Source organism: Aegilops tauschii, chromosome 7 (genome assembly GCF_002575655.3).
Source record: "Aegilops tauschii subsp. strangulata cultivar AL8/78 chromosome 7, Aet v6.0, whole genome shotgun sequence".
Classification (NCBI taxonomy): domain Eukaryota; kingdom Viridiplantae; phylum Streptophyta; class Magnoliopsida; order Poales; family Poaceae; genus Aegilops; species Aegilops tauschii.
The window spans coordinates 575,797,157-575,868,597 of record NC_053041.3 but is presented as its reverse complement, the minus strand read 5'-3'; the positions used below and the strand labels follow the sequence as shown (position 1 = coordinate 575,868,597).

General features: G+C 49.4%; 3 protein-coding genes across 4 annotated transcripts; 1 reads left to right on the top strand and 2 right to left on the bottom strand.

Moving 5' to 3' along the window:
* Nucleotides 1-953: 953 nt before the first annotated feature.
* LOC109742428 (uncharacterized) lies at nt 954-2,229 on the bottom strand. Its single transcript, XM_020301510.1, has 3 exons — nt 2,146-2,229; nt 1,887-2,033; nt 954-1,136 (listed from the first exon to the last, which is right to left on the bottom strand). The coding sequence occupies exons 1-3, from the start codon at nt 2,227-2,229 to the stop codon at nt 954-956; spliced, it is 414 nt and encodes a 137-aa protein (XP_020157099.1).
* Nucleotides 2,230-25,197: 22,968 nt separating this feature from the next.
* Nucleotides 25,198-31,378, top strand: LOC109742440 (auxin response factor 17). 2 transcript variants are annotated; one of them, XM_020301522.4, is made up of 14 exons: nt 25,198-26,082; nt 26,741-26,859; nt 27,015-27,113; nt 27,210-27,266; nt 27,351-27,506; nt 27,617-27,701; nt 27,857-27,947; nt 28,062-28,226; nt 28,309-28,431; nt 28,569-28,644; nt 28,873-29,020; nt 29,131-30,272; nt 30,583-30,773; nt 30,863-31,378. In XM_020301522.4, exons 1-14 carry the CDS (start codon nt 26,022-26,024, stop codon nt 31,074-31,076), a joined length of 2,727 nt encoding a protein of 908 aa, XP_020157111.1. In that variant the 5' UTR covers nt 25,198-26,021; the 3' UTR covers nt 31,077-31,378. The 2 variants fall into 2 exon arrangements, with proteins under 2 accessions (XP_020157111.1, XP_073361333.1); XM_073505232.1 differs by having other exon boundaries at nt 26,741-26,863; nt 27,019-27,113.
* An 8,653-nt stretch (nt 31,379-40,031) lies between these two features.
* LOC109742426 (uncharacterized) lies at nt 40,032-40,910 on the bottom strand. The gene is made up of 3 exons (XM_020301509.1): nt 40,700-40,910; nt 40,382-40,561; nt 40,032-40,258 (listed from the first exon to the last, which is right to left on the bottom strand). Exons 1-3 carry the CDS (start codon nt 40,908-40,910, stop codon nt 40,032-40,034), a joined length of 618 nt encoding a protein of 205 aa, XP_020157098.1.
* Between the last annotated feature and the right edge of the window lie 30,531 nt (nt 40,911-71,441).

The window sequence follows — 71,441 nt, the reverse complement described above, 5'->3', positions numbered from 1 at the left end:
AAGAACGATGACATGATGTAGACAAGATCCGTTTATCTATATGGCGGTAGATATAGATTTCGTCTTTTTATCCTTAGTAGCAACGATACATATGTGTCGGTTCCCTTTCTGTCATTGGGATAAAGCACCGTAAGATCGAGCCCACTACCGGGCACCTCTTCCATTGCAAGATAAATGGATCAAGTTGGCCAAACAAAACCCAAATATCGGAGAAGAAATACGAAGCTATAAGAGATCATGCATATAAGAGATCAAAGAAACTCAAATAACTTTCATGGATATAAAAAGGTATAACTGATCATAAACTCGAAGTTCATCAGATCCCAACAAACACACCGCAAAAAGGACTTACATCATATGGATCTCCAACATACCATTGTATTGAGAATCAAAAGAGAGAGCGGAAGCCATCTAGCTACTAACTACGGACCCGTAGGTCTACAAAGAACTACTCACGCATCATCGGAGAGGCACCAATGAAAGTGGTGAACCCCTCCGTGATGGTGTCTAGATTGGATCTAGTGGTTCTGGACTCTGCGGCGGCTGGATGAATATTTCGTCGACTCCTCTAGGGTTTTTGGAATATTGGGGTATTTATAGAGCAAAGAGGCGGTGCGGGAGGCCACCGAGGTGAGCACAACCCACCAGGGCGCGCCTAGGTCTCCTGGCGCGCCCTGGTGTCTTGAGCTCACCTCGGGCCCCCTCCTTGGTACTTCTTTGGCCCACTGGATGTCTTCTGGTCCAAAAAAATCCACAAAAAGTTTCGCTGCGTTTGGACTCCGTTTGGTATTGATTTCCTGCGATGTAAAAAACATGCAGAAAACAGCAACTGGCACTTGGCACTATGTCAATAGGTTAGTACCCAAAAATGATATAAAATGATTATAAAACATCCAAAATTGATAATAAAACAGCATGGAACAACCAAAAATTATAGATACGTTGGAGATGTATCAGGCCTCCAGCTTGTTCTTCTCTTCTGTCAGATGGTGAATAGTTAAAGCACTTTCAAGATTATCATTCACCCTAGCACTCTTGCTATCTTCAACCATTGCCCACAGCTTCAACAATGCATTCTGCATTGTTGGGGGCCACTGGTGATCAACCCATTCAACAAACCCACAATTCTCCCCTTCCTGCAAAAAGAGCAAAAGGAGAAAAAAACAAATTAGTTCATACCATAGGTAAATAAAGGAGAGCAATAGCACTGTTTTTCCTTTCTACATTGGTAATAACAAATGCATCACTTATTCCAAATTACAGCACCACTCAGCTACACTGGTAATTGTACCTACCCACTAAATAACAGCATGAGCATCCACAAATTACAGCACCACTTAGCTACAGATTTGAACTACATTTTGGTAATCAGCTACAAAACAAGAGCAAGCTGAAACTGCAAACTTGGTGAACTGCCAAAGCATATGCAGTACATACTATCCATTCAACTGAATATTTGTAGCATTTAGATACATAACAACAGGTGCATCCCAACATAAAAGTAACAGTTCACTCAATATTTAGTACCAAACAGGAGCAAAAGTAACAGTAACATAATTAACAATAACACTGTCATTCAACTACATAAAAATGCCACAACAGCAACATAAAACCTGTAGAAGTCCCAAACTGAATATTTCACATGATAGCAAGAACAATGCCACTGCAAAATAACAGTACCAATGTCATTAAACTATACAAGCTACTGTTGTTGCAAAAGTGAATAATCAGCCCTAACAAAATGACAGTAAAGATTCCACTTTCAACCTAAATATGCCCTAATAATCAGCCCTTGTACTCATGTTCAATATGCCACTGTCAAACCAACAATAATATGACACTATCAACCTAAATATAATATCCCACTATCAGCCTACAATTCATACCGGCTCTGCACATGCTAAGAACGTTCTGCCTGTGTCTGTTCCTTCAAATGCGACAAGCCTCTCAGATGCCTTGCCGTGCTTCTCACATGGGGACATCATATCCAGCTCAAGCCCCTGGTAATCTGGATCTTCAACGCTGAAAGGGACCTATAGAAGCTCGCACAAACAAAATGCCCAAATCAAAACCCAGCGAAATCAACCAAATCAAAAAGCCCCAAATCTGAAACCCTAACCCAAAACCCAGCTCAAGGAAACTCACCTGGTTAAGCCCGTCCATGGATGAGGTCGAGTGCATGTACGGCAGGCTGGACGTGTCCTTGCTGCTTTCGTCTTCGAAAACCATGGCGGGCGGCAGCGGTCCGGTCCGGAAATGCTGTGGGCGGCGACGAGAGCGGCGAGAGAGGAGCGAGGAGGAAGAGAGTGGAGCACGGGCCGGTCCGGTTCGAGCCGGACCGCACCTATCGAGCGAGCGGGCGGGTGCCGATTCGCCAGTGTGGCAGCTGACGCGCGGGCCCAGGCGATCAGTTCCAGCGTCAATACGTAGAAATATGAAGTTTAGCCCGATTTGCAACGGTTCGACCCAAACTTGATATTGACACGTAAAAATTACCAAACTTGATACCAATTCGCCACCACCGCCCCAAATGTGGTACTATCATGTACTCCCTCCGTCCTGAATTACTTGTCACGGAAATGGATGTTTCTAGACGTATTTTAGTTCTAGATACATCCATTTTTATCTGTTTTGCGACAAGTAATTTCAGACAGAGGGAGTAATTATCTCCTCTTGGGGGCTTTGTGGGAGCATGCGCAGCTCCTATTCGCTTGCTGGTCAATTTCATGCAATGCATTGAAATTGGCAGCTTTGTGCTCCTTCTGTTCAGAAAATATGCTTGATGGTCAATACGGTGGATGTGTATACTATGGTGTAGTGCTGGTGCCATGTGGGTCTCCAAGATACAGATGTATCGGCGTCAGGGAGAGAGAGACAGAAAGACATAGGAGAAAACGAGTGAAAGTTGAGTCGCCAGTTGGAAATGGATCGGGGACAGGGAGGGAGAGATCTTGCTTGCTTCGACTGCTGGTTGTGGTTGCGGCCCGTTATCCATTTCAACTGCTTTTTGACTCTCGCGCACGGCCGCTAGCTAATGCGCAGGCGCGCGTGTCGACAACACAACATGCAACGGATGTGCACGCGCTCCCGTCCTCGATCCGTCGGCGAAAAAGGAGATGATGCTGACTACATACGACGGTACTACCTATTGGCCGTCTTCTCTTGACAAATCAGTGTGGCTGGCTTCTCTAGACCTTACTCGTGTGTTCATTCGAATGCTTAATTATCACTGCCCCGCATGCACAAGTCCGACTCGCCGTCGAGTGCGAGCTTGCTCATGTCATGATGCGTGCCACGGATAACAACAGTGCACCTGATACGTTCACTGTGACCCGATCTCATGGATGTGTTTAATTATGTATGAGCATGCGATGCATGCAAATTGGCCAATGACTCGACGAGTCCATCCGCCGCGTGCGCTCCGGACATGCATGCATGCACGCACGCACGAATTGCATCGTGGCTATATACAGTACTCCTACTAATTAGTGAGGTTTAGCTTTGGACAAGCCGCGTGTTTGCCTCCCGGAGAGTGGCATCAGCTCAGCGGGGACATGGGGGCAGGCCAGCCAATGTCATGCCTGCATCCCTCGCATTCTATTTCAATTTTTTTTTTCTTTGAATAGTACGTATGTGTCTTCTCTCTTTAACGGCATGAGGTTCCCATAATTAAAAAGCCATGCGGGGAACACAACACTGATTCCTTTCTACTCCCTCCGTTCCTAAATATTTGTCTTTCTAAAGATTTCAATAAGTGACTACATACGAAGCAAAATGAGTGAATCTACACTCTAAAATATGTTTATATAAATCTGTATGTGGTAGTCCATTTAAAATCTCTAAAAAGACAAATATTTAGGAACGGAGGGAGTAATCATCATCATCGCCACCCCTCTGCTCTGCTTTGCTCTTCCTAAGACCACTCCACAACAGGGCAATCAGAAATATATAATACTGGTAGTGTACTTGCTAATAAATAGTATTTCTAAAGTATGCTTCTAGATATAGAAGCTTGCGTGATGCAGCTATGTCCAGGTGATTAACAACTACAGCAGTGTCATGTCATCACAAGGATTGGGCCCAGCTGATGTGTGTGTGTGTATGAATATTAGGGCATGCAGGGCTGTCTCTGTCATTAATGTCGCTTTGCATTATTTTCTGGTGGTCTTTGGTCCTATGTTGTTGTTAACCAATTAAATTCCCCCCTGAGATCCATAGAGTGGTCCAAATCATGGGTTACTATACGTGTTTTTAAATGATAAATAAAATAAAACCAGGGTTCATGCATGCGTAGTGTCATTTTCGGCAACATTTTATTTATTTGTATTATGAATTACGATCAATTGGACTTGTGTTGCGTGGTTCGATTGTGTTGAGCACCTGTTTGTCCGGTCTCACAAGACTGTTTGTGAGTTGGCCTGACGATGCCGGAGTATTAAAATCTTTGACCTTTTGCTGCTGCTTAGAAGGAGATTAGGCACAAGCAAGGACCTGCTCTGCAGTGAGTAATCAAACCTAATCTGGAATTAAGCCACGCGCAGTCTCTGCACTCTGTAGGGACAGAAACATGCATGCAGATGTTATCCTACATTTAATTGCCTGATGGTGCTAATTCCTAATTAATTGGCCCATGCATGCAATAGTGTACGTACCGCTGGTTTGCAATGATGGAGCCAGCTCTTTCAGGGAGAGAATTCGAGATGTTGGACTGCTATTATGCTGACCAGATCTCAACTTATTTCAGTGAAGCTTCCCATGCCGCAAGTGTGTACATGTACCAATCTGAAAGAAGAAATTCCACACCAGGTGAGGAGAATAATCATCTTATTAATGGGCAGATGCATTATTGCACTCATATTCATTTCATGTGCTCTTTGGTAAGGTATACAACCGATTGCTCTAGTCTGAAAATGCCTACAGTTTGAGAGTGGCAACACAGTACTGAACCGTTCTCGATTCAGTCAAAAAAAACTACCTAGACGAACGCATGCTTCTATGTTGACATAAAGGATTAAAGTTCTCATGATGGTAATGATGGGTGCGCAAGTGCTGTTAAGGTCATCTAGCTCGGCCTGATTAACAAATGTGCTACTACTAGCTACTCTAATTAGCTAGCTAATAGCTATTTCAGGCAATTGCTGCTTAGATCCATGCTCTACTCCACTAATGACATATATACCTAATCAATCTGATCACAATCCTCCCTTTTCCATTTCGGTCCATTCATCCGCAACCACAACCACAGGGGAAAAGAAAAAGATGGCCCCCCTATAATGCCATAATTCTAGGAAAAAGGACGGGCCGTCTTGGGATCATTGGATCCCTTTCCCGGCTACTGCTTTTGACACTGTTCCCCACTCTCTCTTTTCAGGAATTCCATTCTTCCTTGGACAAAAAATTGTCATGTCAAGCCTTTGCCGCCACATGCGCCCACACAAACCCAATTTATGACTTGATCGGTGCCCTGTAAGTGGTGCCCACCCCCATGAGCTAATCAGAGGAAGGGCACTGGTTGCGGGTGAGGTGTTTCCCTCCGGAGCACTGTTCTTGGTGCCACTGCATGTGCGCACAACAGTAGGCATCAAACGCTACCTGCATGTACGCAGACGTTTCTTGATCTGCCAAACTGTTCAGTCTGATGGGCGGATCGCGGCGCGTTTGGACGGTGCCATTGTTTCGATCATGACACTGCGTGGCCCAGAATGTACCTGAAATGTAGATCTGGGAAAATTCCATTTGAACTGCAGCCAGCTTTGATGTATCTGCATGTACTTGAGCCTCGGTTCAGTTGCTTTCCTGCAGCGGAAACAGGAATGGCGTGGATATTTCGAGGTACGTTTCTGCTAAGAGCTAGAACGGCAATGCCGGTTTCGCGGAAGAAAACTTTCCCATTATACTAGTCCCCAACCGTATAGCATCACTTACGTTTGTGTAGTGTTCAGAAATGCACAAATAAGGCCAAGTGGCGACTTACTATCACATATAGAAAGAGTGTAAACCTTGTCTTGCCATGGTATTTAGAGCTGCAACAAGGCTCTGAAGCGTGATTGCATTTCATCCAAATCAGTTACAGCGTCGGTCGAGAGTGAGGATAGAATGAAGAGAGAGTGAGGAGAAGCATGCCCACGTGGCGTCTCCCGGGCCTCTCCGTCCAGCTCGCCAGCCACTTGACGCCCGATCGACCAGGAGGAAGAAGAACTGGAGTAATAAACTGTAGAGAACGGACTACCTCCCTCCCCCCAGACCAGGTAAATTCAGCAAAGATACTACCTGAGACTGAACGAAAGCCGGTGATACTTTTCACAGTGGTTGCAGTTGCAGTGGTCTATTTACTGCAGGAATCCTTCCTTGTGCCCGGCGACGACAGAAAGCGGCAGCAGCGGCGCACAGTTGCTTCATTGCTCGCTCGCACATCATTTCCGGAGATTCCTAGGATGATCAAAGGTAGGAAGACCACACACCCACACACACACACACTGCCTGCCTGTGATGCAGCAACAGTGAGGCCAATCATGGACACGAGAGGAGCAAGCAAGCTGGGCTCTGCTCCTTTTCCCTTTCTCTTTTATTTTCTTTACAAAAACCTGCGCTTTTCATTGGTGGGTTCGCGAGAAAAGCTTCTCTTCTCTGCCTCAATTGATTGTTGGTTATTGAGGAGTGCACTGATGGAGTACTAGCATGCATAGATGGTACGGTCGTAGGCAAATGTGAACAGTGCCGCATTTGGGCGATTGGTTGATGGCAATTTATCTTGCATGGATTTTAGTGGGTGACAAGTGTACTGGCTACCACTACTAGTAGGAGTACTACTAGCACTAGAGCCCTAGGGTCATCAAGTCACATCGGGCACAATCATTACTGTTCCTTGACACGACAAGGGATAGGAGAGGGGAGAGGGGAGAGGACATCGCGCACACAGTGATTGAGAGTTAAAGCCTAGGATCTAGCGCTGCCGAACGAACGCCATGGCCATGCACTGCTCTGTCCTGCACCTACTACTACTCCCTACTGACACAAAGCTCCATTGGGCAATGGATCCAGTTGAGTTCCGTAATGCAACAGAAATTATTGGAGGTTAGAACTAAACGGAAGCATGAAGCTGATAGTAACTTTGACAAGTATGGGCGAAAGAAATGAAACGAAAATGGAGTACTAGCTTGACCTATAAAGGAGAGGGAAATCTGAAGATATCTAGTAGGTGAATTATACTAGATAAGCAGGAATCCCGAGGGAGGCTTTTGCTTTGATGGACTTGACGGGGAGCCATCAGTGTCACCACTATGGCCGCTCTAGTCACTGACCAGAACCCTAGCCATAGGGAATTGCCATCATGATTTCCCCCGAGAGGGAGGCCCACCTCCTACTATAGTAAGTAGTAGGAGTAGTGATGAAATAGGAAAATAATCTACATAATTCGATCTTTCAGTACCACAACCATGGGTGTGGATCCCCCCGTTCCTTTTCATAGCAAAGCTCCAGAAAAGCCATGCAAGCACATAAGAAAAAAGGATCGCATGCATATACACGACGAAGGTAGTGTACTGTACCAGAGTAGCAGCACAGTGGCATACTTGGAAAAGAAAAGGCAGTTATTCAAACTTCAAAGCGATAGCTTGGGAACTAGAGAGAGAGAGAGAGAGAGAGAGAGAGAGAGAGGAGAAAAATAAGATAGACTAGCGCTTTGCTTTGGTACTTGGTGTGCGTTCTTTTGGTATTCCTATCTATGCTTGGGTCCGAGCCGCTTTCCCCAACCCAGCCCCAGAATGCCTCGCTGATCGTTACTTCCATCCACGGATCGATCACTTGTGGCTGTGGCCAGACCCACATCGCTCGCTTTGGATTAGAATAAAGCCAAGGCGGCAGCTTGTTTAGACGAGCTTCTTCCGGTTGCGTTTTGGGCCAACATTGTGGCCGAGGAGAATGTGCTTATGTCCCTGTTTGGAATGTCAATGGGTTTTCAGTACTTTTTACTAAGACGATTCAGATCCCGTAAAAAAGTACTCCTAGGCAAGTTCTGCACCCCACCTCAAGCAAAAGAAGAAGGAAAAGGCAAGTCAACATGCGGTTGAATGGTTAAAGGACAGTGCTATCCACAGTCCACCGGTGGGTGTTCAGACCGTCGTAGGGGTAGGGTGTGCACATGTGTTCATAGGGAGGAGTGTACACGTGTGTATATATATATATATGAGTGTTTGTGTCTGTATTGTGTTCTCAGGGGGGAAAAAAGAAATAGGCCCTAACGGAGTGTATCGCACAGAGTTACTGCATGTGAAATGGCGGAGTGGAAAGATGCAGAGCATCGTTGGACAACAAACCCGCCGTGTCCGTGGTCAAAACCCGGCTGCGTTTTAGCTAAATTACGGGCATGCAAAGGGGAGATGCCGCTGGGGAACCTAGAGCAGCTACCATTTCGAGAGGTCGCCCCATGCATCCATCCCCATGGACCACGCATGCACTGCCCCGCCCCAATCCCAAGGGCTGGCCATGGCCTCCTCTCCTCTCCTCTCCTATCTAGCCAGCCGGCCTCGGGCGCCCCCCGCTCTGGTACCCCAACCCACCACTCCGGAGGGAAAGCCACTCCCAAGTTTGTTTCGGCACTCTCCACACCACTGCCCGACGCAAACGAGAAAGAAAAAGAGAAGGAGGCGTCGTGTTTGACCCTCACCCCACAGAGAAAAGAAAAAGAGGCCGTCCTTTCTTCGCCGTTCTCATCTCGACACTGCTACGGGCTAGAGAGAGAGAGAGCATGGACCATTTTGGAGGGGTCCAAGGGAGGGAGGGAGGGATGGTCCTGCCCCTATCTCTGCGCCGTAGTTCCGTGTGGGGGTCGCCCCGCTACAGCACACACGCGGCCATGCATGCCCGGTTTTTATCCGTCCGCCCGTCTATCTACTGTCGCTGCCGCTGCAAAAAGCTCTTCATTGGTCCTAGAAATGCATCTTCATCGGCATGATGATGAGGCGCACCGGCACGTAGGAGCGGGGCCATGGACGGACGGGCGGAGGGAACGGACAATCGTGTGACCGCGGGATTCACGCGAGCGGCGGCCGGCCTCTGACGGGCGGGGACCGGGAGAGGGTTTCAATGAGCCGTGCCGGGTAGGTACGGTAGTTGGTGAGGCTGGGCACGCACCGCGACCGACAGGCCAGTGTAGCAGCTGCCCTGACGGGCGACGACGAACTAGCCCGGCCTCCATCCTACGGGTAACATGCGGTTAATTATGGACACGTAAAAGCTGTGAGAAACGGTGAGGGAGGCAGCGCGCGGCCGGCGGCTCCGATCCGGGCACGGCGTGGACGTACGTACAGCACTGGCAATGAGAATGGGGTCGCCGGGTACAGGGCGGCCGGCTGGACCCCGGATGGTCACGATCCGCACATGTTGCTTGGACCGGCCTACGAACGTACGTCCTGGTAATGACCACGGCATAGGGTGGGTACGACACGTCGGCAGGCGGGTGCATCTCTCGGCACGTTGGCCGTACCTGTAGCACGGCCCCTCCCCCTCGCGGACGCACGAACGTAGGACTAGTACACACCCATGACCCGCGGCATCGCATTTGTGTGCGGACTCCGTGCCGTGCGCGCCCGCGTCAGAACGGACGTACAAAATGTCCTCCAGTCGGACCTCGACCGCCACTCGCTCCGGTCCTGGTGCCCGCCGCGACGCGGGAGGCGCGTAGTACCGTGTGAACGGCGTGGCCGATTCACGTCGCCTCGCCGCAGAGCGCTTTTCGGCCCCCGGCCCTGACGCCGCCGCGGTTGTTGTTGACGACGGTGCCACCGCCCACGCTTCCATGTGCGCCTGCCTATTCGCACTGACCCGACCCGAGCCGGCCGGTTCCGCGTAACCCGGCGCGCGGCGACGGGACGCGACGTGAGCCGGAGCCGTGCGCGCCTGTCGGTCGGCACGAGACGCCGCCCCCGCCGAGCTCACCGCCCTCCCCACAAACTCACGACTCTCCGTGGACCGGCCTCTCGACCCGGGTCCGATCGGAACCTTGCACGTAATCTCTCTCTCTCTCTCCGGCTACCTCAGCTGCTCCACCTGACGACGCACGCACGCCACAGGCAGGAGCGCATCAGCGTGACCCGGGTAGGGAATCAAGCATGATCCGAACCTCCAAGAAAAGAAAACGCATGTGATCCACGCCATCGCTCCGCAGTATTCCAGCGGCATCCGTCCATCCCTACCCGGGACAGCGCAGCGCAGCGCAGCACGGCAGGTCCACGACCACGACCAAAACACCAATTATCTCCAGGATTGGTCGACTCATAACCACGAGTTTACCCCATCCCGGACATGTCGCCCGGCCACCCAGCACGCCCGCACGCACGACCATTCCGAGCCGGCGCTAAATCAAAGAGGAATAAATAAATAAACAAAAACAACAATTAAGAAATCCCGGCGGTGTGGAGGCCGGTCGGTCAGGGCGCTGTCGAGCTTTTCCGCCTGAGGCCGACGGGTCCGGCCGCGCGCCGTTCCTGTCGCCGGGAAAGGAGACGGCGCGCTCTCCCCAGCGCCGTATTTGGCACTACCACCAGATCAAATCCGTGTGTACCCATGCTTGTATGGACGTACTACAAGCGCAGTAGTACGTGTGTGGTAGTATCATCGGCGATCGGTGCGATGGGGGATGGAGACGGACGGGCGTGATAAATGCCGCCCCCATCAGCAAACAGTTCGCGGAAAGGAACCGCTCCGGCGCTCTTGCGCGGAGACGGATCCAGGCGCTTGTGAGAAAACAGTATACATCACGCTCCAATCTGCGTGGGCCTGGTTACATACGGCTTCCATTTCTGGTTATGTACGCACGATCGGAGCCGAGCTGTCATCAACCCGGCCTTCATTCCCGACCGTTGGATTGGATCGAGTTGGACGGTCGATATATATGGTGCTCCGACAAGCTAACTATCACCATCAAACAGATCGCGTTCCGCTTCATTGGCTGGCAAATCAAGGTTTCTAGTCATGTGTAATCTTGCTTCCTTTCGCATAGCTTAATTTAGCCAGCCGACGTTGGGGTGCTACTCCACTGCTGCTAATAACGGCAAATATGCTGAGCCAAGATCGTCGTTTAGGTCTAGCGCAGTGGCTAGTTTGACTGCTACTACGACATTACTGCAACCACTCCAGCCAGATTAGGACTGCCAGATGAATTTAATAAGCACCTTCAATGAGCATGGCGTGACGGAAGAGGCCAAGACGAAGCGCGAATTCGGATGAGGGTGGCGTCACCATGTTTTGTTCCCCACCGGTTTACTCCCAGTGCCTGCTTCCCGGAAGTGGTAATAATAATCGCTACTACAAATAAAAACTGTAAAACCACTAGTGTTATCCCTCCGGTTCCTTTTTACTCCGCGTATTAGATTTGGGTCAAGTCAAATTTTGTAAATTTTCAACAAATTTATGTTAAGAATTATGAACATCTAAAATACCAGATAAACATACTATGAAACTACATTTCAGAATGAATCTAAACATGTTGATTTGGCATTGTGAGTGTTGATGCATTTTTGTATAAATTTGGTCAAATTAGAGATACTTTCAATTCACACGAAACTTATATGCAGACTAAAAAAGGACCGGAGGGAGTAGTATGATCATCGGTGCATGTGGACGCCATATTCGTGTGTTCCTAAGAAGTTGTATCTCTGATTTTTTTTATTGTGAAAACAAATCCATGGATGTAGAAGACGAGTAGAAAGACAAGGACATGTAGGTTTTTCATAATCATAAAATCACTTACGGTTCGATGCAAATAATAATAATGAATAAAATCAGTTGCAGTATAATTCTTACTATAACTTTAAAATAGAGATGTATTCAGTTTTAGTTCAATGAACTAAAACCACGATATTTATGGATTCAATGAACTAAAACACGCTACTTATTATGGATCGGAGGGAGTTTTTTTTTTGACACAAAATAGTGGTGTACTTGCTATGTTCATATACCCATTTTCTTTGTTTTTTTGCAAGTTTATTTCTAATGTGAAAAGTCATTGCTCTGAGTTTACAACGGTTATATATCACCTTGATACGACGATTAGATGAAAATTCTTTTTAAAAAGTTTTACCTGGCTTGCTGTATGATAACTTGATATATGTGATTCTCCTTTGATCATGAGAAAGCTACTTTTCCACCAAATTTCATATGTATGCGTGTCTACCTAGCCTGGACATGCCTACATTGTTTCAGAAGTTTTTGACCCACGATCATGCCTTCTCTTTTTGCTAGACAAACTTCCAATGTATGCATCAATTGTCATGGCAGCATAGAGAACACTAGAAATAACAAAAAATATGTCTAAGTCCGTAGACTATCCAGCGACCACTAGAACTGCTGGAGCGAGCCGAAAGTGCACCACCGCCCTACCTCGCGCGGAGCTGAACAAACCTTGTTAAGTCATCCTGCTAAGTCCCCACATGACCAGCGCATCAGAGCAACAACCCCCACATGACCAGCGCATCAGAGCAACAACTATCACCAATGAAGAGAAGCGTCGATCGAGAGGGTCAAACATATGTAGGGACACTACGATCCAAACCGATCCACTGGAAATCAACACCGACCAAATCCCGCATGTCGTGGAATTGTCACGGCAGATGTCCTCGAGCTAGGACTTAGTCGTGGAGCCATCGCTACTAGGAAGCTTGAAGGGGTTAAGCGGGACAAGGAACACGAGGGTTTATACTGGTTCGGCCCCTTACGGTGAAGGTAAAAGCCTACGTCCAGTTTGCGGTGGTCTTGATTAGGGTTTCGATGACCAGGGAGCTTAACTGCTATGCCTGGCTCTCGACGAGATCTTTTCTGTCCCTAAACCTCCGCCGGGTCGTCCCTTTATATAGGGAGGCTGGCGCCCAACAGCTCTCAAAGTCCCGGCCGGCTCATAAGAGTGTTCTGCTCGGACTCTTAACTATTCTTGCCTTACACTACAAGTTCTACCATAATAATGATTGTAACTACGGGCCTTAAGCCATATCCGGGTCTTAAGCCCGTCTTCGGCCCACCGTGTTTAAGCTTGGCGTCGGGCTTCTGGCAATGACCATTAGAGTAACCCGGCCCCTTCTGGCGGGTGACTCTAAGGTCTATATCCTCAACATTAGGCCCCAGATTGATTTGAGCCGGCTCATGTCAATCTTCAATTCCTTCGACAGAAAACCTCCGGCTTACAATTGTGTGAAGGTCATAACCCGGCGTGACGTCATCCTCTGGACTCCGGGTAATCCGCCGTGACATCATCTTCCATTAAGCCCGTTTTTTACTCCGCCAGATCCGCAACGGATCTTTACCTTTACTGTCATCCCGAAAATCGAGGCGTTTCGTGGGGAGATAACCACGCCGTGGTCTCCTTGATTCTCGCGCCCACTTATGAGCTCGCCCTTATAAATAGGCCAGCCCGACGGGCCTTCAGCCACGCTTCTTCCTCCTTGCGCCACTGTTCCTCTGCTCGAGCTCGAACTCCGCCGCCGCCGCCGCGCCCCCAGTCTTCATCAACCTTGGCCGCTGCATCACCCTGACTCGGTCCAGACAAATGGCGGCCATCTCCGCATCTCTTCAGCACCAGTAAGTCCTCGATACTCCATTGGGCAGATCCACATTAGGGTTCCGTAGTTCATCCTCTGTTCTTCGTAGTTCGTTGCGGCCCTTGGTAGATTTGGTTTTTACTGCCCTTTTTTGATCTTAGCTCTGTATAGAATCACGGCGGTAGATGTTTAAGACCCATTTCACATGCAAATAGCCCTCTTTTTACTGCATAAGAGCCTTGTTCGAGCTCAAGAACTTCCTCGCGCCTGTTTCTAGGTCTAGAAACTTTTCTTTTGCCCGACCATTTTGATCCAAAATATATACTGCAAAATGTGAAACCTGTTTTACCACACTTAGTAAAAAACTGCAATCATTGAATCACGGCAGTTTACATTTCCGGTTTAAAGAAACCACGCGCCATAGAACCTTCCGGCTTAAAGAAAACCATGCGCCATAAAATTTTCCGGCTCAGCTGTGATAAGGCCGTAGACAATCAAATTATTCTCAATACCTCGGTGGCTTAAATAACCCGATGCACTTAGGTGTACACCATTAGTCCCCTTCATAAGCCGCCACCTTGACATTGAACTGTAGATTTCCTCCGACTTATAATTAATCCGGACGTTTTCCTTTTATCATAGACTGCCAACTTCCACCATGCCTCCCAAAGCTCCTAAAGCCTCCATCACTGCAACTGGATGAGGTCCAATGTCACCAATGAGACCCTAGCAGATTTTGTCAAGTCTGGATATCTGCCCAAGAAGGATGTCATGTCCTACCGTGCCCCTGACCCGTCAGAAGAGAGACCACAGCCAAGGGACGGGGAGGTGGTCATTTTTGCGGATCACATGAGCCGGGGCTTCGCACCACCCGGCTCAAAGTTTTTCAGAGACGTTCTGAATTTCTTCGATCTGCGGCCTCAGGACATAGGACCCAACTCAGTGTCCAATATCTGCAACTTCCAAGTGTTCTGCGAGGTTTACCTTGGAGAAGAACCTAGTCTGCTGCTCTTCAGAGAGCTTTTTTACTTGAACCGTCAGAATGAGTGCGCCAATGGGCCAAGTCTGGAGCTAGGTGGCATCTCCATTCAGCGGCGAAGGGACTGCCTTTTCCCATACGCGGAGCCGCCAAGCCACCCCAAAGATTGGAATCTGACGTGGTTCTACTGCCAAGACACGTCGCCGGCTGATGAAAGTCCGTTGCCCGGCTTTCGCCCCTCACGTCTGGAGTCAACACACCCACTGTCTGACAAACTGACGCAAGCGGAGCGCCAGCCTCTGCTCCCCACCATAAACAAGATCAAGGCTCTTCTGGGCAATGGTCTCAACGGAATCGATCTGGTCTGGGTCTGGATCTCCTGGCGGGTGATCCCATTAAGCCGCCGCCCCGGCTTAATGTGCGAGTACACGGGACTAAAGGATGACCCCCAGAGACACAGCCGCAACGATCTTCCTGAAGATGTTGCAGAGGAAATGACCAAGGCTCTCTTGAACGAGAGCCTGGCAGACTGCGGGAGGACCGGGTTAGCCCCCTTCTGCAAGACCAACCCAGCCCCAGCGGTAATCCACTGATTTAAACATTTTATCTTTGTCCACAGATAACCTTCATCTGAATCTTTAAGAAATCATCATTGTATTTTTCAGGCTGATGACAAGTTCTGGCGGGTCAAATATGACCACGAAGAGGCCAAGAAGGCCAGAAAGGCGAAGAAAGCCGCCAAGAAAGCCGCTCCCCGTAAGAAGGGAAGTAGGCCCACTGCTTCGGAGCTGTTGCAGCTAAGTGACAGCTCCGAGTCTGAGGTAACTCCTAAACCTGTAAGCTCTTGTTATACTTGTTGTTTATTTCTGTCCGCCTTATCAATGTTGTTTATCAACAGGAGGACACCGGAGCCAGTAACCCGGTGGTTGAAGAGGTAACAATACTTTCCTCCGACTCGGAGCCCTTGCCAAGGCTGAAAACCCGAAGAGTAACCCGGAAAGTAAGCTTTTCCCATCCTTTAGCTTACCAAGATCCTCAATTTATTTTGAAGCGACAGGTTCATGAGAGCCGGCGGCATACCCGGACCAACAAGGACACTGACCTCTCCTCCGGGTTACCTGATGCATCAAGGAAATGCCGGACCGAGGTGATCGCAAAATTGTACCCTTTTCATCCTTTTGCGGGTGTTATACGCCAACCGCTTAATTCTTCTGACTCAAATTATCAGGAGACTTCCCCTTCTTCCGGCGATTCTATGCAGTCGAATCTGCCGGCTTTCAAGACCGTGCCCGGGTAATGATAATCATCTCATGTTGTTCTGATCTTTACTCATACTTTTTGTACTAACCTTTGTTGTCCTTTCAGTGCCCAGGCAAAGCTCACCAAGAGGGCGAAGAAGACCAAGTTGGCTGGAGAGCCGGATTTGCCTGAACCGGAGGTGGCGGCTCAAGAACCGCCAGCTGCCTCCGCCCCCGAAGCCACCGCTCCAACCGACAAGGCACCTGTAGAAGCTTCTGCTAACCCGGAGGCCTCCGGCTCGGCTCAGCCAGCAAATGATCCGGACGTGGTAATCACCCGGACGGAATTTGTTGAGCCGGGGAGGCCTACGGCACTGGCCAAGTGCTCTGCCAAGGGGGAATTACTGCAGCCCCGCCGGGTCAGTCTGGATCTAACTGACTATGCCAACCTGAGCATCGGAGAGCTCGTCTCCGGCTACGTCAGCCAAGTGCACAAGAGCCGGGATGCAGAGGTTGCCATGGTGACCCAGATCCAGCAGAAATCTGAGGTATTATCCTTCTGTCCTCTTACTTACTGCATAGTTACCTTTACCATGCTAGCCCCCAAGTCGACGACTTATGATTGAATATGTTGTAGACTTAGATTCCGACTTGCTTCCATGAACCGGTAATTTGTAGATAGGAACATTCGATACACATTAGCCCCCAAGTGCCAAGTGTCTTTGCTTGGAAAACACTTGGGACTTATCTTCCGGCTTACTCGCATGAACCGGAAATTTGTAAATAGAAACGTTGAACATGCATTAGCCCCCAAGTGCCAAGTGTCTTTGCTTGGAAAACGCTTGGGACTTTAAATTTGTATAGTAACTGTTCATGCCATAACCCGGACATTTATACAGGCTGCTGGCAAGAAGCTTGAGGCTGACCTCGCTGATCTCAAGAACCGGCTGAAGATGCAAGAGATGGAGACCCGGAAGGCAAATGCCAAGTTCGTGTCCAGCATCGCCGCGCAAGAGAAGCTGAAGACGGAGTTTGACGCTGAGCGGAAGGTGTGGGCCGAAGAAAAGGCCGCATTGGTGAACCGGGCTGAACAGGCAGAGAAGGCTCTCTCCGAGAAGACCGCCGAGCTCTCCGGCCTAAAGCGCCAAGTGTCTCAAATGGTTGCTGCAATCTTCGGTAAGTCATCCGCCGGCTTTCATCCAGTTTAAAATTTTGATGCCTCATAACTCACCCTTGTCGGCGGCTTATCCTGTTCTATGAAACAGGTTCCACAAGTGCCAACCTCAACCAGAGTGTGGTAACCAAGCTAAAAGCCGTGTACACCCTGGTGGAGCAACTCTACACCGGGTCACAGCGTGCCTTAGCCGTGGTGGCCTTATCCAACGAGGTGCCGACTCACCTGGCGGAGGTTCTTCGCCGGCTCGCCGTTCTGCCTCAACGTATCCAAGAGCTGCGACGGGCCTCTGCAAGATTCGGAGCGATCGCCGCGCTGAGCCGGGCCAAGGCTTTCCTGCCGGAGTTAGACCCGGCAGACATCGCCCTCGGCTATCCAAGTCTGAAGGAAGACGGCACGGCTTTCGACCAAAAAGACTTCGCCGCCTGCGTGAAGATCGTGCGCCTGGTGGCAACTCTTATTGGAAACGACATGGATCTGACCAAGTACCAGCCGGGTTATAATGCGGAAAATCAGAGGATCCCGACCCCTCGCTATGAAGCCCTGAGTTTAATCCCGCCGGCTCGTCAGCACACCTTCGCCCCGGAGATTTACCCGGCTGGGTTAATTGACGAGGAAGCCCAATTCGAAGCGCTGAGCGGCATCGACTGGAAGTCGTCGACCTTCCAGACCTTGGGAACAGCCGGAGGAGAAGAAAGAGATGAGCCGGAGACTTCAACCCAGCAAGCGTCTTAACTTCTGCAGACGGCTTACCAAACAATGCTCCACCCTTTTGGACTCGATGAGTCTTGTAATAGAGTAGGTCCAACACTTTATCTTTGCCGTGCCATCGTGCACGTATTGAATGCTGAAGTCTATTGAAGTTGTCTCTTTGATATTTCTCCGGGTCATTCATTCTCCTTAGTCTCAAATAGTTGCCTTGAACTATCCTGCATAAAAGGACAAATCGCAAGTCTCTAGGCGGCTTACCGCGCTGAGAATCATAGGTTTTAGATATATAACCCGGATATGAATCAAAAAAGATTGACCCTTAATCATGTCCTTAATATAGCCGTGATAACACACTTAGCGGCCTGCAAGCATATTTCCGGTTTAGATAACCCGGGTAATAAGGTTGGTACCTCAACTCCGGTGTACCTGTCTTAATGACACCCATTATGTTCAACTAACACTGGAAATCAAAATTTAAACCGGCCAAGCGAGACCCGGCCGTACACACTTTGAAATGATCAGAAGAACTCTTCAATGAAGCAGAAGAACTTAGGGGCTTCCGGTTCGAATACAACCAGAGACCCGGCCCAAAGGGGTTAAGCTAAGATTCGGATACGATCATATAGCCCCCAGTGGGTGTGGCGATGCCAATCAAGAGGGTACCGACAGCTATGTTCTCTTTGGTTCGAATACGACCCATGTTTGAATAGGAAGCCCCCAAATGACTTTAAGAATTGTTTAACGACGCTGATTCGAATACGATCCACGTCGGTTCCCAAAGGGGTTAAACTAAGATTCAAATATGATCAAAGAAAACTCCCCAATGAGCTCGGCACTTTGCCAATCAAATGGGTATCGACAGCTATGTTCTCTTTGATTCGAATACGACCTATGTTTGAACAGGAAGCCCCCAAGTGACCTTATTGCCTACGGCTAGATTCGAATACGATCATAAGCCGGATCCCCCTTCAAGTTATCATGTAATCTTGCAATGAAAACAACACGTGCACATTTGGAGGAGAAAAAGGGACAGAGGTCCTGCTTTATTGCTTATCGTAATATATACATGGCTGAGAGAAAAATGTACATTATGAGAGCCGGTGGCTCAAGTGTAGTAAGGTCGAAGCTGAGCTATGTTCCACGGCCGACGGGTCTCTTCCTCCGACTTACGTGAATCTTTGTGCTCCCGAATGTCAATGAGGTAATATGACCCGTTGTGCAAGTTCTTGCTGACCACAAAGGGCCCTTCCCAAGGCGGGGATAGCTTGTGTGCATCTGTTTGATCCTGAATGAGCCGGAGCACGAGATCGCCTTCCTGGAAGACCCGGGATTTAACCCGGCGGCTATGATAACGGCGCAGGTCTTGTTGGTAAATCGCTGAACGGGCTGCTGCCACATCACGCTGTTCGTCCAACAAGTCAAGAGCATCTTGGCGCGCCTATTCATTATCCGCCTCAACGTAAGCCGCCACTCGGGGTGAGTCATGACGGATGTCACTGGGGAGGACTGCTTCTGCCCCATAAACCATGAAGAAAGGTGTAAAACCTGTAGACCTGTTAGGAGTAGTGTTGATGCTCCATAACACGGAGGGCAACTCCTCCACCCAACAACCCGGCGTCCGTTGCATCATTTATACATGCCGGCTTAGCCAGGGAGGTGATGGCCTTGATCTTCTCTGGGTTAGCTTCAATGCCTCTGTCAGAAAACAAAAAACCCAAGAGTTTGCCTGCAGGAACACCAAAGACACACTTGGCCGGGTTAAGCATCATCTTGTAGACCCGGAGATTATCAAAGGTTTCTCTCAAATCATCTATCAGGGTTTCCTCCTTCATGGACTTAACCACAATATCATCCACATAAGCATGAACATTGCGCCCAATCTGTTTATGAAGACAGTTCTGCACGCAACGCTGATAAGTGGCCTGTGCACACTTGAGTCCAAAGGGCATGGACACATAGCAGAAGGCTCCAAAGGGAGTGATGAACGCCGTCTTCTCCTGGTCCTTAACTGCCATTTTAATCTGATGATATCCGGAATAAGCGTCCAGGAAACTTAAACGGGCACAACCGGCCGTAGCATCAATAATTTGATCAATACGGGGAAGGGCAAAAGGATCAGCCGGACACGCTTTGTTCAAGTCCGTGTAGTCTACACACATCCGCCAAGTGCCGTTCTTATTGAGTACGAGCACCGGGTTAGCTAACCACTCTGGGTGAAAGACTTCAACAATAAACCCGGCCGCCAAGAGCCGGGCCACCTCTTCACCAATAGCTTTCCGCCTCTCTCCATTAAACCGCCGAAGGAACTGCCTGACCGGCTTAAATTTCGGATCAACATTGAGAGTGTGCTCAGCGAGTTCTCTAGGTACACCTGGCATGTCAGAAGGTTTCCATGCGAAGATGTCCCTATTCTCACGGATGAACTCGATGAGCGCGCTTTCCTATTTCGGATCCAGATTGGCACTGATACTAAACTGCTGAGATGAATCTCCTGGAACAAAATCAACAAGCTTAGTTTCATCAGCCGACTTAAATTTCATCGCCGGCTCATTCTCCGTAGTTGGCTTTTTCAGAGAGGTCATATCTGTTGGGTCAACATTATCTTTGTAAAACTTCAACTCCTCTGTTGCACAAATAGATTCTGCATAAGCTGCATCGCCTTCCTCACACTCCAGGGCCACTTTCCGGCTGCCGTGAACCGTAATGGTCCCATTGTGACCCGGCATCTTGAGCTGTAAGTACACATAACACGGCCGTGCCATGAACTTGGCGTAAGCCGGCCGTCCAAATATAGCATGGTATGAGCTTCTTATCTTGACCACCTCAAAGGTCAATTTCTCCACCCTGTAGTTGTTCTCATCTCCAAAGGCCACTTCCAACTCAATCTTGTCGACTGGATACGCCAACTTACCAGGTACCACACCGTGGAAAATAGTGTTGGACTGGCTGAGGTTTTTATCAATCAACCCCATACGACGGAAAGTCTCATAATAGAGGATGTTGATGCTGCTGCCTCCATCCATGAGCACCTTAGTGAACTTATATCCTCCCACTTGAGGAGCCACTACTAGGGCCAAGTGACCCGGATTATCCACCCGGGGAGGGTGATCCTCCCTACTCCACACTATAGGCTGTTCAGACCACCGCAAGTAGCGTGGAACCGCCGGCTCAACGGAATTTACTGCCCTCTTATGAAGCTTCTGATCTCGCTTACACAGACTGGTGGTAAACACATGATACTGTCCACCGCTAAGCTGCTTTGGATTGGTCTGATAACCCCCCTGCTGCTGTTGATGACCCTGGCCAGACTACTGATTAAAGCCCCCTTGACCGTTCTGAGGATTAGAATTTGAGCCGCCGCCCGGGCCATTGTAGTTCTTAAAGGCCTTCATGATTGCACAATCCTTCCATAGATGAGTCGCTGGCTTCTCTTTAGAGCCATGCCTTGGACAAGGCTCATTCAACAGCTGCTCCAGTGTCGGTCCTGACCCGCCGCCTCGGGGAGGGGGCCTCCCCTTGCGTCGCTGGTTATTACCTTGTGCGCTGGCGTTGGCTACAAACTCTAGGCTGCCATTAGCCTTGCGCTTGCCTCCTCCTTGGTTCCCCGGGTTATGCTGAGGACCCTTGCCATTGCCATTCTTCTTTCCCTTCCCCGCCCTTTCATCATCTGAAGGGGGATCCTTGGTACCATCAGAATCGGCGTACTTGACAAGAGCCGCCATCAGTGTACCCATATCATTGCAGTCGCGCTTAAGCCGCCCGAGTTTCATCTTCAGGGGCACAAAACGACAATTCTGCTCCAACATTAAAACTGCTGAGCCGGCATCCATCTTATCTGACGAATGTATGATCTCCTTAACCCGGCGAACCCAATGTGTCGTAGACTCACCCTCCTGCTGCTTACAGTTAGTCAAATCCACAATTGACATAGACTGCCTACATGTATCTTTGAAATTTTGGATGAACCGGGCTTTCAGCTCAGCCCAAGACCCGATGGAATTCGGTGGTAGCCCTTTTAACCAAGTGCGGGCAGTCCCATCCAACATCATGGTGAAGTACTTGGCCATTGCCGCCTCACTGACCTCCAGTAGTTCCATGGCCATCTCGTAACTCTCGATCCAGGCTGCGGGTTGTAAGTCAGCCGTGTAGTTGGGCACCTTCCTAGGGCCTTTGAAGTCCTTGGGTAAACGTTCATTGCGGATAGCTGGCACTAAACAGGGGACACCTCCCGTCCTGGTAGGGATACCCACGTCGACGGAAGTCGTCGGATAAGCCAGGGGGTCTGGTAAGCCGTCAATTGAGGCACCTGCTCCGCCTCTTGCCGCGCTCTATCTTGGTCTGCTGCGTGACATGCTCCGTTATAAGCCAGGCCATGGCCAGGGGGCGGGTCATGGCGTCGGACGTTACTTGAGTCGGTCGCTGAGACCATGTGCCTGCTGTAACTCGGGCTCCGGCCCGGACGAGGGGTCGAGTGGATCCTATCCCGGCTGTAGGAGTACGCCTCTTGCTGCGCCAGTGCTGTCTGAAGGAGTTCCCTGACCCAGCGGGTTTCAATAGCCGTCGGAGAGTCGCCGTCAACTGGGAGAGCCGCCAGCCGTGCTGCCGCAGCGACCATGTTCTCCAGCGGGTTATTATGATGACCCGGGGGTGTTGGCACATACTGAGGCGGGGCAGGGGGCACCTGGGGAGGCCCCATCACTCGTGGCTGAATAGGGGGCCCAGACCCGGGCACTATGACCCCTGGTGGGTTACTAGACCCTGCACCTGGCGTGTTGAAGAGGTTGCGTGGATCGTAAACCGGAGGGAGCCGAGATTGGGTCTTTTGATGCCTCCTTCTCATGACCTCATTGGACGCGTTCTGATCCATCGTGAGTTGGAAGGACTGCGCCTGGATCAACTGAGTTTGGGCATCGAGAGCCGCCCTCTCCGTAACCATCCTGATCCCTTCCGCTGCAAGATCCTCCTTAGCTTTCACTAGATCCAATTTTAACTGTGCCACCTCCGCATCATGCTGAGCTTGATCCGCCGGGTCAACCGTGGCGGTTAACAGGGTCGTCATCTTGTCCGTGAGATCCATCAGCACCTGAGCCGGAGAAGGCACCGGGTTTCCCGCTCCAGCAGCGGGGTTCTGAACAGGCTGTGCACTGGCCATAAAGATTCCCACCCGGCTTGGCGGCTCAAATAGGTCCGGAATACTGTCACCATCGAAACAACCCATGAGCCTGCCATCTTGAAGTTGATACACCGAGTTTGACTCATCGGTGGCCGACTCGCCGTCAGAGCCGGCGGCCGTCTCATCACCAGATCCAGATCGATCAGAGAGTCCTCCATGGATACACCCCACAAAAGCATGCCTTAAGGCAGGCCGGGCCCGGGCGGGTCGTGCACGCTGAGCCGTCTCGATGAGATCGGCGCAGAGATCCGGCTCAGGGCCCGGCTCATCAATCTTGCCAATGAAAACATGAATTCCGCCAAAGGGGACCCGGTACCCGTACTCAATTGAGCCGGCGTCGGGGCCCCAGTTTGCATCGTCGATGTAGAGCTTGCCGCGACGACTCTTGGTCATCCGGCCCATAGCGTATCCCTTGAGACCTTCGAAGCCACCCTTCAAGAACTCAAATCCACCGTGCACCGGCCCCACGGTGGACGCCAACTGTCGTGGAATTGTCACGGCATATGTCCTTGAGCTAGGACTTAGTCGTGGAGCCATCGCTACTAGGAAGCTTGAAGGGGTTAAGCGGGACAAGGAACACAAGGGTTTATACTGGTTCGGCCCCTTACGGTGAAGGTAAAAGCCTACGTCCAGTTTGCGGTGGTCTTGATTAGGGTTTCGATGACCAGGGAGCTTAACTGCTATGCCTGGCTCTCGACGAGATCTTTTCTGTCCCTAAACCTCTGCCGGGTCGTCGCTTTATATAGGGAGGCTGGCGCCCAGCAGCTCTCAAAGTCCCGGCCGGCTCATAAGAGTGTCCGGCTCAGACTCTTAACTATTCTTGCCTTACACTACAAGTTCTACCATAATAATGATTGTAACTACGGGCCTTAAGCCATATCCGGGTCTTAAGCCCGTCTTCGGCCCACCGTCTTTAAGCTTGGCGTCGGGCTTCTGGCAATGACCATTAGAGTAACCCGGCCTCTTCTGGCGGGTGACTCTAAGGTCTATATCCTCAACACCGCATGATCTACACCAGTAGATGCCCTCCGATGATGGTAGGCGCACCATCGGGATAGGTATCAGACGTGATAGATATTATTCCTACCAGGGGACATCGCCATCCCCACACAACCCCAACCAAGACGGCAATCTAAACAAAAACGAGAGTGGAGTCCCTCCCGCCGGTGAGGGGCCAGGGTCCTTCGCACCTCCACGACCAATTTGACTAGCGAACATGTGTTCTATGCCACTAAAAGTACACCATTGGATTAATGAAGTTTCTAAACTTACATTTTTTGTGGCATGATTCACATGTTTCGTTAAGCAAATTGACAAATAAAAGCAAATTGAAGACATAAACTCATGTGCCTGCCTTACAAATCTGGATGGACGTGTGTTTCCTTACCGAGTTACCATTTTAGGTTCATATGTACCCATTTACAAACAAAAATGTAGAGAAAATGGATGGCGCTGTACTTTTAAAACCAAGGCAGTTATTTTCCATGTTCCCGGCTATTTAAGAGAAAACAAGCAAACACCATAATCCTAAAAATATATAATGTTCTATACATAGTTATGCAGATTTATTGTATTTTTCATGCATAGAAAAAGCAGAAGGAAGAAAAAGTTCAATATATCTCAATGATAACGTTGAAAGTTTGTACCCCCGAGCAGCAACTCACATAGATATCTTGACACACAAAGTAGAATTTTTTTTACCCGTAATAAGTTAATGATCTAGAGTGTCGATTCTTTTATAATCAGAATTTGAGCAGTAGCAAATTTCTACAATTTCAACTTTTGATCTTGACACACAAAGTAGAAAAATTATTACCCTTAAATCCGTTCAATTTTGTCTGAGTTTTGCTTCAGTACACCCCTCTAGAATTTTTTACAGATTTCGATACGGATTAAAGGTGGACATTAAATGTTACTACCCCTTTAATAAAAAAAGGTTTAAATTGTTCTGATCTCTTGTTTGATCCATTGAAGGGATAAGTATTAGAATTAGATGATCGTGAATGTACGAGAATACCCTTTTTAGGTATGGTTTAAGATCCGCCCAAATTTTTAGGGGGTGTACCGAAGCAAAACCCGTTCGTCCATTTCTTTGGGATTCACGCGGTGCAACCCGGTCGATTTTTTGTAAAAAAAAGGAGGATGAAAATCCATGTAACTGAAACACAGCAAAGCTGCTTTTTTCAAATAATACAAACACCACCATTAATTGAGTAGCAGCAGCACTCCACTGGGGAGGAAACGTTCACATCACTCACATAGGCAGGCGGGCACATCGTACACGTACATGCAGAGAACGCTTACTCACTGCACATGCCACACATATTCCGGGGAGCATGAGCGCACGCCTCATCACACTGCTATAAAAATACAGTACCTGCTCCTGCACAACTGTAGTACAAGTATACTTCCAAGTCGCTTAGTAAAACGAACGGGCGTACGTACTGTACACGATTTTACAAGAGAGAGAGAGAGGGGCCGGGGAAAGCGGCTAGCACCACTCGTGGGGTTAAAACCCCAAGAACAAGGCCAGCGGCGGCAGCAGCCAGAGCCAGAGCAAGCAAGCAGCCAGAGGAGGAAGGAGCAAGCAAGCCGAGCCCAAGAAAAGCAAAGCCAGTCCGAAGCAAGCAAGCAACCAGCTGTAACTGCAGCTCCGAAGCAAGCAAGAAAGGAGGCGGCGGGCATGCCCCTCTCCGGCGGCGGCGCTCGGATCTGCCGTGGGGCGGCGGCCGGCGCGCGGCGTTAGGCCGTCGGGAGCTCGCGGCCGCGAGATCCGACTGGGCGGCTCCTCGGATCGACTGTTTCTCGGCTCCGGCTGCCGTGACGGCGGCGCCCCCGCGCATTCCGGCGCCCGGGGATCGGGGTTTCTGCCGCCCTCGGAGGCGGCAACTTGCGCGGAACGCCCGCGGTGATTTCCCGGGGAGGAAGGATTAGGAAGCGTGACTGCGCACGGCAGAAGGGGTCTACTCCCCTCCCTTCCCGTCCCTTCCATTCCATTCCATTCCCTGGCGAGTGAGTTGGCGAGGAGGAGGAGGAGGAGCCGGGAAAGCGACGGGTTTATTAGGGAAGGCGCTGTGATTTGGCCTGAAAAGGAGGAATCTTTCCTCCGCTCTCCCCTTCCCTTCCTTCCCCCGCCTCCGCCCGCGCACGCTCTTTTATTGCTGCCTCCCCCTTCATCAGATCGGTCTCTGATTGCCCTTTTTCATCGCAACAAAAAATGAGGCTCTCGTCGCCGGCGGGCGCCGTCCTCCCGGCCCAGGCGCCGCCGTCGCCGGAAGGTACGGTATTCTTCTGTCTCCTGCCCCGTCCGTGGGCTGCCGCCCATTACTGCTGCTGCCCTCGCTCTTCATTTATTCGCTGTCCGTGTGATTTGGAGTTTGTGGGACTAGCAGTACTGCCTTGTTCTCGTTTGTGCTTGTGATTTTTTCCTCGGAAGCTCTCTCGACGGATTGATTATGGCCGTGTGATCAGGCCATCGTAGCCCAATGCGTCGAATTCGAGTCTGGAGTAATATTTGGATTTGTTAGGGGTTGCTGCAATCGACTACATGAAAATGCTTCTTGTGTGTTTTGGGGGTACTTTTATGCCTGCGAAATTTCAGTTCAGTACTAGTAAATTTTTTGGAATGGAATTTCAGTTCTGCAATCTCGCCTATTCCCCATCCAATTTCCTGCTCGATGTGTTAATTCGTTATTTTTTTACTGAAATAAATATGTGTATTTTCGTCTGAAAAATTGCTGATTTTCAAGTAAGATGAAAAAGAAATTAATAACCTTAGGCCACTAATTAGAAGTTCATTTCGTTGCATGCCCGCCTTTTTGAAAAATCTCTAAGACCAGCACATGAATTCAGAGCTGTTGCAGCCCCTAGAGCCATCATTATCTGTTAAAAATCAGCACTGACATGCCTTCTGCTCATATGATTTTGTCATTACAGTTGCTGAGGAGCACAAGTGCCTGAATTCGGAGCTATGGCACGCTTGCGCCGGCCCGCTCGTCTCCTTGCCCGCGGTCGGCAGCAGGGTGGTGTACTTCCCACAGGGTCACAGCGAGCAGGTTGGTGCAAAATTCTGCCTCCAGTGCAAGGAACTTTGCATGATCCTGAATCCTAACCTCCGTCGCCGAACAGAAAAAATCTGGCTTAATTATCTCAGAAACCGTTTGCTTTCTTTGTCTATGTAGATTATTTACTGGGTGAATTTCTGTCTCAGGTAGCCGCATCGACGAATAAGGAGATCGAGTCTCAGATCCCCAACTATCCCAATTTGCCTCCACAGCTTATCTGCCAGCTGCACAATGTGACCATGCATGTAAGTGTGGAGATTTGGAGCACATAGTTTTACCAGCTAAGTAATATCACTGCTAGTATCTTTTCGTTTGATCATTGGTTTTGTTATTACCTTTAGGCTGATGCGGAGACGGACGAGGTCTATGCGCAGATGACCTTGCAACCACTTAACCCGGTAATTCATATTTACCATGTGCCATGTGCAAGTTTTTTTAACTCAGTATCCAAGAGAGTAACTTTAGCTTGCTTCTCTTTTCAGCAAGAGCTCAAGGATCCGTATCTACCTGCTGAATTAGGTACTGCAAACAAACAGCCAACGAATTATTTTTGCAAAACATTAACTGCGAGTGACACAAGCACGCATGGCGGCTTCTCTGTTCCCCGGCGAGCAGCTGAGAAAGTGTTTCCTCCGCTGGTCTGTGCTGCTTCCCTACACTTTCCAGCTTGATTTTTGAATTTTACTTGATTTCATGGAGTGAACCGAATCATCAACTCTTCTTCTAACTTGCCTGTAACTCTTTGTAGGATTTCACTATGCAGCCTCCAGCACAGGAGTTGTTTGCAAAAGATCTTCATGGCAATGAGTGGAAATTCCGTCACATCTTTCGCGGTGAGTAGTTCTCATTTTCTGATATCTTCTGAAAAATTGTGTCAGGGAACAATGTCAAGCATGACTCCTTCTGTTTACTCAATTTTCCCCCGGTGAAGGTTTATCTTAAGAGTTAAGAGAATGAAGAAGGTTACTGAAAAGCTCTTATTTTGCAGGTCAGCCAAAGCGGCATCTTCTCACTACAGGCTGGAGTGTCTTTGTAAGTGCAAAGAGACTTGTCGCTGGGGACTCTGTCCTATTTATCTGGTATGTTCATTGTTCCAACACTCAGATGATAACTAGGCATCCCTCTCTCCTCGATGTCTACTCCAGCACACAAATTTTCATTGGTCAAATTTGTGTATCCCCTTGAATTTCCAGGAATGACAACAATCAGCTTCTTCTGGGAATTCGCCGGGCAACTCGGCCACAAACTGTCATGCCATCTTCTGTCCTATCTAGCGACAGCATGCACATTGGTCTTCTTGCTGCAGCTGCTCATGCTGCTTCAACAAATAGCCGGTTTACAATCTTTTATAACCCAAGGTAAAAAAAATTGTATGCATATGTTTGTTTGGTGCTTTTCCTTTCTGAATGCTTTTAAGTTTAAACCCTTCTGTTTGTGCAGAGCCAGTCCTTGTGAGTTTGTTATACCACTTGCCAAGTATGTAAAAGCCGTGTATCATACCCGTATATCGGTGGGGATGCGTTTCAGGATGCTTTTTGAGACAGAAGAATCAAGTGTTAGGAGGTATGCCAAATTAAACTTTGATGTGCTTTTCATATTTTATTCTAGACAAGTTGCAGCAAGAAATGGTATTAACTATTAGCAGTCTTACCTAAAAATCATTAAGCTGTCTAACCAGACTGATTATTCTTATTTTTCAGATACATGGGGACAATTACAGGAATTAGTGATCTTGATGCTGTTCGTTGGCCAAACTCACATTGGCGCTCTGTAAAGGTATATTTATGGGCTAGCAATTGTTATTGCCTCCAGTCAAGTCTGTACATGAACATCGCCTGTTGTTTACCATGTACTCCCTCTGTACGCTCTTATAGTTCTTTACGGAGGGAGTATCATGCCAAGTTTTTGTTAGACAAGATGACTTCCTATAGATATTGCTTGCTCTTTCTTCGTACCAACCTCACAGTTTAGCATGACAGAAAAGTTTGTCTATGAAAAATGCAGGTTGGCTGGGATGAATCAACTGCTGGAGAGAGACAGCCAAGGGTGTCACTTTGGGAGATTGAACCCCTGACAACTTTCCCGATGTATCCTACTCCTTTTCCTCTTAGACTGAAGCGACCTTGGCCAACAGGCTTGCCTTCTCTGCATGGTATGATGGACAGCTGGTCTTTAACTAGCATTCTTAAATAGCTATGCTTGAATAATTGTGTAGTATGCTTTCAGTATGGAGTGTTATACATTATCTATCTCTTTCTGTAGGTGGTAAGGACGATGACTTGACTTCCTCGCTCATGTGGCTTCGAGATAGCGCAAACCCTGGCTTCCAGTCGCTGAATTTCGGTGGTGCTGGTATGAATCCCTGGATGCAGCCAAGGCTGGATGCGTCGTTGCTTGGTCTACAGCCTGACATTTACCAAACGATGGCTGCGGCTGCGTTCCAGGACCCAACAAAGATGTCTCCCACGATGTTGCAGTTCCAGCAGCCACAAAACATGGTTGGTAGAGCTACGCCGCTTCTGCAAAGCCAGATTTTGCAGCAAATGCAACCTCAGTTTCAGCAGCAGTCATACCTTCAAAACATGAATGGCACCACTATCCAAGGCCAGGCTCACTCTGAGTTCCTTCAACAGCAGCTCCAACGTTGCCAGTCCTTCAATGAGCAGAAGCCACAGCTTCTCCAACAACAAGAATCAAATCAGCAGCAATCACAGGGTATGCAAGTCCCTCAACATCAGCATATGCAACAACAGAAGAATATGGCAAACTACCAGCCAGCATATTCTCAACTCTCCCCAGGTCCTCAGTCATCTCCTGCAGCACTGCAAACAGCCTCACCGTTTTCGCAGCCTCAGAGCTTTTCGGACACGAATATGAGCTCATTGTCCCCATCTGGTGCCCCCACCATGCATAATACATTGGGGCCATTCTCATCAGAAACAGCTTCACACCTAAGTATGTCAAGGCCTACTGCGGTACCTGTCCCTGACTCATGGTCGTCAAAGCGAGTTGCAGTGGAGTCTCTGATTCCTTCTCGGCCTCAGTCTACACCGCACATGGAACAGCTATCCTCAACACCACCAAGCATACCTCAAAGCTCTGCATTGGCGCCACTTCCTGGAAGAGGTTGCTTGGTGGATCAAGATGGGAGCTCTGATCCTCAAAACCATCTTTTGTTCGGCGTTAATATAGACTCACACTCACTTCTGATGCAAGGAGGTCTTCATGACGAGAATGATTCGACGGCAATTCCCTATTCCACTTCCAATTTTCTGAGCCCTTCTCAACATGATTTCTCCTTGGATCAGACACTAAACAGTTCAGGATGCTTGGATGAGTCGGGATATGTGCCATGTTCACACACCCCTGATCAAGTGAATCAACCACCTGCAACCTTTGTGAAGGTGAGTCGCTTTCTCGATACGACACACAATCATGTTACTTCTTCCCTGAAACTATCTTGCTTATTTCCGTGAAACTATGTTGCTTCTTTAACAATATATAGCTACTGTCCGTTTTGCCGATTTCTTGACTATCAATAGAAAGACATGCCTTAAAATTGGTAGAAACACACCTGGTGCTATTTTTACTCAACTTTTGGAGCATTGACCGCACACTACAACTAGATGCAAGAAAAAGAATACTCTGATATTTTGGTAAATTGTCCATTACCGCATTTGATGTGTTTTTTTTCTCCACGTGAACATCGAACAGGTTTACAAATCTGGAACCTACGGAAGGTCGCTTGATATCACCAAGTTTAGCAACTACCATGAACTACGTAGGGAACTGGGGCGCCTATTTGGCCTTGAAGGCCAGTTGGAAGACCCTATGAGATCAGGCTGGCAGCTTGTATTCGTCGACCGGGAGGAGGACGTCCTTCTGGTCGGCGACGACCCTTGGCAGTAAGTTCCTTGACCGCCCCGACGATGATCTGTCACTTCATTTTGCATGCTGTTCTTTAACAGTAGTGCCGCGCCTTCCAACTCTGCAGGGAGTTCGTGAACAGCGTGTCCTGCATAAAGATCCTGTCCCCGCAGGAGGTGCAGCAGATGGGCAAGCAGGGCCTGGAGCTGCTGAGCTCGGCCCCCGGGAAGAGGCTGGGCGGCGGCGGCGGTAGCAGCTGCGACGACTACGCGAGCAGGCAGGAGTCGAGGAGCCTGAGCACCGGGATCGCGTCGGTCGGCTCGGTCGAAGTCGAGTTCTGAAGAGAGCAATAGCAAGGCCCTCGGGTTAAGGCTAGCTTTTCGGGTGTATGTTTCTTCAGCCTTTTTTCTTTCTCTCCTAGTTTTCGAGACCCCAGAACTGGAAAGCAAGCACATAGACCATTCCTAGCTCTTTTAAGTCATGTACTACCGTCTAATAATCATGCCATGTGATCTCATGTTAAGAAGAAGTAGGAACTGTACCGTGATCCGTAAACCCCCCCTTTTGGTAAGCCTGCCAAAACTCTCTTCTGTGGAATACTCCTACTTGCTAATCCTGTGAATGTAGGCTCTCTAGTCATCAATTCCCTTGTCGTTGTTGCGATTGCCTGTCTTGTTCATGTTCTGCATTGACATTGCATTTTTGGGTTCCACATGCATCAATGGCAATACACCAGAGTTCAGTTAGTAGAGTGCATTGATCTTCATGGCCTCACTTCCAGTTCCAGATGAGTAGCACCCTGGAGTTGCCACCATTTGCTGTTACTGGCATTTGCCAATCAGAAGTGGCATGTCCATTTATTTACCTGTAGATGTAGAAAGGCTCTGTTGTGCAGGACCTTGGTCCATGGGTGGGGTGGATAGGCCCAAAGATGGATGGACAGAGGCCACCTTTGGGGGAAGAGGAATGTATGTATGTAGGCATCCACCCCATCATTCCCTCCCTTTTGAGGCTTTGGCTTTGCACGCGTGGAGCTGGACCAGCACCAGAGCAGAGCGGCACCCCACCATGTGAGGGCTACAGGTCCCATCAGACTCACTCATCCCCTTGTGCCAATTGCGTTGCAAAGACTGAGGATTTCTCTTTTGAAATTAGGAGAATAGGAAAGATGGATGATGTGATGCGATGTGATGTGATGCCCCTCCATCCATCTGTCCATCACGCTCCCATCCATTTCTTCGTGGTGCTCCCGATCCATTCCCCAGGTATCCGTCACGCCATCGGTCTATCTATCCATCTATCGCCCACCTGGCTCGATGCTCCTCCCAAGGGGCGCCGTGCATCGTCGCCTCTTAGTACGACGAACCTCACCTCGGTGGGGGTTTATCTCCGGTCGCTGTCGACGGCACACGTGGTGGTGGAAAGCGGCGGCGGCGTGCATCATGGTTGCACGCACGCATCCATCTCCATGTAGACGATGGAGGGGGGAAATGCCCGGTGACATGCGCGCACCAGCACCGCCCGGTCTTTTCTCCGGCGATTCGGGGCATCGCGTCCCCACGCCGATCGGCTGAGGATTCCTCCGTCGCGCTCAGATCTCCGGCCGGCCCCACCGCCGGATCTCGTATTTTTCCTTCCTTTCTTTCTTTCACGTCAAGATGAGGTTGAACGGAGAGTTGAAACGCGCACGCAAGTGGAGCGGAGGCGTGTTATCCGCTGTCGCCGTTGGGGTCGCCGTCGTCGACAGTACGGCGCCCTGCTCCGCAGGGGTGACAGACAGGAACCGGCGGCCCGGCCGTGGCCAGCCGAGGAGAATCTGTCGCGCTGCCTTGCCTGGTGTTTTGGTTAAGGAAACAAACTGCACGCGGGGTCGACGCGACACGACGATGATGATGCCCAGCCGCTGCTGCTGCTGTTTTTTTTTTAAAAACTTTCGATCTATTCATGTTCAATCATGTCAGTACAACGAATATCAGAAATAATAAAAAATACATCCAGATCCGTAGACCATCTAGCGACGACTACAGGCACTGAAGCGAGGGCGCGCCACCGTCATCATCCCTCCCTCGCCGGAGTCGGGCACAACTTGTTGTAGTAGACAGTCAGGAAGTCGTCGTGCTAAGGCCCCATAGGACCAGCGCACCAGAACAGCAACCACCGCCGATGAAGAATAACGTAGATCGAAAGAATCCAACTTGTATTTTATCCCTTTCTTTTTCTTAACACAGTATAGACTAATAACGCGCTTATATAGACGCGTATAGACTCATCGCTATAAACGCACAGCCTACCTCTATGAGCACGTCTAAGAAACCGAGCCGGTATATTATCTTCGGGTTTTTGACTAGGTCACCAAAGTGCCCCGTAGTTGACGGAAACATCTCCTCACACTCAACGCACATCGCCAAAAATGCTAAAAATAAATTCAGGAATAAATAAGGGCACTAGGTCACGTTTTTTTAGGACAATTACATTCCCCCCGAACTGTAAATCACAATACTTGCTCACCGCCTCTTGGATGATGTACCCTTGATGGTTGAGAGACTTTGTCCCATGATTGCGGATGAGTTCGTCACAATAGGGCTAGAGATTCTTGTGCTCATGGAACCAAGAATGGCCATTGGACCAAAATGTTGTGTCCTTTTGCTCCCTGCCATGGACCAGATTCAGGTTACCGGCCAACCACACATTGCACAACAAACTCGTCCACCTGCATTTTGAAGCATTTTTCTCTACCCTTCTTCTTTGGATCGGTACGCCAATCCTCTGGATCAAGGCCATCCTCGTCGTACTTGTCCTGCTTTGGATGCCCGATGTACGATTCCGGTCGTTGGGTGTGCGTGCCCATCTGCTAGGCGTGGATCTTCAACTCCGAGTCATCCACTTGTCCGTCCTCGAACCAGCCTCAGCCTCCGCCTCCGTCGTGGATCATCTCAAATAAGTGCCTGTCTGCGCTGTCATACGTTGGCTCGCCTAGTTGAGAGAAGCAAAAAAAAGAGCGGGCACCGAGCTGATCCACACCCGACGTCCGCAACGGATAAGTTGCGGCGATGCCTATTCGACGAAATGGGGCAGCGCCGCGTTGACGTCGACGCAATACACACGTGCCCGACGGCAGAGGCCGGGGAGTGCCGGCCGAGTTGCTTGGCGGCGTAGAAGCAGGGAGGCTGATATTGGTCCTACTAGGGCGGCGTGTGCATGGACGGAGGCGGTGCCTTGCGTTCTAGGTCCCACCAGACACCTGTACCCGTCCCCGCCCCCGCTGCCGCCCTTCTTTTTGCCGGCCACCCCGTCCTTTGCCTTCACTTTGAGGCGGCGGGCTTGTTGTGTTGCCGAGTTGATCTTCCGGGCAGCCACCTCCTCTAGACCCCCACCTTCGTCGGCTTTTGGCAACTTTTTGTACGGGTCTATGCGGCACCGCCGCAAAATGTGCAGGCCAACCTCGGTTTTGGCTGGGCCGGGGTGTATGAGTCCTACATGGCGAAGATCCAGAATGTCGGTTACATTGAACAATGTCCGGACAACTTGGTTCGATGCTTTCAGACGTCGTTTTGAGGGTCTGCATTGGAAATGCCTTAGCATGTTTGGCTAGAATGAGGAAAGAGAATGGGAGTTTACACGCGGGAGTTTAGTAGGGGATTAGGCGTGCGAAGTTGAATTTTACTCTTTTTTTGAGAGTACGCCTTGGCGTACATAGCTTTATAGAAGACAGAATTTAAGTTACAAGAAACTACACTCGCTGCGAACAACGAGCATAGCACAACACCGCAAAGCAAGCTACAACACAAAGGACCTATCCTAATCGAAACTCAGCGTCGCGTCTCGACCGACGCCGAACATCTCCGAAGAACACCAACTTCCGCAGAGCTTCACTTGTCGACGCACCATCCACCCTTATCGCCTAAGAGGAAGTGGCAAGTGGTTGGTAGGACTCGATCCGGTCCGAGAAAGTCGCCGTCTTGGACACACCGGCGACGGGCGTACATAGCGCCGCAGAGGATCAAGGAGGACAGCGGCGAACACCGGAGGAGAGCGACGAGGAGCCGGCCATGTCTCCAAACACAATGCTCCCAGTAGAGAAACGACGTCGAAGACGCCGCCATTGTGTCGATCCAACCGAATCGAGGCTTTCGCCCGGAGACAACCACAACTCCAGGCGAGTGAGGGAGGTGACGAGCACATCACAACGACGCCTCCAAGGAGGGGAATGGCATCCGCGGGTGCCATCGCCGCCGGCCCGACGGAAGCCGTGCAAGATTTTTATCCGCGCGTCGCACCTCACCACACCATCTAGAATTGGGCAACACCGTCCCAGAAGCTTCACACCGCCGCCATCGCAGCACTTCGCCGACGTAGCTGCCAAGCCGAGGGCCATCGACCGGACGCACAGCAAGGGGAACACCAGCCACACCATCAACAACCCCGCCTCGACAGGAACCGCAACTTCTCCGCACCTCCGGCAAGTCCAGGCCGCCCGCAACAGCCATCGCCCACTCCAAGGGACAGCCTTGCGACGACTGTACCCGCATCTCGACGAAGCCAGGCTGCACCGTCGGAAGAGCATCCCTGCTCATCACGCCGAACAGAAGTGGCCGGCCGCTCGCTGCTCGCCAAGACTCCATCTCGGCCGAGCCTCACAGCGCCGACTCCAAACTGGCCGCGGACTCGCACTTCTGCCACCGAACGGCGCCGCAACCAGCCAGCCGCACCCTCGCCTCGCTGCCGACTCCTACAAGGCCCGCCGCACCGCCATGGCTCTTGCTGAGCTCCGGCCGCCACCCCCATCTCCGGCCAGCGCAGATCTGACCGGGCCGAACCCCGCCACGAAGCGAACGTCGTGCTGCCACCAGCACGCGCGCTCCACCGCGACACGCCTGCACCGGCCAGCAGCAGTGCCGCCACTCACCGACGCCTGCCAGCGCGCCCCGCCCGACGCACCGGCCACCGAGGTCCGCCGTTGATTGAAGAAGAGCCCCCCGCGGCCTTGCTCCAGGGAGGCGAGGGAAGATCCCGCCGCCGCCGCCGGCGGCGGCGGGAGGGAAGGAGGATGGGGTGTGGGGGCGGTGGCTAGGGTTCTTGCCCGCGGGGGGGGGGGGGGGGGGGGGGGGGACACGGGGCCGAGCGGGGGTCTCCGTAAGAAAGTTGAATTTTAGTCTCAATCCCATGTTTGGTGTGTGGTGTGAATTAGTAAAGGGAATTTGAGAGAAAATAACTTCCCACATGTATTTTTTTTCGGGGAAAAAGGAATTCTCATTACTCAAGGAGGCTTCTCAGCGAGAGCCAGGTTTACAACAAAGTCCATCCCGGTAGTAAGCCAGACTACTGTGCGCGGAGTGCTACGGCCATAGGCGGCCAGCTCATGACTAATCCTGTTCTGCAGACGGCTACAAAGAGTAAAAGAGATCTCCCTAGCATCGCTTCCAGCCAACCTACGAATCTCCTTTATAAGTGCACGATGTGACGATCTATCCATCTCGCGTGCTGTAATCATCGACACCGCCTCCGCGCTATCCAACTCAACCAGAATAGGTAGGTTAGATCGGTGCAAGGCCAGCTCCAAGCCTTCTCTGCACGCTTCTAGCTCCGCCTCTAAAGCGTTGTCGCATGTACGTAGCTCCCTACATGCGCTGTAGATGATCTCGCCTCTGTCATCACGCAGGATCATACCTCCTCCCGCCGCATCTGTGGCCGCTATGTAGCTCCCATCCGTGTTCAACTTAACCCAGCCCGGCTGGGGCGGTACCCAGTGTGAAGAGATACGTGTGAATTGGCCTCCTTAATTTGTTTTTCCCATCCCACCTCAATTCCCTTAATTACCCTCCAACCAAACAAAGAATTATATGTCACGTGCCCCTTAAATTGCCATTTCCAACCTCTAATATCCCCCAAGCAAACAGGCTTAGTGGTCAAAGGTTATATCTTCGAGACCAAGTCAATATCTAAAACATCACTCAGATGTGAAAATGGATAGAGTAACAGAGTAGAGAACTGCACTTGCCATTTTTGCCCCCAAAAGGAAAATTTGACAATCGGATTATAGCCTCTTTTTACTTTCTACCCGAAAGCAATTGTTTCAGGTGCAACTTTTTACACATTTGAATCATCCGCCACATGGCTAGTTACCCACCTCCATAATTCATACGGCAAAAAGAGCCACTAACTAAATGTCAAACAGTATTGACTTCGAGTGTGAAAGCTTGCTTCCTTTGCGGCGCCGCTCTGTCCAAATCTACACCCCACTCAAAGCTCGCTTTGCACAGGCATAACAGGACCAGGGAAGATAACAAGCACAGAAATGCAGTAAAAGTAAACCCAACTTCAACTACCAGGCCTCTGTGCTAACGAATCGTATAGGACAGCTTGATCACACCATGTACTCCCTCCGTCCGAAAAAGTTTGTCCTTAAATAAATGTTAGTGCTAGATATATTCATCTGAGGGACAAGCTTAGAACAAGCTTTTTCGAACAGAGGGAGTATATATTATCTTCCAAAGCACAGGGTATATCAACACTGCTTATCACAGTCCTAACTGATCAACACTGCTTATAAATCACACGATCAAGCGGACAATCTCAACATGCCGCAAAATGATTTCCCGTGTTTGCCGCACGAGTATAAACTCTAATGACCACAACATGACTGCCCAGCAATCAGAGTCGTAATCTCTAATGACCACAAAATGATATATCTGGCTCTAACCTGTCTCAGCAGAGAGAGAAGATAATCTCTCGTTTCCTTGACCGCCTCCTCCTCGTCGCTCGCTCGCTGTCGTCGTCCTGGAAGGCCGTACCTGTCACCGGACAGGGACCTGCATGGTTCCGTCCGCTCCGGAGTTCCCGGCTTAAAACAATCGACTGTACCCACATTATCAAAGGGCACAGAAAGTGAATGTGAGTGCAATAATGCATCTGCTCACAAGCTCATTAAGATGCCAAGGTCACTAGGTCAGGACTTGTCTCACTTGGTGTGAAGTTTCTTCTTTCAGACTACATGTACACGGCTACACGCACTCGCTGTATGTGAAGCTTCACTTGTCTGAAATCTGAAATAAGTTGAGATCTGTCAGCAGACGGTCCAACATTGCGAACAATTATGCATGCATGACCCAATTAATTGGAGATGCATGCATGCTTCTGTCCCTACTCCACACAAAGGTCGCAGCTTCATTTCAGATTAGGTCTGCTAATTCACTGCAGAGCAGGTCCTTGCTTGTTGTGTCTAACCAACTACTGGTACTTCCACATAGTGCTACTATAGTACTAATCTCCTTTTAAGAGCATGATTAATAGTACTGCCAGTTGATGGCTATATGGAGCTGGCATGTCATCTATGGCCATCCACTACAGTCACGCAAAGCTTGCGTATCATTGCATTGATAGAAGAAGTTAAGAGTGAGTACAGGGGGTGGTACAACACATGACACAAGCGCGGGAGGCGTGAACATGACGACCGGAGCAGGAGGACATGAGATGCTCAGCCCAAACAGAAAAGAAACACGGCTAAACTCGCCACCCTGGGACACAACCCAAACCAAACCAACAAGAGGACCAACATCATCAAAACTACCGCCAAGGACACCCCGAGCATACAAGACGACACCTTCATGAAGGAGAACGACGCCGGGGCGCGGTCGCCGTCCGATCCGCAAAACCGGACCTAGGGTCTCCCTTGATGCACGAAGAGGGGCACAGGAAGCGGCCATGGCAGCGCCTTCAAGAAGGAAACGGCACCCGCGGGTGTCGCCGCTGTCAGCATCGAGAGGTCGAGCAAGGATTTCGCCCTGGCCGAGTCTGAGCAATCCCAAGCCGTCGGAGCAATAGTCAAGGAGGAGGAAATCTGGTCAGAGGCCGGAGCCGCCATCGCAGGAAGGGGAGCAACGCATGCCGTTGAAGGAGGCATCGGGCGCTGCCGGAAGAACGAGCTAGCGAACATGGGGAAGGGCGGACGGAGCACGGAGATGGGCAGCCATGTGGAAAACAAATGTGTGTGCGTGTGTGTGTGTCGGGGAGAGGGGTGCAACGGTGGCCGAAGACCCGAGCGAGCGAAGATCCGAGCCGTTGGGACCGGAGCAGCAGGGACTACAGTGCTCTTAGCACCTGTACAAGGTGGAGCATGGTGGGGGGGACAACATAGAAGCTGGACTAAAGACCACCGAAAAATAATGCAAAGTGACATTAATGACAGAGACAGCAGTGCATGCCCTAGCTTATATTTGTATGAGAATACACACATCAGCTGGGCCCAATTAATCCTTATGATGACAAACACTACTGTGGTTGTTAATCACCAGGACATCGGTGCACCACACAGTACAAGCTAGTACTCTACCTGGTATACTTTAGAGATTTTTTCTACTATTTCGAGTACAGTATTATGTCTTTGATTTCACTGTGGTGGAGTGGTCTAGGTAGAGCAAAGCAGAGAGGAGAGTGGCGGTGATGATTAGGAGGGAATCAATGGGGCCTTTTTAATTATGGGAACCTCATGCCGTTAAAGAGAGAAGACGCATACTGCATACATATGCAAAGAACTGAAAAACAATGCAAGATATGCAGGCACGGCGTTGCCTGGCCTGCCCCCATCGCATGTTGTCCCCGCTGAGCTGATGCCACTCTCCAGGAGGCAAACATGGGCTTGTCCAAAGCTAAACCTCACCTGCGAGTACTAGTATACTGCATCATGACATGAATACTGTATATGAGATGCAGTTGCAGTGAATATATCATGTGCGCTGTTGTTATCCATGGCACGCGTCATGACATGAGCAAGCTCGCACCCGAGGGAGAATTGGATCTGAAAACACAAGAGCAAATCGGGAGCAGCAAAATTGAATCATCCTGCATGTGGTGGCCGGTTTGTCGAGGGGAAACGGCCAATGGGAAGCATCGATCGTCTCCTTTTCCGCCGATGGATCGACCGACGACGTGTCATATCCGTTGCCTGTTGTCGACGCGCACGCACGCGCATCAACGTAAGGACAACTCCAGCGCACGACGCTATCTGCACGTCCGTTTTGCTCAGATTCTGTCCGATCATGTCCCGGCATTTCCTGGGATGCGGTGGCCGTGCGCCCAGCGCGCGGACGCATCCTTTGGCACCATCCTGTCCGCCACGGCCAATATGTCATATATTCATATTTCCAACAAGTTTCCACGTTCAAATATTAATTGTCTCAAATAGAAATAGTTTTACAACTAAATCAAAATTGTCTCGAATAAAATAGTTTTACAACCAAATCAAAATTGTCTTGCATAACATTGATGAACCAATACACCTATTGGTTACCAATGTGATTTCACATGTGCTCAACCAATTCATTTTGAATATCCAAATGAGTGTGCCAATCACGCATTTCAAGATGGAATTGGGCAAACTGTTCAAACGTGGCCGGTTCTTGGTGCAGGGGCTCAACATTTTCACCTCGAAAATCAAATCCTTGGTCGAAGATGCTGTTATCACGCTCGTCCTCGACGATCATATTGTGCATGATCACACAAGCAGTCATCACCTCCCAAAGCTTTCCTTCATCCCATGTCAGTGAAGGGTGTCGAATGGTCCCCCATCGAGATTGAAGCACACCCAAAGCACTCTCCACATCCTTTCTAGCACTCTCTTGCATTTGCGCAAATCTCTGTCTCTTCTCACCTTGGGGTTTCGATGTTGTCTTCACAAAAGTTGACCACTGAGGATATATGCCATCAGCTAGGTAGTATCCCTTGTTGTAGTGGTGGCCATTGATCTCAAAGTTGACTGGTGGGGAGTGTCCTTCTGCAAGCCTTGCGAAGACTGGAGAACGCTGCATCACGTTGATATCATTGTGAGAACCTGCCATGTCGAAGAAAGAATGCCATATCCAAAGATCTTGCGAAGCCACCGCTTCTAATATGACAGTGCACGCTTTAACATGCCCCTTGTACTGGCCCTGCCAAGCAAATGGACAGTTTTTCCACTCCTAGTGCATACAATCTATGCTGCCAAGCATGCCTGGAAAGCCTCTATCGGCGTTGATTGCCAACATCCTTTCTGTATCAGCGACATTTGGCTGCCTCAAGTACTCAGGGTCAAACACTGCCACCACAGCCTTGCAGAAGCTGTACAGTGACGGCAGGCATGTGGGCTCAATCATGCGCACGTACTCATCCACCAGATCGTCTGGAATTCCATATGCAAGCATGCGGATGGCCGCGGTGCATTACTGATAAGAGGAGAATCCAAGCTTGCCAAGGGCATCCGTTTTGCACTCGAAGTATGGGTCATGAGCAACCACTCCCTTTCGGATACGATTGAACACAAGCCTTGCCATACGAAAACGGCGACGAAATTTATTCAGTTTGAAGAGCGGAGTATTCGCAAAGTAATCGGCATAGAGCAGGGCCTGGCCTCTCTCTCTTTGTTGCGGTTCAGGTTGGGAGCACGGCCAGGGACTGACCCCCTGTATCGAGGAAGCTGCTGTTGAATGTGGTCGTTTACACATTCGTGAACGACCACTGTAGCCACCACAAGATCTTCGTCATCCGATGAGTCCGATGAATAAATGAAGTGGTTGAAGAAAAATTCATCTCCACTATCCATACCTTTGTGGGCAAAGTGTCGAACACCTTGCGGTCGTGGTGGCGAAGAGGCCACTATGATCACCTCGATGCAGCAGGGGTGGTTGGCGGCCGGCTACAGGCCGCTCTCGGGCACCCGACGGAAGCTGCCGTGGTCCATAGCCGTCGCCGGCGGTCGTATCCACTCTGGCACCGGCTACGACGACGACGACCAAAACTCCTCCAACCGACGGCCAAAACTCCTAGGAACGCGCGGGCGTGGTGGCGGCCATGTCGAGACGTGGTTTGGTATGGACGGCCGGGGGGTGAGCAGTGAGGAGGCGGCCAAAGAATAGTGGCGGCGCCGGCGGCGGGGTGGGGCGTGGAGAACGCGTGGAGGGGTTTGAGGCGAATGGAGTGCTAGTGTCCCCGACAGGCGGGCCATGGGGAGGACAAGGGCGTGCGTCCAACCCATCCGCGCGATATCCGTTTCACCCCAAACGCGGCACAAGTTTAGGCCGAAAATGGGTTGAAAACGGACGAAAACCAGACATTTGTCCGTTTGGGGCCGCGCGTTAGGCCGCGTTATTTGTTTATTCAACGCCAAAGGACTACGACGAACGGGATGGGGTCGCACGCTGGAGTTGGCCTAAGCGGCCGGACGCGAGAGTCAAAAGGCAGTGCAAATAAGCAAGATCGTCTCCTTCCCCAAATCCAATTTGCGACTCAACTTTCACTCGTTCGATGCAAGCTACGCTGCTGCGTCGCATGGTTCGACCGTGCGTGCACAAAGTATTCTGTGGCAGTCGGTATCTTGGTCTTGTGCGCACGCACGCGTGCACGCAGCCATGTTGTGACTTGGGAGTGAGGAGAGCTGTCAGGTCTAAGAGGATCTCCAGCCGTTCGGCCTCCCAGGGCGTCGAAAAAGAGCCGCTGGGGGCGAGCCGGCGCGAGATTAGCCTCTGGGGGCGACCTAGCTCCCAGTCATCGGCCCACAGGTCCTTCCGGGTTTGGCGACGTCCGTACAAAATATATGAAAACTCGGCGTTTTTACACGAACTCGGCGAAACTTCATTGAAATTTGTACAAAAAACATAAAACAGATGCAAACTACGCCTAACAACGCCTAAACTACGCCTAGCCGCCACCGCCGTCGCCGTCGCCGTCGTCTACATGCCAAGGAGCCTATAGAAGCGGGGGTAGTCGCCGCCGTCATCGTCGTCGTCGCGCGGCTGGCTTGGGCCGGCCGGCGCCGTCCCTGCTGCAGCCCTGGCCCGGGTCGCCGAGGCGAGGTGGTGCGCTGGACGGCCTGGCCTCGCCCTCCTCGTCGCTGTCGAGGACGATGACGCCGCCTTCCTCGCGGCCGCGTTGACGGGCCTGGAGCTCCTCGTACGCCCGGCGCTGGCAGCGTACCTGCTCCCGGACGTAGTCCTCCTTCGCCCACTTGAGGGCGGACTCGTCGTCGGGGCCCGCCATCTCGACGTGCTCCGGCTTCACCGTGAGCAGCCCCGGCTCCGGCTTCGGCCGAACCAGGCGGTAGGATCCACGCGGGAAGGATCGGGCGACCTCGTTGATGACGAGGGCGCCGCCGCTGCGGGTGTGGCGCCGGAGGCGCGACTCCTCCGGCTCGGGTTTGACGGGGCGGAGTGCGGGTGGCGAGCCGGAGCCCGACGACGAAGGCGACCCCAGCTCCGTCCACCGCGGCGTCCAGGAGCTACCACGGCGGCGAGAGAAGGATGGCCGCGGCGGGTACTCGTGGCGCGGCATGTTGCCGGTCTCGATGTGGTCAAGGACGGCCTCGAGGGTGCGGCCCGGAACGCCCCACCACTCGCGCCGCCCGTCGGCGCTGTGGCGGCCCCGCGGGATGACACCGGTTGTGGAGGCGATCTGCTCCTCGCGGCGGCGCTCGAAGTACATCGTCCAGAGGGTGTGACTGTCGGCGGCGTAGCGCGGCTCGTTCCGCCTTTCCTCCGGCAGGGAGGAGCGAATGCGGGCGATCTCGGCGCGCCGCGCCGCCGCTTCGGGCACCGGTGGCACCGGGACGCCGCCGGCGCTCAGCCTCCACGTCCTCGGCACCCGCATGTCCGGGGGCGCCGGGTATTCCGCCTCGTACAGCAGCCGCGCCTCCGCCTCTTAGAGGTGGCGGCGGCCGAATCCGTTCGCCGCCGCGCCGTCGCCTGGGAACCTCTTGGCCATCTTTCTTTGTCGGCGGGAAGAGGGGAGAGTGCTGCTTTCTGCGCCGGAGAGGGGGAAAATGAGAGCTGTGGCGTCCACCGGCGGGGAGGACGCCTTTTATAGCCGTGGCTGGGCGGCGTCGGGCTGCATGCCGGGCGAAGCGTGGCTGGACGCGCGTCGCGGCGCGTTCACTGCGCCGCCCGTGAGGCATCAATGGAGGCTGACCGGCGCGGCAGCCTTCGCATTGATTCCCGCGAGAACCGAGACGATAAGGGCGACGAAGCGGCGTGTCGCTGACTCGGCGGGCCCATCCGCTTTCGCGCCAAAACGTCTCGCCCCGACGCCCCAGCACGCCGGGTTCAGCCTGGGTCCGCCGGCGTCAATTTCGGCCCAAGTCGACGAAAAACGGGCTTCTGAGGGCGCGACTAGGCCAAACGGGCTTCAAAATTTTCTACGCATCACCAAGATCAATCTATGGAGTTTACTAGCAACGAGAGGGAAGGAGTGCATCTACATACCCTTGTAGATCGCGAGCGGAAGCGTTCAAGAGAACGGGGTTGATGGAGTCGTACTCGTCGTGATCCAAATCACCGATGATCCTAGCGCCGAACGGACGGCACCTCCGCGTTCAACACATGTACGGAGCAGCGACGTCTCCTCCTTCTTGATCCAGCAAGGGGGGAGGAGAGATTGATGGAGATCCAGCAGCACGACGGCGTGGTGGTGGAAGTAGCGGGATTCCAACAGGGCTTCGCCAAGCGCTGCGGGAGGAGGGAGATGTGTCACGGGAGGGAGAGGGAGGCGCCAGGGCTTAGGGTTTTCTGCCCTCCCTTCCCCCCACTATATATAGGGCCAAGGGAGAGGGGGGGCGCAACCTTGGCCCTTCCTCCAAGGAAGGGTGCGGCCAGGGAGGAGTCCATCCTCCCCAAGGCACCTAGGAGGTGCCTTCCCCCTTTAGGACTCTCCCTTTATCTTATCTCTTGGCGCATGGGCCTCTTGGGGCTGGTTCCCTTGGCCCATATAGGCCAAGGCGCACACCCCACAGCCCATGTGGCCCCCCGGGGCATGTGGACCCCTTGGTGGACCCCCGGACCCCTTTCGGCACTCCCGGTACAATACCGATAATGCGCGAAACCTTTCCGGCGACCAAAACAAGACTTCCCATATATAAATCTTTACCTCCGGACCATTCCGGAACTCCTCGTGACGTCCGAGATCTCATCCGGGACTCCGAACAACTTTTGGGTTACCGCATACTAATATCTCTACAACCCTAGCGTCACCGAACCTTAAGTGTGTAGACCTTACGGGTTCGGGAGACACGCAGACATGACCGAGACGACTCTCCAGTCAATAACCAACAACGGGATCTGGATACCCATGCTGGCTCCCACATGCTCCTCGATGATCTCATCGGATGAACCATGATGTTGAGGATTCAATCAATCCCGTATACAATTCCCTTTGTCAATCGGTATGTTACTTGCCCGAGATTCGATCGTCGGTATCCCGATACCTTGTTCAATCTCGTTACCGGCAAGTCTCTTTACTCGTTCCGTAATACATCATCCCGTGATCAACTCCTTGGTCACATTGTGCACATTATGATGATGTCCTACCGAGTGGGCCCAGAGATACCTCTCCGTTTACACGGAGTGACAAATCCCAGTCTCGATTCGTGCCAACCCAACAGACACTTTCGGAGATACCTGTAGTGCACCTTTATAGCCACCCAGTTACGTTGTGACGTTTGGTACACCCAAAGCATTCCTACGGTATCCGGGAGTTGCAAAATCTCATGGTCTAAGGAAATGATACTTGACATTAGAAAAGCTCTTAGCAAACGAACTACACGATCTTGTGCTAGGCTTAGGATTGGGTCTTGTCCATCACATCATTCTCCTAATGATGTGATCCCGTTATCAACGACATCCAATGTCCATGGTCAGGAAACCGGAACCATCTATTGATCAACGAGCTAGTCAACTAGAGGCTTACTAGGGACATGGTGTTGTCTATGTATCCACACATGTATCTGAGTTTCCTATCAATACAATTCTAGCATGGATAATAAACGATTATCATGAACAAGGAAATATAATAATAACCAATTTATTATTGCCTCTAGGGCATATTTCCAACAGTCTCCCACTTGCACTAGAGTCAATAATCTAGTTCACATCACCATGTGATTAACACTCACAGGTCACATCACCATGTGACCAACATCTAAAGAGTTTACTAGAGTCAACAATCTAGTTCACATCACTATGTGATTAACACTCAATGAGTTCTGGTTTGATCATGTTATGCTTGTGAGAGAGGTTATTAGTCAACGGGTCTGAACCTTTCAGATCCGTGTGTGCTTTACGAATATCTATGTCATCTTGTGGATGCTACCACGCGCTACTTGGAGCCATTTCAAATAACTGCTCCACTATACGAATCCGGTCTACTACTCAGAGTCATCCAGATTAGTGTCAAAGTTCGCATCGACGTAACCCTTTACGATGAACTCCTTTTCACCTCCATAATCGAGAAAATTCCTTAGTCCACTAGATACTAAGGATAAGTTCGACCGCTGTCATGTGATCCATTCCCGGATCACTATTGTACCCCTTGACCAACTCATGGCAAGGCACACTTCATGTGCGGTACACAGCATAGCATACTGTAGAGCCTACGTCTAAAGCATAGGGGACGACCTTCGTCCTTTCTCTCTCTTCTGCTGTGGTCAGGTCTTGAGCCTTACTCAATACTCACACCTTGTAACACAGCCAAGAACTCCTTCTTTGCTGATCTATTTTGAACTCTTTCAAAATCATGTCAAGGTGTGCGTTCTTTGAAAATATCATCAGGCGTCTTGATCTATCTCTATAGATCTTGATGCCCAATATGTAAGCAGCTTTATCCAGGTCTTCCTTTGAAAAACTCCTTTCAAACAACCCTTTATGCTTTCCAGAAATATTACATCATTTCGGATCAACAATATGTCATTCACATATACTTATCAGAAATGTTGCAGCGCTCCCACTCACTTTATTGTAAATACAAGTTTCTGACAAACTTTGTATAAACCCAAAAACTTTGATCACTCCATCAAAGCGTATATTCTGACTCCGAGATGCTTGCTCTAGTCCATGGAAGGATCGCTGGAGCTAGCATACCTTTTAGCATCCTTAGGATCGACAAAACCTTTCTGATTATATCACATACAACCTTTCCTTACGAAAACTGGTAAGGAAACTTGTTTTGACATCCATCTGCCAGATTTCATAAATGCAGCTAATGCTAACATGATTCCGACGGACTTAAGCATCGCTACGGATGAGAAAATCTCATCGTAGTCAACTCCTTGAACTTGTGAAAATACTCTTTTCCACAAGTCGAGCTTCATAGACGGTAACATTACCGTCCATGTCCGTCTTCTTCTTAAAGATCCATTTATCTCGGATTTCATGGCTTCTAACCATTTGTCGGAATATGGGCCCACCTTCGCTTCTCCATAGCTCGTAGGTTCATTGTTGTCTAACAACATGACTTTCAAGATAGGATCACGTACCACTCTGAAGTAGCACGCATCCTCGTCGTCCTACGAGGTTTGGTAGTGACTTGATCCGAAGTTTCATGATCACTATCATAAGCTTCCACTTCAATTGGTGTAGGTGCCACAGGAACAACTTCCTGTGCCCTGCTACACCCTAGTTGAAGTGACGGTTCAATAACCTTATCAAGTCTCCACCATCCTCCCACTCAATTCTTTCGAGAAAGGACTCGTTTCTAGAAGCAATTACTTTTGCTTCCAGATCTGAAATAGGAGGTATACCCAACTGTTTTGGGTATTCTTATGAAGATGTATTTATCCGCTTTGGGTTCGAGCTTATCAGCCTGAAACTTTTTCACATAAGCTTCGCAGCCCCAAACTTTTAAGAAACGACAACTTAGGTTTCTCTAAACGGTGTTGTCTCAACGGAATTGCGTGGTGCCCCTTTTAAAGTGAATGCGGTTGTCTCTAATGCCTAACCCATAAACGATAGTGGTAATTCGATAAGAGACATCATGGCATGCACCATATCCAATAGGGTGCAGTTATGATGTTCGGACACACCATCACACTATGGTGTTCCAAGCGGTATTAATTGTGAAACACTTTCCACAATGTCTTAATTGTGTGCCAAACTCGTAACTCAGATACTCATCTCTATGATCATATCACAGACATTTTATCCTCTTGTCACGACGATCTTCAACTTCACTCTGAAATTACTTGAACCTTTCAACAATTCAGACTTGTGTTTTATCAAGTAAATACACTCAGCATCTACTCGAATCATCTGTGAAGTAAGAACATAACGATATCCACTGCATGCCTCAGCACTCATTGGACTGCATACATCAAAATGTATTACTTCCAATAAGTTGCTCTCTTGTTCCATCTTACTGAAAACGAGGCCTTTCAGTCATCTTGCCCATGTGGTATGATTTGCATGTCTCAAGTGATTCAAAATCAAGTGAGTCCAAACGATCCATCTGCATGGAGTTTCTTCATGCATATATACCAATAGACATGGTTCGCATGTCTCAATCTTTTCAAAAACGAGTGAGTCCAAAGATCCATCTACATGGAGCTTCTTCATGCGTTCTATACCAATATGACTCAAATGGCAGTGCCACAAGTATGTGGAACTATCATTACTATTTTATATCTTTTGGCACGAACATGTGTATCACTACGATCGAGATTCATTTTAGGTGCAAGACCATTGAAGGTATTATTCAAATAAACAGAGTAACCATTATTCTCCTTAAATGAATAACCGTATTGCGATAAACATAATCCAATCATGCTCAACGCAAACACCAAATCTCGATGGTAGAGGGAGCATGCGATGCTTGATCACATCAACCTTGGAAACACTTCCAACACATATCGTCATCTCACCTTTAGCCAATCTCCGTTTATTCCGCAGCTTTTATTTCGAGTTACTAACACTTAGCAACTGAACCGGTATCTAATACCCTGGTGCTGCTAGGAGTACTAGTAAAGTACACATTCATATAACGTATATCCAATATACTTCTGTCGACCTTGTCTGCCTTCTCATCTACCAAGTATCTAGGGTAGTACTGCTTCAGTGACCGTTCTCCTCATTACAGAAGCACTTAGTCTCGGGTTTGGCTTCAACCTTGGGATTCTTCACTAGAGCAGCAAACGACTTGCTGTTTCATGAAGTATCCCTTTTGCCCTTGCCCTTCTTAAACTAGTGGTTTTACTAACCATCAACAATTGATGCTCCTTCTTGATTTCCACTCTCGCGGTGTCAAACATCGCGAATAGCTCAAGGATCATCATAACTATCCCTGATATGTTATAGTTCATCACGAAGCTCTACTAGCTTGGTGGCAGTGACTATGGAGAACTATCACTATCTCATCTGGGAGATTAACTCCCACTCGATTCAAGCGATTGTGGCACTCAGACAATCTGAGCACATGCTCAACGATTGAGCTTTTCTCCCTTAGTTTGCAGGCTTAAGAAACTTGTCAGAGGTCTCATACCTCTTGACGTGGGCACTAGTCTGAAATCCCAATTTCAGTCTTCGGAACATCTCACATGTTCTGCGACGTTTCAAAAATGTCTTTGGTGCCACAATTCTAAACCGCACTGAACTATCACGTAGTCATCAAAACGTGTATGTCAGATGTTTCGTAACATCTACAGACGACGCTGAGGTTCAGCACACCGAGCGGTGCATTAAGGACATAAGCCTTCGGTGCAGCAATGAGGACACTCCTCAGTTTATGGACCCAGTCCGCATAATTGCTACTATTAACTTTCAACTAAATTTTCTCTAGGAACATATCTTAAACAGTAGAACTAAAGCGCAAGCTATGACATAATTTGCAAAGACCTTTTGACTATGTTCATGATAATGAAGTTCATCTGATTTTGAACTCCCACTCAGATAGACATCCCTCTAGTCATCTAAGTGATACATGATCCGAGTCAAACTAGGCCGTGTCCGATCATCACGTGAGACGGACTAGTCATCATCGGTGAACATCTCCATGTTGATCGTATCTACTATACGACTCATGTTCGACCTTTCGGTCTCTTGTGTTCCGAGGCCATGTCTGTACATGCTAGGCTCGTCAAGTCAACCTAAGTGTTTTGCATGTGTTCCGAGGCCATGTCTGTACATGCTAGGCTCGTCAACACCCGTTGTATTCGAACGTTAGAATCTATCACACCCGATCATCACGTGGTGCTTCGAAACAACGAACCTTCGCAACGGTGCACAGTTAGGGGGAACACGTCTCTTGAAATTTTAGTGAGGGATCATCTTATTTAAGGTACCGTCGTTCTAAGCAAATAAGATGCATAACATGATAAACATCACATGCAATCAAATAGTGACATGATATGGCCAATATCATTTTGCTCCTTTGATCTCCATCTTCGGGGCACCATGATCATCTTTGTCACCGGCATGACACCATGATCTCCATCATCATGATCTCCATCATTGTGTCTTCATGAAGTTGTCACGCCAACGATTACTTCTACTTCTATGGCTAACGCGCTTAGCAATAAAGTAAAGTAATTTACATGGCGTTATTCAATGACACGAGGTCATACAAAAAAATAAAGACAACTCCTATGGCTCCTGCCGGTTGTCATACTCATCGACATGCAAGTCGTGATTCCTATTACAAGAATATGATCAATCTCATACATCACATATATCATTCATCACATCTTCTGGCCATATCACATCACATAGCACATGCTGCAAAAACAAGTTAGACGTCCTCTAATTGTTGTTGCAAGTTTTTACGTGGCTTGTATAGGTTTCTAGCAAGAACGTTTCTTACCTACGTAAAACCACAACGTGATATGCCAATTTCTATATACCCTTCATAAGGACCCTTTTCATCGAATCCGTTCCGACTAAAGTGGGAGAGACAGACACCCGCTAGCCACCTTATGCAACTAGTGCATGTCAGTCGGTGGAACCTGTCTCACGTAAGTGTACGTGTAAGGTCGGTCCGGGCCGCTTCATCCCACAATGCCGGCGACACAAGATAAGACTAGTAACGGCAAGTAAATTGACAAAATCGACGCCCACGACTACTTTGTGTTCTACTCGTGCATAGAAACTACGCATAGACCTAGCTCATGATGCCACTGTTGGGGAACGTAGCGGAAATTCAAAATTTTCTACGCATCACCAAGTTCAATCTATGGAGTAATCTAGCAACGAGGGGAAGGGGAGTGCATCTACATACCATTGTAGATCGCGATGCGGAAGCGTTGCAAGAACGCGGATGAGGGAGTCGTACTCGTAGCGATTCAGATCGCGGTTGATTCCGATCTAAGCACCGAAGAACGGTGCCTCCGCGTTCAACACACGTGCAGCCCAGTGACGTCTCCCACGCCTTGATCCAGCAAGGAGAGAGGGAGAGGTTGGGGAAGACTCCGTCCAGCAGCAGCACAACGGCGTGGTGGTGATGGAGGAGCGTGGCAATCCCGCATGGCTTCGCCAAGCACCGCGGGAGAGGAGGAGGAGGTAGGGCTGCGCCAGGGAGAGGAAAACTCATGTGTTTGCAGCCCACAATACCTCAACTATATATAGGGGAGAGGGAGGGGGTTGCGCCCCCTCTAGGGTTTCCACCCCAAGGGGTGCGGCAGCCCCAAAACCCATCTATTGTGGCGGCCAAGTGGGGGGAGAGGGAGGCGCACCAGGCATGGGCCTTTAGGGCCCATCTGCCCTAGGGTTTGCCCCCTCTTCTCCCCAGGCGCATGGGCCTTGGTGGGGAGGCGCCCCAGCCCACCTAGGGGCTGGTCCCTTCTCACATTTGGCCCATGTATGCCTCCGGGGCCCCGTGGCCCCTCCCGGTGGACCCCCGGACCCCTCCGGTGGTCCCGGTACACTACCGGTGATGCCCGGAACACTTCCGGTGGCCAAAACCATACTTCCTATATATAAATCTTTACCTCCGGACCATTCCGGAACTCCTCGTGACGTCCGGGATCTCATCCGGGACTCCGAACAACATTCGGTAACCACGTACATACTTTCCCTATAACCCTAGCGTCATCGAACCTTAAGTGTGTAGACCCTACGGGTTCGGGAACCATGCAGACATGACCGAGACGTTCTTCGGTCAATAACCAACAGCGGGATTTGGATACCCATGTTGGCTCCCACATGTTCCACGATGATCTCATCCGATGAACCACGATGTCGGGGATTCAATCAATCCCGTATACAATTCCCTTTGTCTATCGGCATGTTACTTGCCCGAGATTCGATCGTCGGTATCCCTATACCTTGTTCAATCTCGTTACCGGCAAGTCTCTTTACTCGTTCCGTAACTCACATCATCCCGTGATCAACTCCTTGGTCACATTGTGCACATTATGATGATGTCCTACCGAGTGGGCCCAGAGATACCTCTCCGTTTACACGGAGTGACAAATCCCAGTCTCGATTCGTGCCAACCCAACAGACACTTTCGGAGATACCTGTAGTGCACCTTTATAGTCACCCAGTTACGTTGTGACGTTTGGTACACCCAAAGCATTCCTACGGTATCCGGGAGTTGCACAATCTCATGGTCTAAGGAAATGATACTTGACATTAGAAAAGCTCTGAGCAAACGAACTACACGATCTTGTGCTAGGCTTAGGATTGGGTCTTGTCCATCACATCATTCTCCTAATGATGTGATCCCGTTATCAACGACATCCAATATCCATGGTCAGGAAACCGTAACCATCTATTGATCAACGAGCTAGTCTCCTAGAGGCTTACTAGGGACATGGTGTTGTCTATGTATCCACACATGCATCTGAGTTTCCTATCAATACAATTCTAGCATGGATAATAAACGATTATCATGAACAAGGAAATATAATAATAACCTATTTATTATTGCCTCTAGGGCATATTTCCAACAATACCGCCACCAGAGCCCAATTAAACCCATCAGCCTTCGACCGCACCCTAAACTTAACAGCAAAATCTCCCATGACCACACTTCGGACTTCGAGCGAATCGCATCTAACTCCGAGTAAGATCCCACCCGATCTTCCTCGCGGTGGCAAACAATGCCAGTCAAAATCAATACCGCCCGATAAAGTATTGAGAAATTGTGGCGAAAAATTATCTCTACCAGTTTCCGACAAAGCGATAAAGTCCAACCTATGCTCGATAGACGCCTCTCCAAGAAACCTTCTTTTAGCCAAGTCTTTCAGACCTCTGCTATTCCAAAAGATTCCTTTCATATCTCGTCATGGAATTTTTTAGCCGTGCGGATCCTAGCACTCCTACGCACTGCGGAAGTCGGGTAGATCTTCCGCTTCCATTTGCGTTTAGGAATGTTCTTATTCTCCAGCCGGTCCTCACAACCAGGCTTAGAAGGTCTGACTACAACATTCTCAAAACTCTCATCCTCCTCCTCAGGCTCAGGTAGGGGAGGAGCAAGATCCGCACAAACATTATCGAGCACCCTGACCCCCAAAGCATCAATATCGGAATCATTCATGGGTTTAACCGCTGCTAAGTTACGAATCATCTCTAAAGCCCGCTCTGCCTCTAAATCCAGGATATCATTAACGGAATTTGAAATTTCACTAACATTACTACCTAGTGAAATTCCTAATTGGTTTGCATTATTAATAATCTCATCATTAGAAAAATGCAAGATGGAATTTGAGGTATTAACCGACATACCAGTAGTGACCTCAATGTCACGAAGCTTGGCCGCCCTCATGGCGCTCCGCTGCTGTATGTCGTCAACCTCCGGATGATCCTGGAGATGGCAGCTCAACCGCCGCCCCTCAGACACCGGATCTGGAATCCCACCGAATGCAATCACCTCCTCCCGAGTGACCCTGCTCGGGGTGGGGCCTCCTGCCTCACCCCGAACACACAGCCGATCAGCCTCCATCGACGAACCAACTGGACCGCCGGAAAGCAGTGGGGCGCTCAATGGCACCGCCGACGTTGGTCTCGCCCACGGCAGAGAGACGACACCATGCCGGGGGAGGAGGGAGCAAGGGTCACCTGCCCGAGCTCCCCACCCACCCCGGCCCGGCGACAAGAAGGGCTCACCGGCGCCACAGGAGGGCCGGCCACCCTAGGCGCCCCAGGAGAAGAGGGCCCCGAGGCCACCTGCCCCGAGCCCCCTCCAGAATGCGGAACCGCCGCCTGCAGCTCCGGCCTCGTGAGAAGAGAAGAGGGTGCCGAGGCCACCTGCCCCGGACCCCCTCCCGAAGATAAAACCTCCACCACCGAAACCTCGTCCACCGTGAGAGGAGAAGAGGGCGCCGAGGCCACCGCCACCTGCAGCTCCGGCATCACGACAGAAGAAGAGGGAACCGAGACCACCAGCCCCGGGCCCCCTCCCAAGGGAAAGACCTCCACCGCCGGACCCTCGATCTGAGGAGAATCAACGAGTAGTACATGAGAGGGAGCCACCTCCTCCTCTCCCCTGACCGAGATCGGCAAAGCCCCAAGGACGGGACTCACAGCATCCTCAAAATCCAAAGCAGGTAACGTGTGCTCAAAAACCTCGTCAGACTCCACCCGCTCACTCCAAAGTCTCGGAGGCGCAGAAGCCGGCTCGAAAGATCCAAATCTCAGAGAAGTCGTAGGCACCGAGGAGGGTGGCACCGTCCCATCCCCGGACGTCTGAGAAATGGATCCCGGTCCATTGGACAACTCTCGTCCAGTGTCATCAACCGGTGCCTCCTTAGCTCCTGAGCTGTCATCTCCCTCGTGCATATCAACATCAGACCCGTTAGCCGCCTCGGCGAACAGGCTCTCATCCTCAAACTCAATCACGAGGTTATAAATCTGGCCTCGATATGTCCACTTGACCACATCAGGCACGAACTCAATATCCAGAACACTGACCAGCAGTCGGGCAGCCCCGTGAGCTCTGGTATAAGCCATATCCACTCTCTCAGTCTTCCCCACCATAATTGCCAGGCTAGCCACGCCCCTGGCATCCTGCATCGGCTTCGAGGGAGCCCCAGAAAAATGCAGCCAAACCTGAGTAAGCGGCTTACCCTGAGGTTCGACCTTCTTCCACTCATGAAACTCGAGGACACCATCAGTACCCGGCACATTGCACATCCCAAAACTCAAAAGTCTCTGCAAATCCTCAACTGAAGGGAACTCAACCCTAAACATATTTGCCTCGAGACTAACAAGCTCCCACTGGAAGTTGCCAGGAGCTAACTCCTTCAGCCTCTGCACAATCTGAGTCTCAGAGACCTCTCCTCTCGTAACTTTGACAACCCCAGTGGTCAGACTCTGGGTCTCATCAGGGATCTCCATCGCATCAGGAGACTCAAAGAACGTGAGCTCAGCACAATACACTCCATACATCATAAGAGACGGCGCCTAATCACGCAAAATCGAACAAACCCCTGAATCATGTGCCGGCTTGCCACAGGTGTCACAAAGGTCAGCCACGCACTCAGCAAAAAAATGACCCTTCTCTCCACACCGATAGCACAACATTTTCTCCTTCTTACGCGCCCACTTGGACGCCCTGTCCGAGTCAGCCCTGTCTGTCGCCTCCACTGACGCCGACACCGTGGTCTCACTCCCGGGTATCTCAGCATTAGCGAGCGCCGACACCACATCCATAGCCTGACCGGACAGCACCGGCTCCTCGGCAGCCCCAGTGGTGGTAATCGCTCTGATGACCACAGGCGAAGGAGGCTGCCGTTGACGAAACCGGCCACCTCAACAACCTCGACCACCATGATGACCGCGGTAGCCTCCCCGCTGCCGATAGCCCGGGCCAGACGCCCCGTCGACAAAACCACCCGGAGGACCAAGAAAAGGTCTCTCCGCCGCCCCGTCACTCTGCCATGCATATCCTCGGCCACCGCCAGTCGACGAAAAACCTCGGTGCTGGCCATCTCCATAGGCATTGTACCCATCATCTCCCCATTTGACCCCGGGGTGTTCCTGAAACACCTCCAGCACCCGTGTTTTGCGGTGGCGGCGCCTGCGTCTGCATCGGCCCAGACCGATTCCGAGTCGGCCTCGCGACGTAGTGCGGCGAGGGGGGGGGCGAGGCTGACCAGGTGTCACACCCTGATTCCCCGGCGCCGGCGGCCTGGGTGCGATCGCACCACCCCGACCCGCTGCGGTCACCCCAGCCAGAGCCGGCGTCGGCGGGCGAGGACCACCGGTCGTCCCGCCTCGACCCGCGGCAGGCAGCCCCGCCGAGCCCAGCAACGGCGGCCGAACCCCTGGAAGGGCACCACCACCACGTCCTGCAGCCACACTCGCCATCCCAGGGCCGACCGCAGTACCCCGGCCAGCTGCAGCCGCCAGCGGCGGCATACCTCGACTGGACCCAGAGACCGGTGGCGGCAGCGCACCACGGCCAGAACCAACACCCGGCGGCGGTGCACCACGGCCATTGCCACCGCCTGGCGGCGGCGCACCCCTGACGCGGCCTGCCCCGGTATGCACGGCGGTGTTCTTTCCCGGCTGCAGACCAGCCTCGCGGCCCGCCATGGCCACCAGGGGAGGAATCCGTCTAGCGCGTCCAGGACCCGAAGAACGCAGCCGAGGCGCCCGATGCAGAAAAACCCTAGGACTCGGGGTAGACGAACGCGACGTAGATGGCGCTGGGATGCATGCGACGCCAGTTTCGCTATCGATAGGACCCGGACTCACTTGGGCCTCATACCCAATAGTCCCTGGCCCAACGACCTCGAGCGAAAAAACGTCCAAACCCAGCCCACTACGGCCCAAGATCGATTTCAAACGATCACGGCGAGCCGCCGCGGTTTGGATCGGCTTGCTCGCCGGCTTCTCCGCCGCGGCCAACACCGGCGCCGATCTCGGTCCTTTCCGGCATGGCTTCTTCCTCCTCTTAACCTCAGTCCATGACTCCGGGCGAATCAAATCGAACAAAGTTAAGTTAGGGAGATTTACCTTAGGCAAGGGGCCCTTCCATGGCCGGATCGCCGTCGCCGCCGTTCTGCGATGCACGACCCGACGAACCATCTCCTTCCTCTCTCCAGCGTGTAGTCCAATCCTAGCCGGATCCTCGGGTGGCAAGATTTTGTCGACCGTTGTCGCCACATCATCTTCGTCATAGCCGGCATGGAAGAATTCACAAATGAGATCGGACGGGGTTGGAGATGCCGGTGAAGCCTCCGGCGAGTCCCCGTCCTCGTCGTCCTCGATATATTCTAGTGTATTTTGTGTTTCCTTTTATATTCCTTTTGCACTTTATGTTGTCCAGATATCCTTTAGGCATTGCAATCTAAGTATACGCATCGCCAATTCGCTATAGATAAACTTGATTTTAGTTTCTTAAAGATAAATATAGATAAAGTGCCTTTGCTGTATAGTTTCAAAATTATGAGCCCCAAGGCCAGCCAGCTGTATATAAAGTTACTTTTGTGGGGAAGCTATATTTGAAGTTAGGTAATGTGTGTAAATTTGTAGTCATAGTTACCCTCCTATTATCTAGGGACAAGTGTCAATTCGATGTAAATATAGTAAGTAATCTTAAGCTAGCTCATGATGAAAAGTTTCACTATTTTCAAAGAAAAAGCTTAAAAAATTAAATATAGTTTTTTATAGACATGACATAAGAACTGACAACATAAATACTATTTATTCCTTTAAAACATTGGGACAATTCCATTTCCCCCCTAACTTGAGCCCACACCTGGCATTTGCCCCTAAATTTCGAGTATGCTAAAAAATACCCTTCTTCCGTCAAGTCTCCTTATAGAAATGCCCCTCCATGCCGTTTCCGTCTGGTCAAGGGCTTTTGACCGTCTCCGAAAAATTCCTTGGACGTTCTTGCCCCTGCCTCCAGTTGTCATTTACATATAGTGCCCAACCCCAAAAAATAAAAATAAAAACTCTCTCTGCAACTTACATGTGGGACCCAAAAAGAGAAAAAAAACTCTCCCTCTCTCCCTCCTCCCCTCACTCTGTCTCTGGACGCAACCGCAGTAGCTCGCCGCCGGCGAGCAGTAGCAGCGGGCAGCAGAAGGGCGCTGCAGCAACCTTCACACATTGTCTCCTGTTCGTGCGTGCCTGTTCTATGCCGAAAGTCCACGCAACCACCTAGGCTCAGTCCTCCCTTGTCCGTTCGTACGTGCCGTCGCCGGCGTAGTTCGCGGCCAGAGTCAACTCGAAGCTCAGAAAACACACCTGTTAAGTTCGCCTCTACCTATAGAGTGTTACATTTGAATGAATTGAACGGAGGTGCCACAAATCGTCACCATGGTGTTCATCTTCTCCGCCACCGGTGGTGCTCCGCCGCGCCCTGATATCCTCGGCTATGCTCGCCCTTCCTCGTCTGAGCATGTCCTCGAGTTCCTGGTGATCCCTTGGCCATTTTGCCCTCTTTCCAGAGCCTGCCCGAGCCACATAGCGCCACCCCACCTAGCGCCGCCGCTCGCCGCCGACGGAGATCACAGTTGTCGTTTTTTGTGAAGGTCCCGCATCCTACTATCGTGCTTGACTAGTCCGCCGCAGCCCCATTGAGCTCAAGCGCTCCTTGAACCCCCCTCCTTGCGTGCTCCCGTGCCATCTGGTGCGTCGCCGGCGTGCTGCACACTCGTCGGATGTGCCCGTGTGAGGTTAAATTAGGGCTAAACACAATTACTAGTTCTTAACCAATATAGAGTAGTTAGTATTTTAGATGCTGACCAGTGGACCCCCCTTCCAATAATCTGGTAATTAACGTTTTACATAATAAAGAAACAACAACGTGTGGTCCCATCTGTCAGAAGGGGCAAAAAATGTCTGAAAAATGTCTCAGAGACGGTCAATGGCCTTTGACCAGACGGAAGTTGTACGGAGGGGCATTTCTATAAGGACACTTGACGGAAGAGGGGTATTTTTGAGCATACTCGAAATTTAGGGGCAAATGCCAGGTGTGGGTTCAAGTTAGGGGGAGAAATGGAATTGTCCCTAAAACATTAGGTATAAACCTGGTCTAGTGGTAAGCCCATGTACACGTGAGTTTCGACCAGAAGGTCACAGGTCCAAACCGCGGTGCTCCCGTAAGCTTTCGAAAAATATAATTTGTACTATTCGTATTGACAAGATATATGTAAAAGTAATTTGTGCAGGTTAGACATATAAAGTGATTGTACCGGTGGCTAGCTATTCGAGTCACCAAACAAAAGATCATGTGTTCAAACCATGTTGCCGCAGTTTTTTTTCATTATCTAAGGAATTTAATACGTAAATAACTAAAATATAAGGGAGTTATCTGCAATAAATTCGCTTCTAGACATTAACAGGTGGACCTCTGCCGCGCTGGCCCGCCACATGGGACACGTCGTACGGCCGGATACGAGAGAAATCATCGTATTTGCACCGGATGTCAAGTTATGTGAATAGAAATATGTATTTTGAAAGTTTGAGCACCAAATTAAACATTACACGTAAGTTCTATGACTCCCAGTAATATTACCTTTTTCTTTATTTTCGACGTGTACCAGCATTAATTTATCTATGTATATTCTCCGATCGTGCGCCCATGCCGGCCATGGATGGCGCACATTGATCGTTCCTTGGGCACTGCGTCCTTGCTTCGGTGCTTCGACTGACTGGTGTCCTTGCGGGCTCGGGCTGGCTGGCTGGAGATCTTTGGACCCATGCATGCGTCTCGGCCGCGCCCGCCTGCATGATGCAGTGCGCCACGGAAGTTAAGGCACATGTGCATCAACAGTTAATCCGTATCAAAGATAATAGTAGTGGACAATTTGGAGAAGCTACAATGCGCGCTAAGAAAAACTTTGGCTACCCTCAGTACGTGGAGTAACAAGAAGTTTGGTAATATCTCTAGAGAGCTAGCCAAGTCACGTTCTCAGCTTGAGGAGCTTATGAGTATGAATGCGGATAGGCAGGAAATCAGAAATATCACGGATAAGATGAACGAATTGATTTATCAAGAAGAGATGATGTGGCTTCAAAGGTCAAGAATTTTGTGGCTGAAAGAGGGTGATAGAAACACCAAGTATTTCCAAAGTAAAGCTGTTTGGCGGGCTCGCAAAAATAAAATACGTGAGTTAACAGATAGCATTGGAGTGGTTCACTCTAATTTTGAGGAGATGGCGACCTTGGCAAATGATTATTTTCAAGGTATATTCACGGCTGATACAACACTTGATGCTTCCCTAGTTCTCGATCTACTTGAGGAAAAAATTTCAGATCAGGATAATGTACGGTTATGCGCTCCATTTGGTGATACGGAGATTTCGGATGCGTTATTTCAGATCGGTCCTTTAAAGGCACCTGGTCCCGATGGTCTGCCGGCACGGTTTTTTCAGTGTAATTGGGTAACTTTGAAGGACAGTGTCATAGAAGCAGTCAAAGAATTTTTCAGAACAGGACTCATGCCGGCAGGGGTAAATTCTACCTCTATCGTTCTTATTCCTAAAATTTCTAACCCTACCAGCTTGTCTCACTACAGGCCAATCAGTCTCTGTAATGTTATTTATAAAGTCATCTCTAAGTGTCTAGTCAATCGGTTGAGGCCACTTCTTGATGACATCGTTTCTCCGGAGCAGAGTGCGTTTATTCCTGGGCGTATGATCACGGATAATGCACTTGTGGCCTTTGAGTGTATTCATCATATCAAGCAAGAAAAAGATCCCACAAAAGGTTTTTGTGCATATAAGTTGGACCTATCTAAGGCATATGTTAGGGTGGATTGGAAGTTCTTGAAGCAAGTGATGCAAAAGTTGGGTTTCTCTCAGCGGTGGGTGGACTGGATAATGTCTTGTGTCACATCGGTGAGATATTCTGTCAAACTTAATGGGACCCTCTTGGATTCATTTTGCACCGTCGCGTGGGCTTCGGCAGGGCGATCCTCTCTCTCCCTTTTTGTTCCTTTTTATGGCTGATGGCTTATCTGCAATTCTCAAGCATTTTGTGTCTTCGGGTCAAATATCACCGGTGAAGGTGTGTAGAAGAGCTCTAGGTATCTCACACCTTTTGTTTGCCGATGACACAATGTTGTTTTTTGAGGCATCACGTGCTCAGGCTGAAAAGGTTAAAATGGCTCTTGATATTTATGGTAAAGCAACATGACAAAGCCTAAATTTTGACAAATGCTCGATACTCTTTGGTGCTGCATGTCCTATTGCTGCTCAGGAGGAAGTTAGAGAAGTGCTCAATGTTACTAGTTTGATCTTCGAAGAAAAGTATCTTGGTCTTCCTACTCCTGATGGTCGCATGTCCAAAGGTAGATTTCAAAACCTCCAAATGAGATTAACTAAAAGATTGTTCCAGTGGGGTGATGGTCTACTTGCCCAGCCTGGGAGGGAGATACTGATTAAGTCAGTTGCTCAGGCTTTACCCACGTATATCATGGGGGTGTTTAAGCTACCTTTTGCAGTTTGTGATGAACTTACAAGGATGGTGAGAGGTTTTTATTGGGGGTCTGAGAAGGGCAAAAGAAAAGTGCATCGGCGAGCTTGGAATGATCTGTTACAACCAAAAAATAAAGGTGGCGCTGGCTTCCGTGATTTCCGTATTTTTAACCAAGCTTTGTTAGCTAGGCAAGCTTGGAGATTAATCTCGAAACCCGACAGTCTATGTGCACAAGTCTGAAAGGCTAGATACTACCCCGAGGGTAAGCTTGAGGACACTGTGTTTTCTGTTAATGCTTCGTCGTCTTGGCAGACTAATAGCTATGGTCTTGATCTTCTGAAGAAGGGACTTATCTGGAGGGTGGGAAACGGTAGGAGTATTCGGGTTTGGCGTGATAATTGGATCCCGAGACCGTTCTCCTTTAAACTGATCACCATGCAGGGAAGGTGCAGAATTCGTTTTGTCTCGGAGTTGCTAAATGAGCAAGGGGCTTGGAACCAAGCATTACTGCATGACTATTTTTTGCCGGCGGATGTGACCGAGATCATGAAGATCAGGACGTCGCCGCGCTTGGAGGAAGATACTTTGGCTTGGGGTCCTAGTAAATACGGAGTATTTTCAGTAAAGAGTGCATATCAATTCGGCTTCGACGAAGCCCACAGGAGCGCAACAACCGGGTCTAGCTCCCGACCAGATGGTGCGCGCTCATGCTGGCAGCTTATTTGGTCTACAGAGGTTCCACCAACAGTACGAAATTTTGCCTGGAGGGTCGCTATAGATTCTTTGCCAACATGGAGAAACAAGCATGTACGTGGCCTTGAAACAACTGATTTATGTCCGTTGTGTGCTACAGAGACAGAGGACTGTTTCCACTCATTATGCCGGTGCACTTTCTCACGTATCTTATGGGAAACAATGGCGGATGTGTGGACCTTGCCGTGTATTACATCCATGCATAATTCTGATACAGAATGGCTGCTGCATGTGTTAGAGACACTGCCGGAAATTGAACGTTCCATGTTGCTAATGATGCTTTGGCGGGCGTGGTACATCAGGAATGAGGTCATCCATCATAAGCCTGTACCGCCTATGGAAGCTTCGAAACGATTCTTGGTGAGCTACCTTGACTCTCTTATTGGCATTAGAACTGTTCTCTCTTCCGATCCTAGTAAGGGAAAATCTGTTATCACATATGATATTCATCCCCGGCGGTCACATGTGATAACAAATGTTGCTCATCCCAAGTGGATTGCACCCAAGGCCGGCTGGGTGCAGTTGTGCACTGATGGCTCGTATGCAGATGATGGATCGGCAGGCGCTGGCATGGTGCTGAGAGATGACAAGGGTTCTATAATTTTTTCTTCGTGTAGGCAGCTTTTCTCATGTTGCGAAGCCCTAGAAGCTGAATTGTGTGCTTGCATGGAGGGTTTGTCATTTGCTATCCAGAGGAGTGTCCTACGTATCATGATCGAGATGGATTCCATTGTTGCAGTGAAGCTGATACAGGCTCAGGAGGTGGACAGATCTGTTTACGCGCCGCTCACTAAGGAGATCCGTTACCTTATGTGTCTTCGTGATTCTTGTATTACTCATATCAATCGTAGTCAAAATAAGGTTAGTGATAGTCTAGCTAAGTTTGCTCGTCTAGAAGGCAGAACCATGACTTGGATAGGTTCGGGGCCTTCACAGGCATTGGAGTTTGCAGTGATTGATTGTATGGACCTTGTGATTGAGTAATACATTATTTCACCCGCAAAAAAAATGTGCATCAACAGTTAAACTGTTGCTCTATGGAGGAGGAAAGTTACGCTTATGATCATACAGTACCACACACTGTTGCTGCATGACAGTACGTTTCTCTCTTTTAGTTTCTTCTTCTAGTAGAGCAAGTACAATAGTGGGCTATAAGCCCGCTTATATGGAGGAGAGAGACAAGAAAAAAGTGATGAAGTGGGCTCTTATGCAAGAGCCAACCTCTATACGTGCTTCTATGCAAAAGCATTTAATGAGAGAAAAGAAAGAAAGAAAATGAAAAAAAGTTGTGAACTTGTAGCCAATCTTATAATCAGCTCTATTGTATGAGTAATTAATAATGCTAACTTTTGATGACATGTCATGTCTATATAGACAGCAGCTGGCTATACTATTAACCATGCTCGTATGAGATATAGTACGCCTACACGTGGATAGAGAGGGCCAGAAGAGATGTCATGCAGGGTATGGACATCTCTGTCAGCATATGGCCTACTACGCGCCCCCTGTGACTGTATGTGGTGGTGACGCCGATGGTCTGGTCAGTGGGTGATGTGCCTCTGCTTGCATGTTTCCTTGTGCCCGCCCATGCGTGTGCAAGTGGAACTAGGTGCTGGAATTTGGTTTATTTTGGATCAGCCCAATAACGGATCGAGATCCAGTGCCTTGTTGTGGCCAAGGCATAGCGTACCTTGCCCCCTCCCATCCACTGATAACCCACAAGTATAGTGGATCAATTGTAGCCTCTTTTGATAAGTAGTGTCGAACCCAACGAGGAGCTAAAGGTAGAACAAATATTCCCTCAAGTTCTATCAACCACCGATACAACTCTACGCACGCTTAACGTTCGCTTTACCTAGAACAAGTATGAAACTAGAAGTACTTTGTAGGTGTTGTTGGATAGGTTTGCAAGAATATAAAGAGCACGTAAATAAAAGTAGGGGCTGTTTAGATAAAGAAGCAATAAAGTTAGTATAGAGAGTGTGGAAAAATGGTGGTAGGAGTTGCGAAATTGTCCCTAAGCAATTGACTATTTTACTAGACTGATAGCAAGTTTTATGTGGGAGAGGCCACTGCTAGCATGTCATCCCTGACCTGGAATTCTATGCACTTATGATTGGAACTATTAGCAAGCATCCGCAACTACTAACGTTCATTAAGGTAAAACCCAACCATAGCATTAAGATATATTGGTCCCCCTTCAATCCCGTATGCATCAATTTCTATGCTAGGTTGAAGTTTCTGTCACTCTTGCCCTCCAATACATAGTCCTATCAACATACAACTAACCCTATGGTGTGATCCACGCGCGCGCTCATATGATGGGCACCAACGGACAGCAACATAACCACAAGCAAATTAAATCAATCATAGCAATTCATCAACCACCGATAGGACAACGAAAATCTACTCAGACATCATATGATGGCAACACATCATGGGATAATAATATGAAGCATAAAGCACCATGTTCAAGTAGAGGGTACAGCGGGTTGCGGGAGAGTGGACCGCTGTAGATAAAGGGGGGAAGGTGATGGACATGTTTGTGAAGATGGCGGAGGTGTTGGTGTAGATCGCGGTGATGATGATGGCCCCCGGTGGCACTCCGGTGCCACCGGAAGCGAGGGGGAGAGAGCCCCCTCCTTTTTCTTCTTCCTTGACCTTCTCCCTAGATGGGAGAAGGGTTTCCCCTCTGGTCCATGGTCTCCATGGCGTGGGAGGGGCGAGAGCCCCTCCGAGATTGGATCTGTCTCTCTGTCTCTCTCTGTTTCTGCGTTCTGGTATTCTGCCCTTTCACCGTTTCGTATATATATGGAGATCCGTAACTCCGATTGGATTGAAACCTTCGCCGAGATTTTTTTTCTTCTGAAAATTAGCTTTCTTGCGGCCAAAGAAGAGCAGCAACCGCCTTACGGGTGGCCCACAAGGGGGGCAGACGCGCCCAGGGGGGGCAGGCGCGCCCCCTGCCTCGTGGCCACCTCGGGCACCGTCTCGCGTTGATTCTTCTTCCCATATTTTCCAAATATTCCAAAAATATTCTCCGTCCGTTTTATCCCGTTTAGATTCCGTTTGATATGGGGTTTCTACGAAACATAAAACATGCAACAAACAGGAACTGACACTGGGCACTGGATCAATATGTTAGTCCCAAAAATAATATAAAAAGTTGCCAAAAGTATATGAAAGTTGAATAATATTGGCATGGAACAATCGAAAATTATTGATACGACGGAGACGTATCAGCATCCCCAAGCTTAATTCCTGCTCGTCCTCGAGTAGGTAAATAATAAAAAAGATATTTTTTGATGTGGAATGCTACCTAGCATAATCTTGATCATGTAATCTAATCATGGCATGAATATTAAGACACGAGTGATTCAAAGCAATAGTCTATCTTTTGACATAAAAACAATAATACTTCAAGCATACCAACCAAGCAATTATGTCTTATCGAAATAACATAGCCAAAGAAAGCTCATCCCTACAAAATCATATAGTCTGGCTATGCTCCATCTTCACCACACAAAGCATTCAAATCATGAACAACCCCGATGACAAGCCAAGCAATTGGTTCATACTTTTTAACGCGCTTCAGCCTTTTTCAACCCTCACGCAATACATGAGCGCAAGCCATGGATATAGCACTATAGGTGAAATAGCATATGATGATGGAGGTTTGTGTGGAGAAGACAAAAAAGGAGAAAGTCTCACATCAATGCGGCTAATCAACGGGCTATGGAGATGCCCATCAATTGATGTCAATGTGAGGAGTAGGGATTGCCATGCAACAGATGCACTAGAGCTATAAGTGTATGAAAGCTCAAATTGAAAACTAAGTGGGTGTGCATCCAACTTGCTTGCTCATGAAGACCTCGGGCATTTGAGGAAGCCCATCATCGGAATATACAAGCCAAGTTCTATAATGAAAATTCCCACTAGTATATGAAAGTGATAACTCAAGAGACTCTCTATATGAAGAACATGGTGCTACTCTGACGCACAAGTGTGGTAAAAGGATAGTAACATTGCCCCTTCTCTCTTTTTCTCTCATTTTTTTGTTTTTTATATATTTTTTCTTTTTTTTTCTCTTTTTTTGGGTGGGCTTCTTTGGCCTCTTTTTTTTATTTGGGCTTCTTTGGCCTCTTTTATTTATCTTTAAAGTCCGGAGTCTCATCCCGACTTGTGGGGGAGTCATAGTCTACATCATCCTTTCCTCACTGGGGCAATGCTCTAATAATGATGATCATCACACTTTTATTTACTTACAACTCAATATTACAACTCGATACTAGAACAAAGATATGACTCTATATGAATGCCTCCAGCGGCGTACCGGGATGTGCAATGATCTAGCGTAGCAATGACATCAAAAAACGGACAAGCCATGAAAACATCATGCTAGCTATCTTACGATCATGCAAAGCAATATGACAATAAATGCTCAAGTCATGTATATGATGATGATGGAAGTTGCATGGCAATATATCTCGGAATGGCTATGGAAATGCCATGATAGGTAGGTATGATGGCTGTTTTGAGGAAGATATAATGAGGCTTATGTGTGATAGAGCGTATCGTATCACGGGGTTTGGATGCACCGGCTAAGTTTGCACCAACTCTTGAGGTGAGAAAGGGCAATGCACGGTACCGAAGAGGCTAGCAATGATGGAAGGGTGAGAGTGCGTATAATCCATGGACTCACATTAGTCATAAAGAACTCATATACTTATTGCAAAAGTTTATTAGCCCTCGAAGCAAAGTACTACTACGCATGCCCCTAGGGGGATAGATTGGTAGGAAAAGACAATCGCTCGTCCCCGACCGCCACTCATAAGGAAGACAATCAATAAATAAATCATGCTCTGACTTCATTACATAACGGTTCACCATACGTGCATGCTACGGGAATCACAATCCTCAACACAAGTATTTATACAATCCACAACTACCCACTAGCATTGTCACGCCCAATATGCGATACTATCCTAAAGAGACTCAAAGGTCCCACCAAGGATAGAACCGCATATTGACACGCTTTTGTAAGGTGGATATCATTACATCAATATTACATAATAGATGGGGATACATACAAAAGGCACAAATGCCCCAAGAATACATTAAAATCATACAAGAGAACAACATCCGACTATGGTACACAAACAGAAACTCAAACAATAACCACCCTGCTAGCCTAGGCTGCCGACCCGGAACCTAACCCAAGATCAACGAAGAAGAAGAACTCCAACACGAGTAAACATCGCTCTCGCGTCATGATCATCGCACAACCTGTACCTGCAACTGTTGTTGTAGTAATCTGTGAGCCAGGAGGACTCAGCAATCCCATCACCATGGGTATCAAGACTAGCAAAGCATAGTGGGCAAGGAAGGGGTAAAGTGGTGAGGTTGCAGCAGCGACTAAGCATGTATGGTGGCTAACTTACGAATACAAGAATAAGATGAGAAACTACGCAAACGGTCGCCAACTAGTAATGATCAAGAAGTGATCCTGAACTACTTACGTCAAACATAACCCAACCGTGTTCTCCTCTCGAACTTCCCCGAAAAGAGACCATCACGGTTACGCAACGCGGTTGGTGTATTTTAATTGAGTTTACTTCAAGTCTTCTACAACCGGATATTAACTAATTCCCATCTGCCACATAACCGCGGGCACGGCTTTCGAGAGTTCAAACCCTGCAGGGGTGTCCCAACTTAGCCCATCACAAGCTCTCACGATCAACGAAGGATATTCCTTCTCCCGGGAAGACCCGATCGGACTCGGAATCCCGGTTACAAGACATTTCGACAATGGTAAAACAAGACCAGCAAGACCACCCGACTGTGCCGACAAATCCTGATAGGAGCTGCACATATCTCGTTCTCAGGGCACACCGGATAAGCTAAGCGTACAAGTACCAATGTAACCCAAGTTGCCAAGGGACGGTCCCGCACGGTGCTCTAGTTTGGACCAACACTCAGAGGAGCACTGGCCTGGGGGGGGGGGGTAAAATAAGATGACCCTCGGGAGCGCGACTCCCAAGGGAAAAAGGCTTAGGTGGCAAATGTTAAAACCAAGGTTGGGCCTTGCTGGAGGAGCTTTATTCAAAGCGAACTGTCAAGGGGGTCCCATAACCCCAAGCGCGTAAGGAACACAAAATCAAGGAACATAACACCGGTATGATGGAAACTAGGGCGGAAAGAGTGGAACAAAACACCAGGCAAAAGGCCGAGCCTTCCACCCTTTACAAGGTATATAGATGCATTAATTAAAATAAGAGATATTGTGATATCCCAACAAAGTTCATGATATCCATATTCCAACATGGAACAACCTGCAACTGCACCTGCAACTAGCAACACTATAAGAGAGGCTGAGCAAAGCGGTAACATAGCCAAACAACGGTTTGCTAGGAAGGGTGAAAAGGTTAGAGGTTTTCATGGCAATTTTGGAGGCTTGATAAACATGTGGTAGGTAGCGCGACATAGCGATAACATCGAGACAACTAGCATAGCAATGATAGTAGTGAGATCCAAGGTGACGGTCATCTTGCCTGGAATCCCGCATAGGAAGAAGAACGAGTCCATGAAGAAGATGAAGCCACGAAGACGAACCAAGCGTAGTCGAACGAATCCTCACGATCGCAACGAAACGGGAACTATCGAGAAGAAGCACAACCGGAAAGAAGCAAACAACAAGGTAAACACACAACACATAAACATGACATGATACTCAATCAAGTATGATGCATGTCAAGGCTACATGAAGCTACTCAAGGCAAGAGATGATGCATACAAGAGCAACACATCAAAGCAAGTTTAAATGAGGCCGGAAACAACATATAACAATACCGGTAAGTCCTCATATGCAAATTTTGAAATTGGTTCAGATCTGAATAAACCTTATGTTCAAGTTGTCAAACAGCAAGTTAATATGCATCAAGATGATCTACACTGTTTTCTAGTCAAGTTACATATAAAGTTTGTTTAATTCAGAGCTATGGCCTAGAAGATATGAGCAAAAAAAGTTAAACATGGCATTGATGCAAAATGCATACAAACATCAAGCACACACCTCAAAACATGAATGCAATAAGGTAACATAAAACTACATGCAAAACTACACAAGTTTCGTATAGAGCATGCTCAAAATGGAGCCACGGTTCAACACATACACTTGAAACAAGTTTAAAGGACAAGCTGTCCAAAACAGCAACTAGGCATCTTGCAAGCATCAAAACAATATGCTACAACACTCCAACATGAAAATAAAAGGCATGGACGTGATGTACAGGTAAAGCATTACAAAACATGAACACTGAGCTATCTCCAGAAATCACTAGAACATTCTCAAAAGGACATGACAAGATTGCAAATAATAATAGTTCACAGACTTAGCAGAAATTCACTGGGCATGGCAGAAATAACATCAGGTTGCAATGTTTAGAGCTATCAAACAACATGCTAAAGGAACTTATCATGGAAAAAAAGGCATGGCATGCTAATAGTAAAGACAAAAAACAAAGCTCCCTTAATGAATTTATTCCAAAGATCAACAGAAAATATGGTAGCAGCCATGCAAACATGGCAAATGATATGATAGATTCAGACTTAGTGAAAATAACAACACATGGCAGGAACAACGATAAGTAGGCATGTTGGTGAGCTTGAACCACTCACCACAAGGCATTTCATGGCATGTGAAGTCAACCAACAGTAATATAACATATTTAAGAAGCTAAGCATGGCAAAACTGAACTTAATGTTAACAGGCTGACAACAACAATATTTAGCAATTTGAGAGCAAGATTACAACAAGCTACAACAGGCTATAAATGCAAACAAGGGTATGGATGAATAGAGCGTAATATGTGTAACAAAACATCCTTAGTGAACATCTCCAGATTATGCATATAATTGATGGTAGCATAAATCAAACATAGCAACATGATGTAGCCGTTTCAGCCTAGCAAAACAGTAATAACAAGTAGCCCACTTCACAAGCTAGTTGCACTCACCACAAAGCACACAAAAATACATGGATTGCACCACTTTAAATATGGCATGAAGATGCTCCTAAAACATGTAGACATCATGCTCAAAGGATGCGCACACAAAATGCAATGAAAATGACAAAACAGCAATTTATAAGTCTCAGCAGGTTAACATCATATAGCACTCTTGCGACGATGATTAGGGCATCAAGATGAACTCAAACAAGCATGCCACAATGGAACTAAATGAAGAGCATCTCACAGTGAACATTTTGATATCTCATATGCACAAATCGGATCTATAATGCAAAAATTCCAGGACAGTAAAAAACGAGGTCAACCTTCTAGGGTTTCGGCACGGTTCTCGATGCGGCCGGATCTCGCCGGAGTAGTTCGCCGGAGAGGAAGCAGACGGTGGCCGGAGCTCGGGGACTCGGTGGAGAAGCTCGGGGTAGCCGGATCCGGCCCTCCCACGGCCGGATCTGGCCGGGGGCGGACGAGAGGAGGCGCGGGAGCGCGCGGCCGGCGAGGCGACGGCAGGGCAGTGCGGCGGCGCAGCGAGGTCGACGGGGCGGCGGCGAGGCAACTGTGGCCGGCGCGGCGATGGAGGCAGCGGCGCGGGTCGGGCGCAGGGAGGCGGAGCGGGCCGGGGGCACTCTCCCGACGGCGGTGGCGCGCGGGCCCGACTCGGGCTCCGCGGGCCGGCGGAGGTGGGTGGCGGCGGCGGGACACGTGTCGCGCTGCGATTGGTCGCGGGAGGCGGCGCGGGATTTGTCTGGCGGAAGCGGACATGTCCGGCGGCGGAAGAGGGGTGGAGCTAGGGTTTCATCCGCGAAAAATGGAGGGGGAGGACCTATTTATAGGTAGAGGGAGTTAGGAGTGTCCAAATGAGGAGCGGTTTTTGAAGGAAATATGCCCTAGAGGCAATAATAAAGTTATTATTTATTTTCTTATATCATGATAAATGTTTATTATTCATGCTAGAATTGTATTAACCTGAAAAATAATACATGTGTGAATACATAGACAAACAAAGTGTCACTAGTATGCCTCTACTTGACTAGCTCGTTAATTAAAAATGGTTATGTTTCCTAACCATAGACATGAGTTGTCATTTGATTAACGGGATCACATCATTAGGAGAATGATGTGATTGACTTGACCCATTCCGTTAGCTTAGCACTTGATCGTTTAGTATGTTGCTATTGCTTTCTTCATGACTTATACATGTTCCTATGACTATGAGATTATGCAACTCCCGTTTACCGGAGGAACACTTTGTGTGCTACCAAACGTCACAACGTAACTGGGTGATTATAAAGGTGCTCTACAGGTGTCTCCGAAGGTACTTGTTGGGTTGGCGTATTTCGAGATTAGGATTTGTCACTCCGATTGTCGGAGAGGTATCTCTGGGCCCACTCAGTAATGCACATCACTATAAGCCTTGCAAGCATTGTAACTAATGAGTTAGTTGCAGGATGATGTATTACGGAACGAGTAAAGAGACTTGCCGGTAACGAGATTGAACTAGGTATTGAGATACCGACGATCGAATCTCGGGCAAGTAACATACCGATGACAAAGGGAACAACGTATGTTGTTATGCAGTTTGACCGATAAACATCTTTGTAGAATATGTGGGAGCCAATATGAGCATCCAGGTTCCGGTATTGGTTATTGACCGGAGACGTGTCTCGGTCATGTCTACATTGTTCTCAAACCCGTAGGGTCCGCACGCTTAAAGTTCGATGACAGTTATATTATGAGTTTATGTGTTTTGATGTACCGAAGGTAGTTCGGAGTCCCGGATGAGATCGGGGACATGACGAGGAGTCTCGAAATGGTCGAGACGTAAAGATCGATATAT

What these genes read in the sequence shown, in the direction of transcription:
- LOC109742440 (XM_020301522.4), top strand. Translation starts at nt 26,022, where the DNA reads ATGAGGCTCTCGTCGCCGGCGGGCGCCGTCCTCCCGGCCCAGGCGCCG. An exon ending in ATTCCGTCACATCTTTCGCG is followed by an intron (nt 27,702 to 27,856) that starts GTGAGTAGTTCT and finishes CTTATTTTGCAG; the next exon opens with GTCAGCCAAAGCGGCATCTT. An exon ending in CACCTGCAACCTTTGTGAAG is followed by an intron (nt 30,273 to 30,582) that starts GTGAGTCGCTTT and finishes AACATCGAACAG; the next exon opens with GTTTACAAATCTGGAACCTA.
- LOC109742428 (XM_020301510.1), bottom strand. Translation starts at nt 2,229, where the DNA reads ATGGTTTTCGAAGACGAAAGCAGCAAGGACACGTCCAGCCTGCCGTAC. An exon ending in CCATGGACGGGCTTAACCAG is followed by an intron (nt 2,034 to 2,145) that starts GTGAGTTTCCTT and finishes GAGCTTCTATAG; the next exon opens with GTCCCTTTCAGCGTTGAAGA. An exon ending in TCTTAGCATGTGCAGAGCCG is followed by an intron (nt 1,137 to 1,886) that starts GTATGAATTGTA and finishes CTCTTTTTGCAG; the next exon opens with GAAGGGGAGAATTGTGGGTT.
- LOC109742426 (XM_020301509.1), bottom strand. Translation starts at nt 40,910, where the DNA reads ATGCTTGCATATGGAATTCCAGACGATCTGGTGGATGAGTACGTGCGC. An exon ending in CATGCTTGGCAGCATAGATT is followed by an intron (nt 40,562 to 40,699) that starts GTATGCACTAGG and finishes TCGACATGGCAG; the next exon opens with GTTCTCACAATGATATCAAC. An exon ending in GACAACATCGAAACCCCAAG is followed by an intron (nt 40,259 to 40,381) that starts GTGAGAAGAGAC and finishes CATGGGATGAAG; the next exon opens with GAAAGCTTTGGGAGGTGATG.